The sequence below is a fragment of the Zea mays genome, chromosome 5 (genome assembly GCF_902167145.1).
Source record: "Zea mays cultivar B73 chromosome 5, Zm-B73-REFERENCE-NAM-5.0, whole genome shotgun sequence".
In the NCBI taxonomy this organism is placed as follows: domain Eukaryota; kingdom Viridiplantae; phylum Streptophyta; class Magnoliopsida; order Poales; family Poaceae; genus Zea; species Zea mays.
The window spans coordinates 88,187,117-88,242,722 of NC_050100.1; the positions used below are offsets into that span (position 1 = coordinate 88,187,117).

Consider the following 55,606-nt stretch of genomic DNA (forward strand, 5'->3'; position numbering starts at 1 on the left):
TGGTCCCGATTTGGAGGAAGCACGATTGAACAATCCGGCGTCAAACTTCCTTTGATCTTTGCGTACTGTACTGGTCATCACTTTCTCCTGCAACAGTGCTAGTGAACAAGTTGTATCCAAGTCCACAGGACGTTGTATGATCACCACCATTTTAATCTCATCTCTCAACCCATCCACAAATCGTGTTGTTACCATGGTCGGTGTCAGTTGGTTCTCATGTGCCAATAGCTGATGCAGTAATATATCAAACTGCTCTATATAATCATAAACAGATCCAGTTTGATGTATATGATAGAACTGTCGAATCAACAGATTATGCTGATCACGACCAAACCGAGTAATTAGTGCCAAACACAATTCTCCCCAGTTCATTTCTCTAGTTCTAGCTTCCATGGACTGCAACCAATAGAGTGTCGAGCCCTCAAAATGCATCACTGCCATTTGTATCCACATCTCAATCGGAATAGCATAATACTCAAATTAAGTTTCACAACGGTTCTTCCATAGCTTGGGGTTGGATCCATCAAACACAGGAAAATTCATTGGAGGCAAACTCACACCCGATCCTTGAGACCAGTTTACGGAAGCAAATTGGCTCATAGGACTTGGTACGAACGACCCAGGTGCAAACTGCTGAGGCGTATACATACCTCCCATCGGTAAGGAATTTCGATGGATCTCTGGTTCAGGAATCGGCCTCCGGAATGGATCGGCGGTGCGATGCAGAGTTGGTCCCGTCGCCGTCTCCATAGACGCCATGATCGTGGAAGAATTTGTCGACGCGACCGTACCCCCTGGTACCGCGCCCAGCGTTGTAGATGGTGTAATCATGGTACCCTTTGATGTCATCTTGTTCATCTGGTGCTGCATCTGACTCAGCACGTTCGCCATCTCGCCCACCTTCTTCTCGATTCCTGGCCGCCATTTCTGGAACTCGCTTCGATCGACCACCAGTCCCTGAACCGTGGACTCCATCTTCTCCATCGTTGCTTGTATTGCCTCCATGCGTCGACTCATATCCTTGTTACCGTCATCGATTTTGGCCACCAACTGCGCCAAGGAATCCTCAACCCGCGGCGGTGCCATCCCTCCAGCCTTCGCCTAAAATCTTGTGTGATACTCGTGAGGAGGATCCAGATTGGCTCTGAATACCAATTGTTAGCACGTTCATAGGGAGGAACTCGCTATCTGGGATTTGCGATGTGGGCAGGTGTTATTCCTTGTTGTTCAAGTCTGTTCGGGTTTGTTCAACAACCAAAAGCCAAAAGCCAAATTACAGAAATGGCAGCAGTTCGCCTTTTATACTTGCTACTGAAACCCCAACCAGAGATACGCCCATCCCCTGTGTTACAGCCAGTTGGCACCAATATATTTGGAGTTTGGCTTCTTAACTCTGTTGCTCCTTCTCAGCTTCACATCTCCATCAGCTTCCGCTTCCAACGTTGGCTTTCCTCCCATCAGGTTCTCTATAGTCGGGCTGGAGCCATCCTCGTGTGGTGTAGAGTTGTTGACACCACCGCGTCGTGGAGCCCTACGCACTGTGGTGCTTCTTTCCTGCCCCTCCCATGGCGGCTCCCCTGGATCCCTCCTCTGCTCGGCCGCCTCCCTGGAGTCCAAGTCCGGACGCCGCTCTAGCCTTCTCCTTTCTCTCTTCTCTAGCCCTGTCTGGCCTCCAGCTTCAGCCATGGTGGCCTGTCCATCTCCCTGATATTTCCCCAAGCCACGCCGGTGGACCCCGCCTCGGCCATCGTCGTCAATGTCGCGCTTGCCGGTGGCCAATCAACCGTCTCGTAGTCGTCGGGCTGCCAGCGCTCGCCCAGCGCCCCTGCCTCAATGTCTGCCAGTTTTTAGCCTCCAGAGCATTTCCTCCCTCGCCAAAGCTCGTCAGTCGCCCCTGCCTTCAATAGAGCTCGCGTTCAGGACGCTGGACCTTGTCCTCGCGTTTGCTTTGCTCAGCGTCAACCTTCCGGCCATACGTCATCGTCATGGCGCTCAGCCCTCTCAAGCCGGCGGTCTGTTCTTGGACCACGCCCCTGCAGCAGCACGTCTTCTGAGTCATCGTCGTGGTCTCTGCCTTGTCGTGCTACGTCACGCATCGTCAACCCCTCTGGTCTCCAATCGCAGCACGCCTGTCTACGTCGTCGTCTCTGACTCTGCCTACGTCTTGCATCGTCAAGTCGCCCGCAACCGTGTTATTGGCGTTCGTCTGTCGGTGGTCGCAGTCTCCTCGTCGCTCGCTGTGAGCGTCATTCTATGACCGCGTATGCATCTACGGTGTTGATGGTGATGTCCGCGCAGTGCCGCCAGGTGCTCGGTGAAAGGCCTGAGCCATGGGTTATCGTCCTGTTCGGGGATATCTATTCGACTTGGTAATAATGCTTTGACTCGCTATTTCTACTAGTTAGTTTAATGAATGGATTGAATAGGTATAATATTACGATAAATCTTTTATATATAATGCATATGTGACGGCTGTGCTTGTTAACTGCATATTGTAGCTTTGGCGCTGTAAATAGTTTGAAATGTTAATTCGTAGACTTGTATGGTGGTTGATGCGTGGTTAGTATTTTTAGTGTTTTATTGATAAGTAATATCCATATTGCTTTGGTAAATTTTGCTGATATGGTGATGTTAATGCCTGGTCTTAGTAAATGACATTTTTCGCATGTCTAGTGTTTCTAACAGCTAATTAGGAAATTCTACTAGACCTGCTTAATTAAATTGTGTGATTCTCTAATTAGTTGGCGTGCTATTAAGGTTAGATTATAATATTGGCTTAGAAAGTTAACTAATGGTTTTTATCCGTAGTCTAAGTTCAAGTGTCCTAGAGATGTGAGCCTAAGTTTCATCAATCGCTTGGTATTGGCTCTAGCTTAGGAAAAGTATAGAACTTATGCTTAGTGTGTTGTTGCCCAATGATTAGATTCGGTTAAGCAAGAAGAACACGAGTATTGTACTTGTAGTATGTTTAGCTCATTGTTTCATGATGTTCGAGATAGCTCTAGATAAATTAGAAAACCATGTTGGTTGTGCTTAGTGATATATCGACGTCTAGCGTTTGTTTATGGGTGTTGTAATGTGCCTCTCCACAAAGTGTTTAATTCTCTAATATGAAGCATTATATTATATCACGCTATTCTTCTGAATATTCATACATGTGCATTATGCATATCATTTAGGTACGTTAAGTGATCATGTGATGTGAAGGACCAGAGGTGAGTCGACCACAAGATGGTGTTAAGTGCGGGCTAATCGCATGGTGATGTTGATGGACAAACCGAAAGATGGATAACTTGATAAAGTGCTAGGATAAAGGATGATCGTCAAGTGGACGTCGTCTAACAAACACTAACCTAGTGTTATCCAGGCAAGCCCCGGTGCATTTGCCACCTTCCTTGTATTACAAAATTTTATCACTTATATGCTGCATTAGGTAATAGGAGTTGAATGATTAAACACTTGATGCATTACCATCCTTGAAAGATTGATTATCATACCTTGTTACCTATTTTATAAAAACTAGTTATGCTTATAGATTAAGAAAAATGTTTTTGATCTATGACTCATGATTTTTAAAAAAGAAAAAGGGCTTGGGATGATGGAGGCATCCTCCGCGGGGATGAATTCATCATTCAAGAAGGGTACCTCTGTCAGGTATCAAACTTTGAGAATTTGTTTAAAACGAGACCAGACGTTGAGCTGGACAGGTCGCCCGTCTGTGTCGATTAAGGACCGTACCGATTGTTGGCCTGCTGATCTAGGACCCTTTATCTGGCCACATACCTCGTCATGGGTAAGCTTGAACCCGGCTATTCCATACATGAAAAGACAATCGCGCACTGGGAGTGGAGAGATGGCGAGAGTGGCACGTACCCTCCTGGCAACGGACCGCCTAAAAGGGGTGGTGTGCTCTCGGGTGGCGCGGACCTGTTCATGTGGTGGAGGATCCGTGGGAATGGTAGACATGTGCAAAAGAGTTAAGGGAAGCATATGTCGTGTGGTTGGAGATCCCCAGCTAGGTATTAATCGATTCAGATCGCCGAACTTCTCGGATATGAAGACTGGATCTTCGACCCTCATCGTAGATAACAAGCGAAACAAAGGTTGGATTTTAAAAGAAAGCTAGTGTAGGACAAGTGAATGCTCTAGATTAGGCAAATCTAGATTAAGGAAAAGTAATTAACTTGTAATGTAAAATTTTGGCTTAAGGACCCACTTCTAGTAAGATTTTCTGCAAAATAGAGTCTTTGATTCTTGATAAGCCATACCTTGAATCCCTCTAGCCAGCATATCCTTGAGAGTCTTTTCTTTAGTCGGGTAAGTCTTGCTGAGTAATTCCATACTCAGGGTTTTATTCCCTGTTGTTTTTCAGGTTTTAACTTTGTGCTGCTGTTGATGGTGTTAAGTGCCGGTGGGCTCGGCCTTCTTATAAGTCTAAGTAACTCTTCTATACTTCTTATTGAGGATGTTCACTTGAGCTAGCATATATTTCAAAACTATAAATAATTTATAATAGTTTAAAGTTATTTCTTTGAACCACTTCTGTAACCACTCCGATAAATATAATGTAAAACTTGATGTAACTTGTAAAATTTGGTAAAAAGATTTCCGCTGCAAAATGTTGGTGTGTGATTTGTGTTTACTTAATCTTGTGATCCTGGTTGTTTGTGGTTTATCCGGGGTCCCTGGGACACTCGGACAGATCCTGTTAAGTTATCTGGTGCACATGCATAGCCGTCTGAGGTCTTTGAGACAAGGGCAGGTGTATGTGGGCCCAATAACTTGGGAGGTTCTGCCACAGCTGGTATCGGAGCAGGATTAAGTATATACGGTCACATACATATTTTCAAAACAAAAGTTTTGGTTTCGAAAAACCTATTTTCAACTAAACACATTGTTTGGCTTTGAAAAACAGTTTTGAAAAACTATAATGCTAGCGACATCCTCTGTTAAGCCCTAAAGTAAGGATTATCAGGTGGCTTAGTTTAAAACCATAACCCACAACCGGGTGGGTATTGCATACATGTGTATTGTTATTTTTTTGGCCATTCAGTTTTAAATGGATCGACGCTCAGGTAAGGTGAGATGTGAGAGCATGACCGAACAAACGTCGGTCTAGGGGAGTGCTTAATTATGGCGCTTGATTATATACATGTTCCACATATGTATATATGAAGGCTGCGAAGTGGAGTATTTAATTTTCTGGGAATTCAGTACCCCATGGATGTGTATGGGTATACAGGCATGGGCATACTGAGAAGTGTAATGTACTTGTAACGACGCACCTACGCTCAGGTAAGAAGGTGAGTTACCATAATGAGTTGCCCTATGGTTAAAGTGTGGCAACGGCGCCTATGCGTGGCTCGGCGCTTAATGATGAGCTGGCCTCCATATAGCAATATATGGAGTATAAAGTGTGATAAACTGTCATGTGTGAACCGCATCATTGGGAAATTGGGCTGTGATGGAATTTTCTGCAGGTACACTAACCTCAAAAACGTATGTGTAGTTGACGACTAGCAAAATACCGTGAGAGTCGTTAGTATGCCATCGATATAGAACGATATTGCCACATTATGTTGGCAAAATCAGTGAGGACGAATAGGACGAGCATGCATCCTGATTGTTGCATCATGTCTGTCACCTATACACCTAAGATGATTCTCATCTTTATTCCAGTAACCGGTGATTGTAGATGATGTGGTGTAATGTTGTATTATGGACTTCGATGAAATAGATGTCATCCATTCTTTAGGTAACCTATTTAGGTGTTATATATGTGTTTGCTCTGGTGCTTGATGTAACTTGTAAAATTTGGTAAAAAGATTTCCGCTGCAAAATGTTGGTGTGTGATTTGTGTTTACTTAATCTTGTGATCCTGGTTGTTCGTGGTATATCCGGGGTCCCTGGGACACTCGAACAGATCCTGTTAAGTTATCTGGTGCACATGCATAGCCGTCTGAGGTCTTTGAGACAAGGGCAGGTGTATGTGGGCCCAATAACTTGGGAGGTTCTGCCACAGGTTCTTGCCATGTCCAATAGAGTTCTATTCTTCCTCTCCACTACACCATTTTGTTGTGGGGTGTAGGGAGAAGAGAACTCATGCTTGATGCCCTCCTCCTCAAGGAAGCCTTCAATTTGTGAGTTCTTGAACTCCGTCCCGTTGTCGCTTCTTATTTTCTTGATCCTTAAGCCGAACTCGTTTTGAGCCCGTCTCAAGAATCCCTTTAAGGTCTCTTGGGTATGAGATTTTTCCTGCAAAAAGAATACCCAAGTGAAGCGAGAATAATCATCCACAATAACTAGACAGTACTTACTCTCGCCGATGCTTATGTAAGCTATCGGGCCGAATAGGTCCATGTGTAGGAGCTCCAGTGGCCTGTCAGTCGTCATGATGTTCTTATGTGGATGATGAGTACCAACTTGCTTCCCTGCCTGACATGCGCTACAAACCCTGTCTTTCTCAAAATGAACATTTGTTAGTCCCAAAATATGTTCTCCCTTTAGAAGCTTATGAAGATTCTTCATTCCAACATGTGCTAGTCGGCGATGCCAGAGCCAGCCCATGTTAGTCTTAGCAATTAAGCAAGTGTTGAGTTCAGCTCTATCAAAATCTACTAGGTATAGCTGACCCTCTAACACTCCCTTAAATGCTATTGAATCATCACTCCTTCTAAAGACAGTAACACCTACATCTGTGAAAAGACAGTTGTAGCCCATTTTGCATAATTGAGATACGGAAAGCAATTTGTAATCTAAGGAATCTATAAGAAAAACATTGGAAATAGAATGGTCAGGAGATATAGCAATTTTACCCAATTCTTTGACCAAACCTTGATTTCCATCCCCGAATGTGATAGCTCTTTGGGGATCCTGGATTTTCTTGTAGGAGGAGAACATCTCCTTCTCCCCTGTCATGTGGTTTGTGCACCCGCTATCGATGATCCAACTTGAGCCCCCGGATGCATAAACATACAAAACAAGTTTAGTTCTTGACTTTAGGTACCCAAATGGTTTTGGGTCCTTTGGCATTAGACACAAGAACTTTGGGTACCCAAACACAAGTCTTTGACCCCTTGTGCTTGCCCCCAACATACTTGGCAACTACCTTGCCAGATTTGTTAGTTAAAACATAAGATGCATCAAAAGTTTTAAATGAAATGTTATGATCATTTGATGCACTAGGAGTTTTCTTCTTAGGCAATTTAGCATGGGTTGATTGCCTAGAACTAGATGTCTCACCCTTATACATAAAAGCATGATTAGGGCCAGAGTGAGACTTCCTAGAGTGAATTCTCCTAATTTTGCTCTCGGGATAACCGGCAGGGTACAAAATGTAACCCTCGTTATCCTGAGGCATGGGAGCCTTGCCCTTAACAAAATTAGACAATCTTTTAGGAGGGGCATTAAGTTTGACATTGTCTCCCTTTTGGAAGCCAATGCCATCCTTAATGTCAGGGCGTCTCCCACTATAGAGCATGCTTCTAGCAAATTTAAACTTCTCATTTTCTAAGTCATGCTCGGCAATTTTAGCATCTGATTTAGCTATATGATCATTTTGTTGTTTAATTAAAGCCATGTGATCATGAATAGCATCAATGTTAATGTCTTTACATCTACTACAAATGGAAGTATGCTCAACGGTAGATGTAGAGGGTTTGCAAGATTTTAATTCTACAACCTTAGCATGTAATATATCATTTTTACTTCTAAGGTCGGAAATGGAAGCATTGCAAACATCTAATTCTTTAGCCTTAGCAAGCAATTTTTCATTTTCAATCCTAAGGCTAGCAAGAGAAATGTTCAATTCTTCAATCTTAGCAAGCAAATTAACATTATCATTTCTAAGATTTGGAATTGAAACATCACAAATATTTGAATCAACCTTAGCAATTAAACTAGCATTCTCATTTCTAAGGTTGTCAATAGTTTCATGGCAAGTGCTTAGCTCACTAGATAGTTTTTCACATTTTTCTACTTCTAGAGCATAAGCATTTTTAACCTTAACATGTTTCTTATTTTCTTTAATAAGGAAGTCCTCTTGGGTGTCCAAGAGATCATCCTTTTCATGAATAGCACTAATCAATTCATTTAATTTTTCTTTTTGTTTCATGTTTAGGTTGGCAAAAAGAATGCGTAAGTTATCCTCCTCATTGCTAGCATTATCCTCATCACTAGAGGTTTCATATTTAGTGGAGGATCTTGATTTTACCTTCTTCCTTTTGCCGTCCTTTGCCATGAGGCACTTGTGGCCGACGTTGGGGAAGAGAAGACCCTTGGTGACGGCGATGTTTGCGGCGTCCTCGTCGAAGGAGGAGTCGGTGGAGCTCTCATCGGAGTCCCACTCCCGGCAAACATGGGCATCGCCGCCCTTCTTCTTGTAGTATCTCTTCTTCTCCTTTCGTCTCCCCTTCTTGTCGTCGCCCCTGTCACTATCACTAGATAATGGACATTTTGCAATAAAATGACCGGGCTTACCACACTTGTAGCACACTTTCTTGGAGCGAGATTTGTAGTCTTTCCCCTCCTTTGTTTGAGGATTTGGCGGAAGCTCTTGATGATGAGCGCCATTTCCTCATTGTCGAGCTTGGAGGCGTCGATGGGTGTTCTACTCGATGTAGACTACTCCTTCTTCTCCTCCGTCGCCTTAAATGCGACCGGTTGTGCTTCGGACGTGGAGGGGCCATCAAGCTCGTTGATCTTCTTTGAGCCTTTGATCATCAATTCAAAGCTCACAAAATTCCTAATTACCTCATCGGGAGACATTAGTGTATATCTAGGATTTCCTCGAATTAATTGAACTTGCGTAGGGTTAAGAAAAACGAGGGATCTTAGAATAACCTTGACCATTTCATGGTCATCCCATTTCTTGCTCCCAAGGTTGCGCACTTGGTTCACCAAGGTTTTGAGCCGGTTGTACATGTCTTGTGGCTCCTCCCCTTGGCGAAGTCGGAAGCGACCGAGCTCCCCCTCGATCGTTTCCCGCTTGGTGATTTTGGTCACCTCGTCTCCTTCGTGCGCGGTCTTAAGCGTGTCCCAAATCTCCTTAGCACCTTTCAACCCTTGCACCTTATTATACTCCTCTCGACTTAGAGAGGCGAGGAGTATAGTTGAGGCTTGGGAGTTTAAGTGTTGGATTTGGGCCACTTCGTCCTCATCATAATCTTCATCCCCTACGGATGGTACCTGTACACCAAACTCAACAACATCCCATATACTTTTGTGGAGTGAGATTAGGTGAAATCGCATCAAATCACTCCACCTAGCATAATCTTCACCATCAAATGTTGGTGGTTTGCCTAATGGGACGGAAAGTAAAGGTGTATGTTTAGAAATGCGAGGGTAGCGTAGGGGGATCTTACTAAACTTCTTGCGCTCATGGCGCTTAGAAGTTACAGACGGTGTGTTGGAGCCGGAGGTGGATGACGACAAGGAGTCGGTCTCGTAGTAGACCACCTTCCTCATCTTCTTTTTCTTATCACCGCTCCGACGCGACTTGTGTGAAGGGGATTCCTTTTCCTTCCCCTTCCCTTTGTTGTAGGACTCTCCCGATGGAGCCTTCCCGTGGCTTGTAGCGGGCTTCTCGCCGGTCACCATCTCCTTCTTGGCGTGATCTCCCGACATCACTTCGAGCGGTTAGGCTCTAATGAAGCACCGGGCTCCGATACCAATTGAAAGTCGCCTAGAGGGGGGTGAATAGGGCGAATCTGAAATTTACAAACTTAAGCACAACTTCAAGCCGGGTTAGCGTTAGAAATAGAAACGAGTCCGAGAGAGAGAGGGTGCAAAACAAATCGTGAGTGAATAAAGAGCGAGACACGATGATTTGTTTTACCGAGGTTCGGTTCTTGCAAACCTACTCCCCGTTGAGGTGGTCACAAATACCGGGTCTCTTTCAACCCTTTCCCTCTCTCAAACGGTCCCTCGGACCGAGTGAGCTTCTCTTCTCAATCAAACGGGACAACAAGTCCCCGCAAGGACCACCACACAATTGGTGTCTCTTGCCTCGATTACAATTGAGATGATCACAAGAATGAAGAAAGAAAAGAAGCGATCCAAGCGCAAGAGCTCAAATGAACACGACAAATCACTCTCTCTAATCACTAAAGCTTTTTGTGGAGTTGGGAGAGGATTTGATCTCTTTGGTGTGTCTTGTATTGAATGCTAGCTCTTGTAAGGTGTAGAAGAGTGGAAAACTTGGATGCCAATGAATGTGGGGTGGTTGGGGTATTTATAGCCCCAACCACCACAAAGTGGCCGTTGGGAGGCTGTTGTCGCATGGCGCACCGGACAGTCCGGTGCACCACCGGACACTGTCCGGTGCGCCAGCCACGTCAGCAGACCGTTGGGGTTCGACCGTTGGAGCTCTGTCTTGTGGGCCCGCCTGGCTGTCCGGTGGTGCACCGGACAAGTCCTGTAGACTGTCCGGTGTGCCACCCACGCGTGCTCTGTCCTCTACGCGCGCAGGCGCGCATTTAATGCGTTGCAGTCGACTGTTGCACGCAAAGTAGTCGTTGCTCCGCTGTCACACCGGACAGTCCGGTGAATTATAGCAGAGCGGATTCCCAAAGCTGGCGAGTTCAGAGTTGCTCTCCCTTAGGGCACCGGACACTGTCCGGTGGTACACCGGACAGTCCGATGAATTATAGCGGAGCGCCTCTGAGAATTCCCGAAGGTGTTGAGTTCAGCTTGAAGTCCCCTAGTGCACCGGACACTGTCCGGTGGCACACCGGACAGTCCGGTGCGCCAGACCAGGGCACACTTCGGTTGTCCCTTGCTCTCTTTGTTTGAACTCTTTTCTTGGTCTTTTTATTGGCTTATTGTGAACCTTTGGCACCTGTAGAACTTATAGACTAGAACAAACTAGTTAGTCCAATTATTTGTGTTGGGCAATTCAACCACCAAAATCATTTAGGAAATAGGTGTAAGCCTAATTCCCTTTCAGGATGCCAAGCCCATCAAGACACCCATGGGAACAAATGGGCATCTCGACCTCGACACGGGAGGTAAATCCATAGATTAAAAGGTATACCGGTCGATGATAGGATCTTTACTCTATTTATCTGCATCTCGACCGGATATTATGCTTTCTGTATGCATGTGTGCAAGGTTCCAAGCCGAACCTAAGGAAGTTCACCTTAGGGCTGTAAAAAGAATCATGAGATATTTAGTTTACACTCCTAAGTTTGGACTTTGGTACCCTAGGGATCCACTTTTGATTTAATAGGATATTTAGATGCTGATTGGGCAGGGTGTAAGATTGATAGAAAGAGCAGATCAGGGACATGTCAGTTTCTGGGGAGATCCCTGGTGTCTTGGACTTCAAAGAAACAAAACTCAGTAGCTCTTTCTACCGCTGAAGCCGAGTATATTGTCGCAGACCATTGTTGTGCACAATTACTTTGGATGAGGCAAACCCTCAGGGACTATGGCTACAAATTGAGCAAAGTCCCTCTCCTATGTGATAATGAGAGTGCAATCCGCATATGGCGGATAATCCCGTTGAACAAAGACGCACTAAGCACATAGATATTTAGTATCACTTTTTGAGGGATCACCAACAAAGAGGGATATCGAGATTGCTTATGTTAGCACCAAATAACAATTAGCCGATATCTTTACCAAGCCTTTAGATGAGAAAACCTTTACCAAACTTAGGAATGAGCTAAATATACTTGATTCTCGGAATTTTGATTGAAACATTGCACACATAGCTCATTTATATACCTTTGATCATATCTCTTTCATGACTACGACTAATGTGTTTTCAAGTGTATTTCTATGACTAAGTCGTAGATTGAAAGGGAAATGGAGTCTTCGGCGAAGACAAGGCTTCCACTCCACTCTATCGGTATCATTTACCCTTCGCCGTCACTGCGCATCACTCTCCAAATTGGTATAATCTTTCACTCATATTTCATTTACTAATGGGGGAGAAAGTAATTAGAGCTCTCAAAAGTTTCCGTTTTTTGCGATTAATGCCAAAGGGGGAGAAAATATTAAGCCCAAAGCAAAAGGACCGCACCACCAACATCAAAAATTTGATTTGTTTACAAAAAAATGTTTTTCCAATTGATATCTTGTGATAAGAAATTTCTTCAGTTGGTATGATATTTTCAATTGGTATATTTAAAGATAGATTTTCAAAATTGGCATCTAAATTACATACTTCCAATTGGTATCTATCAAAACCCTCTTGAAAGCTAAGAGGAGAATTTCATTCAGGGGGGTTTTGTTAAGTCAAAGGAAAAACATTTGAAATAGGAGGAGAAATTTCAAAACATGAAAATGCTTCTTGCAATCTTATTCATATACCTTTGACTATTTGAAAAAAGACTTTGAAATAGATTTTCCAAAAATATTTGCAAAAACAAAACAAGTGGTGCAAATGTGGTCCAAAATGTTAAATAAAAGAAAGCAATCCATGCATATCTAGTGAAAATAATAAATTGGTTTAATTCCAAGTAACCTATGCACTTACCTTATGCAAACTAGTTCAATTCTGCACTTATATATTTGTTTTGGTTTGTGTTGGCATCAATCACCAAAAAGGGGGAGATTGAAAGGGAAATAGAGTTAACCTTTTCCTAATATTAATTTTGGTGGTTGAATGCCCAACACAAATATTGGACTAACTAGTTTGCTCTAGATTATATGTTCTTCAGGTGCATAAAGGTTCAACACAAACCAATAAAAGATTGAAGTTAGGGTTCAATATCAAAGGAGCAAAGAAACCGAGTGTGCCCTGGTCTGGCGCACCGGACTGTCCGGTGTGCCACCAGACAGTGTCCGGTGCACCAGGACCGTACAGAGTCCAAACAGCCACTCTCGGGTTTCAACCAGCGTGCTCCACTATAATTCACCAGACTGTCCGGTGTGCCACCGGACTATCCGGTGCACCAGCGAAGCAACGGCTACTTCGTGCAACGGTCGCCTGCAAAAGCAGACGATTCAGAGGAACAACGCGCAACAGTGCGCGACAGAGCAGAGCCGCCCGTTAGAGGCGCACCGGACACTGAACAGTGCCTGTCCGGTGCGGCACCGGACTGTCCGGTGCCACTAGAGGACAATGCCTCCAACAGTCAGAAGCTCCCGAACCCTAACGGTTGGGTGACGTGGCTGGCACACCGGACAGTGTCCGGTGGCGCACCGGACTATCCGGTGCGCCCATCGACAGCAGCCATTCCTAACGGCTATGTGGTGGTTGAGGGCTATAAATACCCACAACCACCACCACTCCAAGCATCCAAGTTTCCAGCACTTCACATTCAATACAAGAGCTAGTGCATTCACTCCAAGACACATTTTCAATAGAATCAAAGCCTCTCCAAGTCCCAAATACATTCCACTCACCTAGTGACTTAAGAGAGAGTTTGTTCGTGTTCTTTGCGCTCTTGTTTCTTGGATCGCTTTCTTTCTTCCTCATTCTTGTTCTTAAGTGACTTGTAATCAAAGCAAGAGACACCAAGTGTGTGGTGGTCCTTGTGGGGTCTAAGTGACCCGTTTGATTAAGGAGAAAGCTTACTCGGTCTAGGTGACCGTTTGAGAGAGGGAAAGGGTTAAAAGAGACCCGGTCTTTGTGACCACCTCAACGGGGACTAGGTTCTTTAGAACCAAACCTTGGTAAAACAAATCACCGTGTTCATCCGCTTTATTTCTTGGTTGATTTGTTTTCCCCTCTCTTTCGGACTCAGATTCATTTCTAACGCTAACCCCGACTTGTAGTGTGTGCTTAAGTTTATAAATTTCAGATTTTGCATATTCACCCCCCTCTAGGCGACTTTCAATTGGTATCGGAGCCCGGTACTTCATTTAGAGTCTAACCACTCGAAGTGATGTCGGGAGGATCCGCCAAGAGGGAGATGGAAACCGACGAGAAGGCCACAAGCCACGGGAAGGCTCCATCAAGGGAGTCCAGCTAAAGGCAAGGAGGAATCCCCTCCCCGTGTCAAGTCACATCAGAGTGGCGATAAGAAGAAGAAGAAGATGAAGAAAGTGGTCTACTACGAATCAGATTCCGCTTATTCACCCCCCTCTAGGCGACTTTCAAGAGTACATATGTAGACATGTTGTAAGTAGGCAGAGAAGACAAACATGAGCTAACCATTTCCAATTCCCAGCTTGAGATAAGAATTGCAAAGTAGAAGAAAGCCTTATTGTTTATCAGTGGTGAGAAATCCTCGATCTTTGGTTTTGTGACACCCAAAGGTAGCCCCAAATAGGTAAAAAGAAAAGTCAGTGTTTGATAATTAAAAGTTCGAGCAAGATGTTCTAGTTTCTTCTGAGAAATGTTAATTGGGTAGACATTTGACTTTGCATAATTAACCCTAGGACATATTGATTCAACAAAAGAATTCAGAGGTGCTTTGAGAGCAAAGAGTTACTTGGGGCAGGCTTCCATGATAAGAAAAGTATCATTAGCATATTACACTTTTGGGAATCATCACCATCTCGTTGTCTCAAAGGAAGTTCTAACAAACCAATATTCTTTGCTATGATTCGTCAGAAAAAAGGAATGATAAGAAAAAGGAACGGTAGCTAATTTTTTCTTTATAACATGATTTTTTAGATTATGCTTTGTAGAAGATCTGTAGCCAAAACAAATAGAACTAACAATAAGGGGCCACCTTGTCTCTCTTCTCTTACAATGAAAGGCTTTCCAAGACACTTCGTTTAGTCGAACCTAAGTGCCCAGGCTCGTTATCGACTTACTGTAAGACTATCTCCAAGAACTTATCTACCCTCATCTCTATATTCAAACTACACTTTACAAACCATGCACTCTACAGTGTAAAATAATGTTTTGAGTGACCGTATGAATGAACTAGCAAACACGGTCTAAGCTATCCATTTTTCTCTAAGACCCTTATGTTGTAGTATTTGTAGAATGACATCATACTCCACCTTATCAAAAGATTTTTTAAAGTCTAGCTTCTGAATGATCATTTATCTTTTAAATTTATGACAAAGATGCAAATATCCCAAGAAAATCAAGCAGGCGAGCTTTCAAGTGCAAAACCATCCAAAACTTTGTGGTGTGCGGGGCCAATAAAAGGGCCCACCAATCGCAGCGGTGGCAGTCGAGCAGATATCCACCTGCAAGCAAGAGACTCTGCAGCCATCTGGGCGAAAACTCAAGCACGCGGCGATGCTGCGCCTTCGCGCTTGCGGCGGCACGGCACCGGCATCGGTGCCCGCGCTCGTCAGGTCCCGCCTCTCCAGGAGATCCTCCTCCGCAGCCTACGCCGCCGCTACCGTCGCTTCCGCTTCCTCCTCTTCGTCCACCCTGGAAGACCTCGCCGCCGAGCACAGAGGTCGCTCCTTTCTGTTTCACATATCTCTGCCTATCTCTGCCGCATACTGTCGAACAGTTCTCGCGCCCCAGCTTCATCCCATGTTGTTGCTTAGAGCTAGCGCCGATTTGTCTCCTTCACCTCATTGTGTGGTGCGCGGCGCGAGCGGAGTTAAATCCCGCCAAGAAGATGGCTTGGTGTGCCTACCAACGCAACTGGCAACGGCCATGTTGCTTCCTGTTTACTGAAATGCAAGGGGAGAGTGCATTGCTTTCAGTTTTTACGCAGCAGCGAAATTAAGTGCTAGGTTTATGCGGGCGAGGCGTCTGATTGTAGCTTACTAGCTTCAGCTTATAGAGCATCTGCCAATAAAAGGTTCGCTCCTGTAAGAACTGAGAACTGCCTTTGCTAAGATTGCTTCTCTTATGGGGTGTTGGTTTGAGGAACCACTCCATCCAAAATGAAATGGTGCATCATGGGTCCATTTCTCAAATTTGGTGGGATGACTTCATTCCACATATTAGTACTAATTAACTAACTATGAGGAATAAGGTGGTGATGTATCAACTCATTTCATTCCACAAACCAAACAAAAAAGTTAGGAGTGAGAAGATGATGGACTAGCTCATTACTCAAACCAAACACCCCACTAATCACCAGGGACCGGGATTTCTTCCAATCCATCATATCCTTTTCCCCGGATATTTATTCAAAACTCTAGTGCTCCTGGGTGGCATATATATTTCGTGTCACTTTGTTATTTGATGCAACATTAAGAAACAATGGTACCAGCAGCATAAAAGTTATTAATAAATTTCTAAATCATTTTACAAAGGTCAGCCTCCTCCATCGGCTGGCTAGAGCTCATCTCATTCAGAAATTGGCGCACTGTAATACCAAACATCTTTTTGATTGGTTAATAGCTATCTGACTTAGTGACTTCACTTCAATTGAAGTAAAGACTAGCTTTAAACATGCTTCCTTGTTTAGGTTTGGCAAAGGTCATTTTAAAGAAGGGGAAGACCCAAATATTCCGAGATGGGAGCCCAATGGTGTATAGCGGTGCTGTTAATAGGATAATCGGTCGACCTCCTCCGAAATCTGGCGATATTGTTCTAGTAGCTGATGGAACAGAGAAACCTATTGGATGGGGTCTCTATAACTCTGTGTCTATGTTTTGTGTTCGGTTGATGCAGCTAGAAGAAGAGGCAAGAAGGTGACATAGGTACCAGTTTTTACAATCACCTACATTTTAGCAGCTCAAGCTGACATATTACTTACCTTCTTTCTTTTCAGAGATCCCACATGCGCACTTAATATGGAAAGACTGCTTGAAGCAAGGATTTCATCCGCTGTTGGTTTGCGGCACAGTTTGGGTCTCCCTTCAGCTGACACAAATGCTTATCGCCTCATCAACAGTGAAGGAGACAGGTGTGTGTTAAATTTAGTTACCATGAGAAGTTGGGACCTTGTTCAAGTCACTAAAGAAGTACAGTTTGTAGAGTTGTTAGTCTTAGTGTTGTTATTCTTAGAAGGACAGACCTAGTGGAGTGGTGAGAGTTGTCTTATTGAGTCACTAGGTCACTGGTTCGAAGGAGCCTCTTTGCAGAGAGAAGGCTTGTCTCGGTTTATCCCTTTCTCAGACCCCTTGGTTTATCCCTTTCTCAGACCCCTTCATATGGGAGCCTGTGGCACTGGGTCTGCCCTTTCTTTTTAAGCTAAGATCTTTAGATGAATAATATGTTGGTGTGCCTCGAGTTCTCTTGGTTGAGGACCATACTGTTCAGCATAAAAGTATTAGCTTTACTATATTTTCTTAGGAACACGATGGCTTTATATTGTTGTTGACTCAGTTTTATTGGAAACACATCTGAAATTTCTTCTCACTGATTCTGAGTTGCAGATTGTCTGGTCTAATAGTGGACATCTTTGCTGATGTTGCTGTCATTGCTTCATCTGCTGCTTGGGTTGAGAAATATAGGCAAGAAATACAATTTCTTGTTAGCAAAGTTAATGGCGTCAGCCATATAAAGTGGAGGCCATCGACAGATATTTTGAAAGAAGAAGGATTGGATATATCAGAGCATAAGGAGCCTGCTTCAACATGCTCAACTGTCAAGGTGGACCTGTTGACTTAGACAAGTTTATGATTCAGTATAAATTGGTCTTGATAGTTCATGTTATAGGTTTAGTTCTCTCATAGTTGTACCTTACCGTACTCATTGAGTTGGCAAGATGGTAATTAGATTGACGCGAAACATAGGAACCAATGTGTCTCTTACGGCTTTGCTGCCAATATGGCTGCTGCTTGCTGAGGAGGAGGGCCAGCTTTGGGCAATGGCTGGAGCGCGAGGATCTCCTTCTTGTTGGCCCTTGTTCCTAGTGGCTAGGTCGTTGGTATATGTAAGAAAAGGTGTGTATGTCATTTTGTGATCCAATGGTTGTGTGGGGTGTACCTAGGGTTCTTTACTATCTTCCTTTTTTTTAATATAGTGATACACAACTCTATGAGTCAGACGTGTTTGGGGGGGGGGATGCAAGTGTGTGCGATGTTGTATCATCCATGGTATTGTTTTGTGTTAGAGTGGACATACTAACCAATTCAACCCAAAAGCTTAATCTGACGAGAGAAGGTAATCAATTCACTTATACACTTCAACATCCCCACTCACGTGCAGTTAGAGAGAAAGATGTAAACATGGAAATAAATGAGTGGAGACACGAATAAAGCCTCTGTCAGGATTCAAATTCGAGACCTCTGACTTTGATACAATGTTAGAGTGGACACACTAACCAGTTCAGTCCAAAAGCTTAAGCTGATAGGAGAAGGTAGCTAATCCACTTATACACTTCAACATTTTATTTTCAGGTCATGGAGAATGGCATTGTCTACTTAGTCTCATTAGAGGGTCAGAAGACAGGGTTTTATGCAGATCAACGGGAAAACCGCTATATCATATCATTACTTTCAAAGGATCAAAGAGTCCTTGACCTTTGCTGCTACAGTGGCGGCTTTGCTCTTAACGCAGCTAAGGGTGGCGCTGATAATGTCATTGGTGAGATACTTTAAGCTGATAAACATCTTTCAAGTGCTTTTCAAGTTATTTACAATTGAGTTTGGTGGGATAGCATCGTCAGTTTGAAAGTTTGACACCGAGATATATATTTTTTGGTAGCCTCCTTCCTATAATACTCTGCTGGATTTCCAGTACAAAATATTTCAATCAATGTAATCATTTTCAGGCATTGATTCATCAGGATCAGCACTAGACCTTGCCAATGAGAATATTGTTCTCAATGAGCTAAACCAAGGAAAAGTCTCATTTGTAAAAGGAGATGCAACTACATTCATGAAAGGAGCTATCTCAGAAAATGAGCTATGGGACTTGGTAATCCTTGACCCTCCAAAGTTGGCGCCACGAAAGAAGGTATACATAATTGCTTCCTCTGGGCCTGGAGGATTAACTTGTTAACATCTAGTTTGACTTGAAATGAATCTATGTTTCATCTGTGCATGTGAACGTGGAAGCATGGTATATACAGTGTTTATGGGTTAACAGTTCATGACTAACACGTGAATCTACTCAATTTCCCTCTTTCTTAGTCCTTTTTTTGTTGCATTTATGTGACAGACCTTGTGTTGGCGGCTTCCAAATATCTGGGGTCTATGAAAGTAATAACTGGGGCAAGCCTTACCCCTGCATTTTGTAGAGAGGATGCATCAAACCCAGGACCTTTGGCTCAGTGAAAAAGCTTCTCACCACTACGCCAGGCCTGCCCTTCGCATTTATGTCGTGCCAATCCAACAGAATTCCCTATTTTATTTCCCCAAAAAGTCCCGTTTCTTTCAGTTTTTGGAATGAGATATTTACGAAATCCCCATGAATAGAATAAAACCTTGTTTTCATGCTATTTCCATAAGATTCCTCTTAAACATGCCATGAGCTGCAGCCAATCCTTTGTCCCAATTTCAGGCAGCTGGTACATATTTACTCACACTAATATTATCTAATCAGGTGTTGTATTGTATGGGATAAAATGGTTATGTTGTACCCCTTGCAGATGAAATTATGGGCAGTGCCTTCTTAGAGCTTATCAAGTCATGGTCTTGATTCTCCTAATATCCCTTTTCATTGTTTTTGTTGATGGACACCTCTTGTATTTGCAGGTGCTACAAAGTGCATCCGGTATGTATAGAAGCTTGAACGCACTTGCAATGCAAGTGGTGAAGCCAGGGGGGTTACTCATGACATGCTCTTGTTCTGGAGCTATGACCCAAAGTGGCATGTTCCTCAAAACCATTCAGGTATCACCAGTTCTGGAACTTACTCATAGCATAACTACTCAACATACATATGTCAAACTATTTCGCATCTGCGAAAATAAAATAAAAAAGGGTTCTGTTACCGCACAAAAGAAAGGTTATAGTCCTCCCAGTATTAAGGGTGTGTTTGGTTTGACTTTTGGCTTTGGCTTTTACCCCCTAAAAGCCAAAAGCCAACCAAAGGGGTGGATCCAGGAAGCAGCTTTTTCTAAAAGCCGACTTTCTCGTAGTGCAAATCTGAAAGCACCCCTAGACCTGCTTTTAGTGGCTTTTCGGATGGAACTGTGAAAACATATATCGAAGAATTTTTAACGACTTTTAGTGGCTTCCACCAAACGATTTTTAGCTTTTTAACAGCTTACAGCCTACAGCAGCTTTTTCCACAGCTCACAGCCCACAGCAACTTTTTTCACAGCCACAGCCCAACCAAACAGACCCCAAGTCTAAGTATCTGGTGTGACTAAAACAAACCAGAGAAATGGCTCTTTTATGTTCTTTGCATCCATATTGACAATTGTGTTTGTTTTGTCCACAATCCACATAGATGCTCATTACTGCTTACTACTGTCTTTAGGGTGCCGCATCAATGGCTGGCCGTAAGGTTACGGTCTTACGTCAAGCTGGGGCAGCATGTGATCACCCTATCGACCCCGCATACCCTGAGGGCCAGTATCTCAGCAATTACTTGCTGCGTGTGGCATGAAAGTTATGAGTTCAAAGCAGAGGCAAGTTTGTAGTTGTTGCAGCGCGCCTGACAAACCTTCGACGACTGATCACTTCTGAAGAGCTCAAGTTCATCTCATACCTTAGTCATGTAGGTTAGATTTAATTCTTTTAAAGAAGAAGAGCAAAGCATCGAAACTGACATTAACTTCTGATTATACAATTTTGGAGAACATAAAGCTATCTGTTTCAGTTTAATGTACAATCTGTGCAAGGATGGATCCAAAGTTGTCGCACGTATACACATGCCTACTCTGTATGTATTCTACACCAATGCTCATGAATAAAAATTCGATGTGGTACAAGATACATCTGAACCATAAATGAATTTGTTGTCCGTGTAAACATTTAACTTCAAAACCATATCAGCGACCTAAAGTGGGTCTGTTCCATGACAAGTAGTTGTTATCTCCCATTTTCCTGTGAGTGACCAGAAGAAAATCACATCAGTACTTCAACGCAGCAAGAAGTGAGGCAACCAGATATGTCCTGTGGCATGTTGATATTGATGTAACTGCAATCTATGAGAACTAGAAAACCACTAACCTTGGTTTTATCAAGTATAGCAAGGTGAATGCAAATGCCAAAACGAAGCAGATTCCACCAACAGTGAGATATGCAAGGCCCAGAAAATCGTTCTTTCCACCAATCCAGGTTGCAGTAGAAAGCACCAGCTTCTTCTTGCCACTGAAGCTATAGGTGTTGTAGTTGTTCTCCAACTGAACTGTAATTGTATCGTTTTCCTTGAGATCAACATGTATCCTACCATACAGCTTTCTGAATGTTGGAAGCGCTGCAGTCCGCATCCAAACAATAAGGTCCTCTTGTTCACTCAACTGCTCAGAAGAAAACCGAGTTAGGGACATCAGAGGCGAAAGGTACCCTAAATGATTGAAAAGGGATTATCTTAATCAATCTACTTGATAACTACCGTATGCTAAAAGCATAGTTTCCCTATGATGTGCCCACCGTTTATGCAAATAAATGGATGATACAGAGCAAGATCCATGACCATACCGGGATTTTTGGATTAAGTATTTTTCCACCTTGAAGAGGTCCTTTCTGGAAGTTCGTGGGGAAGACATCACTCCCAAACTTGTGGTCTCTGTCACTCTTCCAAGAGATGTCTTTCTTGTCCACTCTCAAGGTTTTATTGTTGTGGATGAGGGTATATGTATCATTGAACAGGCTCCATGCAATAAGACCGCAAGGCACAATTGGCTTTCCATCTACTGTTTTGGCCTCGGGATCACAATTGGTAGTGTCACTCGCCTTACTTTTATCTCTTAGTTGTGCGTCGTTACGGCTCTTGACATACCTGAATGTGATTAATGTTTCAGTTAAGTAGGAAAAAAATACATCTTAAAGAGCAAGAAGACTTCTCACTGACAAAGTTTAAAACAATGAGAGAGAGAGAGCATTGGCTAAAGGTTACATACCTCCTATGATTCTGGTAAAAGTTATCCAGCTGATAATATACAAAAATCGGTTGTTTCATATCCTTTGTAATCTGAAGACCATGTGATCAAATATTTCAGCCAATTATTCATTTGATCTTATGCCAAGATGCATACTTGTAAAGTAACTGACATGTATACTGTCGCTAGTCAATGTTGTTTCTACTATAGTTTTTCCATTCCCAAAATTTCAGGTTAGAAGAATACATCTAGATAATTTCATTACCGTCAGATTTCTTGTGCAGGTTTTTGGTATACTATCATTCTGGATGTAAGCAAGCTTCTCAGTGACATTAGCAGGGATGCATGCGTCATCATACCGATCAACGATCTCGACAACCTGCAGTGGAGAAAACAATCAACATAAGCAAAACGACGTAGCTTATATTTCAAACCAAGCAGATAGAGTATTCGTCATACTTGATGTGAAGCTCGCAGCGAAACAATACCGATCGGGACAAAAATCACACCAACAAGAACAAATACTGAAATAACCTGTGTAACATAAGAAGTTAAGCGCACAACCATTTGTGGGGTTTGGTGTAGGGAAGCTGATAACAACAAGGGAAATCTGTACTATTGAGCTCACCCATTTTGGAGTAAGAATCGGCTTGCAAGCTGGAAGCTCCTGCTGCGTAAACTTGGAATCTGTTTGCACAGAAGGACAACGTTAGGAATCACTAAATTCCAGCGAAGCTAATGGGTTTTTGAAGGAAAACCAGCGAAGCTGATATGAATATATTATCTTTTCAAAAAATGAATTTATGAAAAGCAGGATTGTCACTTAAACAAATTGCAATGTTTTGTTGATCTCGTGAAACTCTCAGCTCCCAGTCGAAATAATTAAAATTTAGTCACTTGAAACGTTGTCTCCTTATAATTATCATTGTGTCTATGAATTGTGGGTCGATCTGTCTATGAAATGTAGGTCTGATGGTAATTTGTGAACGTGTTCAGTTGTAATGGCAAATATCATTCTCTTGCTCCCAGTCTTCCACCCATATTATCATCTAGTATTAACAAAGGCAAAACATGGACTCAAAAGTTTCTCTGCCATATCACGAGATTTCGGCACTTATTTGAAATCACACCTCACAAGGCTATAAAACTTTTATTCAAGCACAAAACTAACAAACAGCCAGCCTACAAATACCCAAAAGAAAAGGTTCTAAACCCCAAGGAAAACAGAAAGGAAAGTAGAGAGAATACCCTTGATGAAAGCCTAAAATAGAGATAATATCAGGAAGACGATCTCACACTTGGGCTTCCTGGAGTTCCTCCTGGGCTGCGCGGCGCCATCCCCGGATCCGACGGAACTCGACACAGCGGCGTGGCTATCCATTCCACCAGCCGCCAAGAAACGATCGCCTCTACCTACCTCTACCTGCCGCCCAAACGGACCTCGCCAAATCGCCGGCGGCCGGCAGCAAGAACCCAAGGAAGCACAACGAAAGGAACGGCGTCGCTGGCTCCGCTGCCTCGCGATTTGGTGGCGGGCGGAACGAAGGCGAGGTGGGGAAAGAAGTAGAAGTGTAGAACCCAGAAGGAGACGGGAAAAAGCTGCGTCCTTGCCGGTGTGCCCCTTCTGCGAAGGTTTGTGGAAGGAGGGGGGTGGTTTGACTATAGAAGAGGAGGAGAGAGGGGGAGGTGGGCGTGGTGGTGGACTGGTGGTGGTCGTGCTACCCGCGTTGAGGTTGAGCCGGCGGAGATGACCAACTGACCAAGGCAAGGGAGGACCGGAGGAGTCGAATTGTCCTGCTTTTTTTTTTCTCTCCTGTATGTGCGTACATTTTTTTTTCCTAACAAACCGCCTCTATGAATCTGCTAGTTACTCGTGCTGGTGCTAAACCCTATGATAACACTAATCATTCACATCAAAACAACTAAAAGACAATATGATTCTGTTTAGTTCGGCTGTGGATTCCTGAAAATTTGATTCTGTGATCTATGATAACGTTTTTGAAAAAAAAAATTACAGGTAGTTTCAATTTCAACACTACTTTAGCTAATAATATTTGAAAGTACATCATAACACTCATTTTGACAGTAGTAGTTAAGACTGCAGACCACCTTTGACATCTGAGTAATCACCTGAACCACATAGTAAAACTACAAACCACCTTTGACATCAAAACATGTGATCTAATCTTCATATCACAATGACCTAAAGTCCTAAACCTTACAATAGTAACACCACCACATCTCTAGTTATTAATCGTGCATTCTCTGGTTGACATTCGTACGAAGGATAATCCCTACCACCAAGTCAAATAATACAAGCAAGAATATGATATGAAATAATATTAATATAGGTTAGGCTTGCAAGTTAGGGTTTCACAGATTGATCATTGATGAAACTAAATGGCGACAAAATATTCTAAGCAAAAACATACAATAGCGTTTACATTGTCACAGTACCCACGAATGCATAAGGTCGATACTCATTACTCTCTTAGTTCCAAATTTTAAGTCATTCTAGTTTTCTCTAAGTAAAAGTCATCTCGCTTTGACAAAGTTAAGAGATAAATATGTTAATATTTACAAAATCAAATAAATGTACTAGTGATGCATATTTCAAGCTTTGACTTATTGAAACTACTTTGAGACTCTATATGTGGACCCATTCTTATATAAACTTGGTCATTCCTACACCCTCTAACATTTCTTCTTTAGATTTAAGTAAACCATAAGTAATATAGATACATAATTCTCCAAAGGAAACCTAACATAGTGATAATTGAAGGAAATATTTTGAACCTTGTATCTCATCGTTTAATGGAGATGACTCATTTTTTTCTAAAATTGTATGAAAACTTTTAACCATTAATGGCATTAGTATCCATGGACACCATAAGACTCGATGTAAAAATCATTGTCAAGCAAATTCTTGCGGCACCTTTGGTGAATCTAGCTTGCCACACTACTTAACTCGTGAACCATCGAGTGGGGAACTCACGGCAACGAGATGTAAGTTGCTAGCAAACAACCAGGGAATATATCTCGTGTTACTCTTGCTTCATTGGTTTGTATACTACTCACCCTTGCATTTGCATTCTTATTTTGTTAGTATGGTAGTTACTTGTAGTGGCTGGTAACTAGAACTTGTTAGTTTTAATTTTAGCTTTCACTAGTTTAGTTGCTCTCTTTATTAGCTGTTGCTAGTTGTATCTCTCTTGCTTAATTTGTAGCTTGTTTGCTTGTGTGATATAGATTAAAAACCAACCTACTGGACTTGTGAGGAGTATTGCATTGGGTGTATTAGAGATAGAGCAAATAGCTGCTAGTAGGAATTCAATTTTTACTAATCAAAATTTGTGATAGTGTTTGTAAGTTTGTGGAAATATTTTTATAGGCTATTCAATTCCTCTAGCTATCTGGTCACTTCAAAGACATGGTGCATAGCTAGAAGTTCGTGCAAACTTAATTTTGTATACGAAATAGGAAAAATAACATCTTAGTGTAGAGTAGAAATGGGTTGATTTTGACTCAACTAGAGTTGACCTTTGTTAGGTCACTCACAACTTTCAACGCAGATATATGGCTCACTTGGTGATACCTAAATTTTGGTAAACAAATATGGTGTCTTCTCTACTTATTATTGTGTCCATGTTGTTTATGTTTACTCTTGGGTGATTCATCTTGATATATTTGTTCTTATGGTTTTTGTTTGTAAATTTTGCAAGGAATCAACTCATTGTATACCTAACAACATTTAATAATAAGTCGAATCAATTATATAGGTGTAATCTTTATCAAATTTTATGTTATACAACTTAAATTAGAATCCCTGACCTAGGAGGTTTGAAATTCAAAGTGTATTATCTATTGCAATTTTATATTCACCGCTGATGATAGACGACATCTCGGTGCTTTTAAATACAGTAGAATGACAATTAACAAAAATGCCAGATTATATCATTATTATTGTAGAAACATATTTCTTACTCTATAGTCCTTGTAACATCGTTCATTCAAGTTGTCTTTAGATGAATCCTTTGTATAAAATCATAGAAAATAATTTACTTTCAATGACACTTTTTTCCATATATACGGGGTGGTCTGATGTAAATCATTGGCAATAATCAATTGTTATACTTAGTTTGCATAGAGAAAATACCATTCATAGTTAAAGTCCATTTGAAAGGATGCAAAAAATTCTCAACCGACCAACGTTGTGATTGCATATGAGAAAACAAAACAACAATAAAAAGGGTATTTTGCGAAAGGGTCTCTAGCTGAGTTAGTTAGGTGGTCTGAGTAGCGCTCCTTAGATCCTAAGTTCGAATCTCAGTGAAAGCGAAGGCTGAGGTTGAAAAAGATCACTCGCTGGTTCCACTCTTTGTGTGCACATGAGATGGACTGACCTATAGGAGGTGGATCCTCGTGTAGGGGCTGGGAGGACTCAAAGCACGAGTAAAGATATGGTTTATAGGGGCAGACCCTCATGTTGTATGGGGTGACCTTTCTCGGTTAGCCCATAGGGGATGGACCCTCATGTTGTACGGGGGTAGGGATGAGAATTTAACCCGCAAACCCGATGGGTACCCGACCCAACATATATAGGTACGGGCACCCGATCCGAAGTTTCATGGTGTGGTTTTCTATTTCAACCCGCGGGTGACCCGCACCCGACCCGAAATTTGGTTTATTCATTATTTTGCGCAATAATGATTAACACACAATAGTAATTACTTTGAATAAGTAATTTGGTTAACGATTCTTGAAGTGTTTTGTTGTTGCTCAACGTGAGAAGGCTTAAAAGTCATAGATATAACTTAATTAGTACTAGCATTTAATTGTTTATAATGGAATTATTGTTTAAAAATGTACATTGAGTAAAAACCCCGCAGGTGATCGAAACCCAACCCGAAAACCGATGGATTTGGATGCGGGTTTAGAATGGCACCCGCGGGTGTGATCGCGAGAGGGTTTAGGTAAACTTTACGGGTTTGATCGCGGGCGGGTTTTTGTTCCACCCAACCCTAACCCGACTCATTACCATCCATATACGAGGCCAACTTTTGTGACCTTTCTCGGTAGGGACTTCTATTGAGCTTCTTCTTAATATAAAATACCATGGGACGATCTTTTCTTTACCGACCGAGTTTTTTATAAAAAAAATATTTTTTTAGAAAATGAAAAGGGTAAATAACAGGCAAACTTTGCAGCCAACTGGCCAATGGTCCATGGGCTCGACATTGCTCAAATCCACATCCCAAACTAGGGCTAGGAGACTTCGGTCCGATTTCTTTTTCCGCGAAGCACAAAACATAAGGTTGTCCATATGGGACAAAGGACCATACAACCACTCTCTGAAATGACACTTACGCCACCCGTATGGTTGCAGGAGAATAAATTAGTAATTTATTGTAAAAAATAACAAGTTTATACATTTAGCGTATCGATGGGCTTACATAATCCATGTTCGGACACACGAAGTGCTTCGCAGTGTCTTCGTTGATGACAGCACGATCTCTACAATCACATCGAGGCGGTGAGTCCATTCTTCTTTCTGTTGCTACCTCCTTCTCCGCATCCGTCATTAGTGGAGGATTCAGGGGAGGAGGTACCCAACGCTTAAAACGCTCATGACTAGTCCTTCCACACAACCAATTAGCGAAAAGAAGATATCGAGGGTCAAATTTATCAGGACCGTCGATCCACTGAAAAAAGAAACAGCTCAGGTGCTCCTAAAACAATGGAACGAAGCATCATTACACATCTAGTAAACAAAAAATTCGGACAATATAAAGTCACAAGTCATAAGCTACATACGTTAAAACCGCCACAAAGGTAGAAGCAGCGAGCAGCCGTGTCTGGATGTTTGGATTGACATACCCAAGCCAGTCTGCCACAGTCACAGTTAGACACAGGAAGTTCAGGAGGAACAGGAGCATCCTTACTAGATACGTCCGGATATAACTCCCGAGGACGACCTCTCTTCTGCCACAAGTCCACAACGCCTCCCGGTACATGTCTTTTATCTAAGAAACAATTATAATTAACATTTGTACCTAATAGACTTTATAATCGGTTTACACAAACTATCAAATCAAATGTACTCATCATATTAACAATACTATATATTCTAGGAGTGTTGGGGACTTGTTCTCAAATGCTATGAATTAAGAACAAGGCAAAATAAAATGTTAAATATCAAAGCCCTTCGTCCTTCGAAGCATTATTTCCCTTTGGATATAATGGATTTCGAACGAAGGTTATGAAGGTCACACCTTCATAATCATAATGAAAGGTAAGAGAGGTTCATACATAAAATAATATTATTACTTTGAACATTAATTCATTTCTATTTATTTTACTTATATAAACGACAACAAATTACAAATGTACCTTCGGCTTGAAGGAAAGTAAGGGTACAAACGTGATGCCAATGCCAAGTCAGCGTGAACAGTATGGGAGTATTGTTCATCTATTTATAGGCACGGGACGCAGCCCATGTAAAATTATATTAATGCCCTTTGCTTTTATCAATAACTCTATAGTAATTCTCCGAGGTCTAATTTGACTTTTCATCTTTAAGTCAGTTTCCCTTTTCTGCTGTCATGCCGAAGCTTTTCTGCACATAGCTTCGTGATCGTTTCATCCTTCGTCACGATCGTCTTCCATTTCAGTCAAGCTTCGTCTTGACCATGCTTTTGTATACCCGCAACCTGATTCCGAAGATACCTGCTCGCATACTTGGAAAACATTGTCAAATTATGTTTTTGAGGACCTTCGGAAGCCGAAGGTCCCCAACAGTAGCCCCTCGCAATATCAATTTGCTGTAATGATAAATTCATATTGCGATATGGACGAAGACCTTAAGCCGAAGGTCCGAAAAAACACCTTCTCTTTGCTAGAATAGCAACAGTCTTTGACAAGCGGGACCCTCCAGTTTTCAACGCGCTGGGTGTATAAATAAGAGCTCATCCCGAGTTTATTTGGCATGCTCTCTTGCCAACTGCTTTTACTCACCCAACTATTAGCCTGCGCGCAACAACACTTGCTTGGCCTTTTGGATTTTTAAGCTTCGGTTTCGAGAGCACTTTCTCTGTGTTTGCAAGGATGTCTGAGGATAAAAAAGCTGTTAGTGATTCGAAGCTAAGTCTTTCTGAGGAGATGCATCTGGGCTTTCTTCAATCAATGTCGAAGACTAATACAGAGAAGATTACTAAAGAAACTTTGGAGGGTTTGTCTGAAGATACTGGTGACAGTGACAGTTATGATGTAGAAAGTGGGGGCGAAGACTCCGAAGATCGACCGTGGCGACCGAGTCACACAGTCTTCGGCAAATCGAGCATTAAGCAGAGTCATATTGATACCATGAAAGGAAGGTATTTTCGAGACATGTCTATTGTGAGGGCGGATATTGGGGAGAAAACTGTGCCTACTCCCGAAGAAAATGAAGTCGTGGTATTCCGAAGCTTCTTGAAAGCTCGACTACGATTTCCCTTAAGCAGTTTTGTTGTGGAAGTACTGAAGGTATTTGAAGTCTACCTTCACCAACTCACTCCCGAATCAATCATAAGGATGGGCATCTTCGTCTGGGCCGTGAGGAGCCAAGGTTTAGAACCAAATGCTAAAAGTTTTTGCAACATACATGAGTTGTTGTACGAGACGAAACCTTGGGGTAAAGAGCAGTATCACAACAATTTTGGCTGCTACAGCTTCGGCGCCCGATCTGGGTCAAGTTGCCCCGTGCCAACCTTTCGGAAAAGATGGCCCGACAACTGGATGACAGAATGGTTTTATGTGAAGAATGATTTAAAAAATCCGGGAAGATATTAAAGGTATCATTATGCGCCCTGTTTGGCAACGCTTCGGTCTTCGGAGGCCGAAGGTGGTGATGGATGAAACAGCCGAAGAATGCCAAAGAGCCTTCGGCGCAGTGTGCTCTTTTATTGGGACAAGGGATTTAATGCAAGAACATATTGCCTTCAGAGTATGGCCACTTGCAGATGATAGTCGCCTAGAGGGGGGTGAATAGGGCGAAACTGAATTTTACAAATATAAACACAACTACAAGCCGGGTTAGCGTTAGAAATAAAAATGAGTCCGCGAGAGAGGGTGCAAAACAAATCGTAAGTAAAATGAAGAGTGTGACACGCGGATTTGTTTTACCGAGGTTCGGTTCTCGCAAACCTACTCCCTGTTGAGGAGGCCACAAAGGCCGGGTCTCTTTCAACCCTTCCCTCTCTCAAACGGTCCCTCGGACCGAGTGAGCTTCTCTTCTCAAATAACTTGGGAATCAAAACTTCCCGCAAGGACCACCACACAACTGGTGTCTCTTGCCTCAATTACAAGTGAGTATGATCTCAAGAAAGAATGCGAAAGAAAAGAAGTGATCCAAGCGCAAGAGCTCAAATGAACACTACAAATCACTCTCTCTAGTCACTAATGCTTTGTGTGGAGTTGGAAGAGGATTTGATCTCTTTTGGTGTGCTTTGTAATTAATGCTAGCTCTTGTATAGTGGTTGGAAGCTGGAAAACTTGGATGCTATGAATGGTGGGGTGGTTGGGGTATTTATAGCCCCAACCACCAAACTAGCCGTTTGGTGGAGGCTGATTGTCGTATGGTGCACCGGACAGTCCGGTGCACACCGGACATGTCCGGTGCGCCAGCCACGTCACCAAAGCCGTTGGATTCTGACCGTTGGAGTTCTGACTTCTGGGCCCGCCTTGATGTCCGGTGCACACCGGACATGCACTGTTCAATGTCCGGTGCGCCAGTATGGGTGTGCCTGCCTTTTGCGCGCTTCTGGCGCGCATTGAATGCGCCTGCAGGTGACCATTGGCGCGAAGTAGCCGTTGCTCTGCTGGTTCACCGGACAGTCCGGTGTACACCGGACATGTCCGGTGAATTATAGCGGAGCAGTCGTTGTGTTTTCCCGAGGCTGGCTGGTTCCGGAGGCCGCTCTTCCTTGGAGCACCGGACACTGTCCGGTGTACACCGGACAGTCCGGTGAATTATAGCGGAGTGCCTCTGGAAATTCCCGAAGGTGACACGTTTGAGTTGGAATCCTCTGGTGCACCGGACACTGTCCGGTGTACACCGGACAGTCCGGTGCCCCCAGACCAGAGGTGCCTTCGGTTGTCCTTTTGCTCCTTTGTTGAATCCAATATTTGATCTTTTTTATTGGCTAAGTGTGAACCTTTTACACCTGTATAACTTATACACTAGAGCAAACTAGTTAGTTCAATTATTTGTGTTGGGCATTTCAACCACCAAAACTATTTAGGAACTAGGTGTAAGCCTAATTCCCTTTCAATCTCCCCCTTTTTGGTGATTGATGCCAACACAAACCAAAGCAAATATAGAAGTGCATAATTGAACTAGTTTGCATAATGTAAGTGTAAAGGTTGCTTGGAATTGAGCCAATATAAATACTTACAAGATATGCATGGATTGCTCCTTCATTTTTAACATTTTGGACCACGCTTGCACCACATGTTTTGTTTTTGCAAACTCTTTTGTAAATCCTTTTCAAAGTTCTTTTGCAAATAGTCAAAGGTAAATGAATAAGATTTTGCAAAGCATTTTCAAGATTTGAAATTTTCTCCCCCTGTTTCAAATGCTTTTCCTTTGACTAAACAAAACTCCCCCTAAATGAGATCCTCCTCTTAGTGTTCAAGAGGGTTTTGATATATCATTTTTGAAATACTACTTTCACCCCCTTTTGAACACAATAAGATACCAATTGAAAAATACTCTTTGAAAAGCTAAGTTTTTGAAATTGGTGGTGGTGCAGTCCTTTTGCTTTGGGCTCATACTCTCTCCCCCTTTGGCATGAATCGCCAAAAACGGAATCATTAGAGCCCTCGAAGTACTTTCTTCCCCTTTGGTCATAAATAAATGAGTTAAGATTATACCAACGACGAAGTCCTTTTGCTCTCTCCCCCAAAGATGGAGAGTGGCACGGAGCGACGGCGAAGGATGAGTTACGGAGTGGAAGCCTTTTGTCTTCGCCGAAGACTCCAATTTTCTTTCAATACACCTATGACTTGGTTTGAAATCAGCTTGAAAAACACATTAGTCATAGCATATGAAAGAGACATGATCAAAGGTATATAAATGAGCTATGTGTGCAATTTAACAAAAGAAGTTCCTAGAATCAAGAATATTTAGGTCATGCCTAAGTTTGTTAAAAGTTTGTTCATCAAGAGGCTTGGTAAAGATATCGGCTAATTGATCTTTAGTATTAATGTAAGAAATCTCGATATCTCCCTTTTGTTGGTGATCCCTAAGAAAGTGATACCGAATCGGCTATGTGTTTAGTGCGGCTATGCTCGACGGGGTTATCCGCCATCTTGATTGCACTCTCATTATCACATAGCAAAGGGACTTTGGTCAATTTGTAACCGTAGTCCTGCAGGGTTTGCCTCATCCAAAGCAATTGCGCGCAACAATGGCCTGCGGCAATGTACTCGGCTTCGGCGGTGGAAAGAGCGACCGAATTTTGTTTCTTTGAAGCCCAAGACACCAAGGATCTTCCCAAGAACTGGCAAGTCCCCGATGTGCTCTTTCTATTGATTTTACACCCCGCCCAATCGGCATCCGAATAACCAATCAAATCAATTGTGGATCCCCTAGGATACCAAAGCCCAAACTTAGGAGTATAAGCCAAATATCTCAAGATTCGTTTTACGGCCGTAAGGTGAGCTTCCTTAGGGTCGGCTTGGAATCTTGCACACATGCATACGGAAAGCATAATATCCGGTCGAGATGCACATAAATAGAGTAAAGAACCTATCATCGACCGGTATACCTTTTGATCCACGGACTTACCTCCCGTGTCGAGGTCGAGATGCCCATTGGTTCCCATGGGTGTCTTGATGGGCTTGGCATCCTTCATTCCAAACTTGTTTAGAATGTCTTGAGTATACTTCGTTTGGCTTAGGAAGGTGCCTTCTTGGAGTTGCTTCACTTGAAATCCTAAGAAATACTTCAACTCCCCCATCATAGACATCTCGAATTTTTGTGTCATGATCCTACTAAACTCTTCACATGTAGATTCGTTAGTAGACCCAAAAATAATATCATCAACATAAATTTGGCATACAAACAAATCATTCTCAAGTGTTTTGGTAAAGAGCGTAGGATCGGCCTTTCCTACTTTGAAGCCATTAGCAATAAGGAAATATCTAAGGCATTCATACCATGCTCTTGGGGCTTGCTTGAGCCCATAAAGCGCCTTAGAGAGCTTATAGACATGGTTAGGGTACTCACTATCTTCAAAGCCGGGAGGTTGCTCCACATAGACCTCTTCCTTGATCGGTCCATTGAGGAAGGCACTTTTCACGTCCATTTGATAAAGCTTAAAGCCATGGTAAGTAGCATAGGCCAATAATATGCGAATTGACTCAAGCCTAGCTACGGGTGCATAGGTTTCACCGAAATCCAAACCTTCGACTTGGGAGTATCCCTTGGCCACAAGTCGAGCTTTGTTCCTTGTCACCACACCATGCTCATCTTGCTTGTTGCGGAAGACCCATTTGGTTCCTACAACATTTTGGTTAGGACGTGGAACTAAATGCCATACCTCATTCCTGGTGAAGTTGTTAAGCTCCTCTTGCATCGCCACCACCCAATCCGAATCTTGGAGTGCTTCCTCTACCCTGTGTGGCTCAATAGAGGAAACAAAAGAGTAATGCTCACAAAAATGTGTAACACGAGATCTAGTAGTTACCCCCTATGAATGTCGCCGAGGATGGTGTCGACGGGGTGATCTCGTTGGATTGCTTGGTGGACTCTTGGGTGTGGTGGTCTTTGCTCTTCATCCTCCTTGTCTTGATTATTTGCATCTCCCCCTTGATCATTGTCGTCATCTTGAGGTGGCTCATTTGCTTGATCTTCTACTTTATCAACTTGAGCCTCATCCTCATTTTGAGTTGGTGGAGATGCTTGCGTGGAGGAGGATGGTTGATCTTGTGCATTTGGAGGCTCTTTGGATTCCTTAGGACACACATCCCCAATGGACATGTTCCTTAGCGCGATGCACAGAGCCTCTTCAATACCTATCTCATCAAGATCAACTTGCTCTACTTGAGAGCCGTTAGTCTCATCAAACACAACGTCACAAGAAACTTCAACTTGTCCGGAGGACTTGTTAAAGACTCTATATGCCCTTGTGTTTGAATCATATCCTAGTAAAAAGCCTTCTACAGTCTTAGGAGCAAATTTAGATTTTCTACCTCTTTTAACAAGAATAAAACATTTGCTACCAAAGACTCTAAAATATGAAATATTGGGCTTTTTACTGGTTAGGAGTTCATATGATGTCTTCTTGAGGATTCGATGAAGATATAACCGGTTGATGGCATAGCAGGCGGTGTTGACCGCCTCGGCCCAAAATCGATCCGAAGTCTTGTACTCATCAAGCATGGTCCTTGCCATGTCCAATAGAGTCCGATTCTTCCTCTCCACTACACCATTTTGTTGTGGCGTGTAGGGAGAAGAGAACTCATGCTTGATGCCCTCCTCCTCAAGGAAGCCTTCGATTTGAGAGTTCTTGAACTCCGTCCCGTTGTCGCTTCTAATTTTCTTGATCCTTAAGCTGAACTCGTTTTGAGCTCGTCTCAAGAATCCCTTTAAGGTTTCTTGGGTTTGAGATTTTTCCTGCAAAAAGAACACCCAAGTGAAGCGAGAATAATCATCCACTATTACAAGACAATACTTACTCCCGCCGATGCTTATGTAAGCAATCGGGCCAAATAGATCCATGTGGAGTAGCTCAAGCGGCCTGTCGGTCGTCATGATGTTCTTGTGTGGATGATGGGCACCAACTTGCTTTCCTGCTTGACATGCGCTACAAACCCTGTCTTTCTCAAAATGAACATTTGTTAGTCCTAAAATGTGTTCTCCCTTTAGAAGCTTGTGAAGATTCTTCATCCCAACATGTGCTAGTCGGCGATGCCAGAGCCAGCCCATGTTAGTCTTAGCAATTAAGCAAGTGTCGAGTTCAGCTCTATCAAAATCCACCAAGTATAGCTGACCCTCTAACACTCCCTTAAATGCTATTGAATCATCACTTCTTCTAAAGACAGTGACACCTACATCAGTGAAAAGACAGTTGTAGCCCATTTTGCATAATTGAGATACAGAAAGCAAATTGTAATCTAAAGAATCTACAAGAAAAACATTGGAAATAGAATGGTCAGGAGATATAGCAATTTTACCCAAACCCTTGACCAAACCTTGGTTTCCATCCCCAAATGTGATAGCTCGTTGGGGATCTTGGTTTTTCTCGTAGGAGGAGAACATCCTTTTCTCCCCTGTCATATGGTTTGTGCACCCGCTGTCGAGTATCCAACTTGAGCCCCCGGATGCATAAACCTACAAAACAATTTTAGTTCTTGACTTTAGGTACCCAAACGGTTTTGGGTCCTTTGGCATTAGAAACAAGAACTTTGGGAACCCAAACACAAGTTTTGGAGCTCTTGTGTTTGCCCTCAACATACTTGGCAACGACCTTGCCGGATTTGTTAGTCAAAACATATGATGCATCAAAGGTTTTAAATGAAAAGCTATGTTCATTTGATGCACTAGGAGTTTTCTTCTTAGGCAACTTAGCACGGGTTGGTTGCCTAGAGCTAGATGTCTCACCCTTATACATGAAAGCATGGTTAGGGCCAGAGTGAGACTTCCTAGAATGAATTCTCCTAATTTTGTCCTCAGGATAACCGGCAGGGTATAAAATGTAACCCTCGTTATCCTGAGGCATGGGAGCCTTGCCCTTTACAAAATTAGACAGTCTTTTAGGAGGGGCATTAAGTTTGACATTGTCTCCCCTTTGGAAGCCAATGCCATCCTTGATGCCAGGGCGTCTCCCACTATAGAGCATACTTCTAGCAAATTTAAACTTTTCATTTTCTAAGTTATGCTCGGCAATTTTAGCATCTAATTTTGCTATATGATCATTTTGTTGTTTAATTAAAGACATGTGATCATGAATAGCATTAATATCAACATCTCTACATCTAGTACAAATAGAAGTGTGCTCAACGGTAGATGTAGAGGGTTTGCAAGATTTTAGTTCTACAACCTTAGCATGCAATATTTCATTTTTACTTCTAAGGTCGGAAATAGTAGTATTGCAAACATCAAAATCTTTAGCCTTAGCAAGCAATTTTTCATTTTCATTTCTAAGGCTAGCAAGAGAAATGTTCAATTCTTCAATCTTAGCAAGCAAATCATTATTATCATTTCTAAGATTGGGAATTGACACATTGCAAGCAATAGAATCAACCTTAGCTAATAAATTAGAATTCTCATTTCTAAGGTTGTCTATAGTCTCATGGCAAGTGCTTAGCTCACTAGACAATTTTTCACATTTTTCTACTTCTAGAGCATAAGCATTTTTAATCTTAACATGTTTTTTATTTTCCTTGATTAGGAAGTCCTCTTGGGAGTCCAAGAGATCATCCTTCTCATGGATGGCACTAATTAGCTCATTTAGTTTTTCTTTTTGTTCCATGTTAAGGTTGGCAAAAAGAGAGCGCAAGTTATCTTCATCATCACTAACATTTTCATCACTAGAGGATTCATATCTAGTGGAGGATTTAGATTTAACCTTCTTCTTTTTGCCGTCCTTTGCCATGAGGCACTTGTGGCCGACGTTGGGGAAGAGGAGTCCCTTGGTAACGGCGATGTTGGCGGCGTCCTCGTCGTCGGAGGAGTCGGTGGAGCTCTCGTCGGAGTCCCACTCCCGACAAACATGGGCATCGCCGCCCTTCTTCTTGTAGTACCTCTTCTTCTCCTTTCTTCTCCCCTTCTTGTCGTCGCCCCTGTCACTATCACTTGATAATGGACATTTAGCTATAAAGTGACCGGGCTTACCACACTTGTAGCAAACCTTCTTGGAGCGGGACTTGTAGTCTTTCCCCCTCCTTTGCTTGAGGATTTGGCGGAAGCTCTTGATGACGAGCGCCATTTCCTCATTGTCGAGCTTGGAGGCGTCGATTGGTTGTCTACTTGGTGTAGACTCCTCCTTCTTTTCTTCCGTCGCCTTGAATGCGACGGGTTGAGCTTCAGATGTGGAGGGATCATCAAGCTCGTTGATCTTCCTCGAGCCTTCGATCATGCACTCAAAACTTACAAAATTCCCGATTACTTCCTCGGGGGTCATTAGTGTATATCTTGGGTTGCCACGGATTAATTGAACTTGAGTAGGGTTAAGGAAAATAAGAGATCTTAGAATAACCTTAACCACCTCGTGGTCATCCCACTTTTTGCTCCCGAGATTGCGCACTTGATTCACCAAGGTCTTGAGCCGGTTGTACATGTTTTGTGGCTCCTCCCCTTTGCGAAGCCGGAACCGACCGAGCTCCCCCTCGATCGTCTCCCGCTTGGTGATCTTTGTGAGCTCATCTCCTTCGTGTGCGGTTTTGAGCACATCCCAAACCTCCTTGGCGCTCTTCAACCCTTGCACTTTGTTATACTCCTCTCTACTTAGAGAGGCAAGGAGTATTGTTGTTGCTTGAGAGTTGAAGTGCTCGATTTGGGCTACCTCATCCTCATCATAGTCTTCATCCCCTACGGATGGTACCTGTGCACCAAACTCAACAACATCCCATATACTTTTGTGGAGTGAGGTTAGATGAAATCGCATTAAATCACTCCACCTAGCATAATCTTCACCATCAAAAGTTGGTGGTTTGCCTAATGGGACGGAAAGTAAAGGTGTATGTTTAGAAATGCGAGGATAGCATAGGGGAATCTTACTATACTTCTTGCGCTCTTGGCGCTTAGAAGTGACGGACGTCGCGTCAGAGCCGGAGGTGGATGTTGATGAAGAGTCGGTCTCGTAGTAGACCACTTTCCTCATCTTCTTTTTCTTGTCCTCACTTCGACGAGGCTTGTGAGAAGAGGATTTTTCCTTCTTCTCTTTGTGTGAAGAAGATTTCTTCTCCTTCCCTTTGGAGGAGTCCTTCTTCTTCTCCTTCCCTTTTAAGGAGTCTTTCTTCTCCTTTCTCTTGGTGCGGGATTCTTCCGATGAAGCGCTCCCGTGGCTTGTAGTGGGCTTTTCGCCGGTCTCCATCTCCTTCTTGGCGTGATCTCCCGACATCACTTCGAGCGGTTAGGCTCTAATGAAGCACCGGGCTCTGATACCAATTGATAGTCGCCTAGAGGGGGGGTGAATAGGGCGAAACTGAATTTTACAAATATAAACACAACTACAAGCCGGGTTAGCGTTAGAAATAAAAATGAGTCTGCGAGAGAGGGTGCAAAACAAATCGTAAGTAAAATGAAGAGTGTGACACGCGGATTTGTTTTACCGAGGTTCGGTTCTCGCAAACCTACTCCCCGTTGAGGAGGCCACAAAGGTCGGGTCTCTTTCAACCCTTCCCTCTCTCAAACGGTCCCTCGGACCGAGTGAGCTTCTCTTCTCAAATCACTTGGGAATCAAAACTTTCCGCAAGGACCACCACACAATTGGTGTCTCTTGCCTCAATTACAAGTGAGTATGATCTCAAGAAAGAATGCGAAAGAAAAGAAGCGATCCAAGCGCAAGAGCTCAAATGAACACTACAAATCACTCTCTCTAGTCACTAATGCTTTGTGTGGAGTTGGGAGAGGATTTGATCTCTTTTGGTGTGCTTTGTAATGAATGCTAGCTCTTGTATAGTGGTTGGAAGCTGGAAAACTTGGATGCTATGAATGGTGGGGTGGTTGGGGTATTTATAGCCCCAACCACCAAACTAGCCGTTTGGTGGAGGCTGATTGTCGTATGGTGCACCGGACAGTCCGGTGCACACCGGACATGTCCGGTGCGCCAGCCACGTCACCAAAGCCGTTGGATTCTGACTGTTGGAGTTCTGACTTCTGGGCCCGCCTTGATGTCCGGTGCACACCGGACATGCACTGTTCAATGTCCGGTGCGCCAGTATGGGCGTGCCTGCCTTCTGCGCGCTTCTGGCGCGCATTGAATGCGCCTGCAGGTGACCGTTGGCGCGAAGTAGCCGTTGCTCTGCTGGTTCACCGGACAGTCCGGTGTACACCGGACATGTCCGGTGAATTATAGCGGAGCAGTCGCTGCGTTTTCCCGAGGCTGGCTGGTTCCGGAGGCCGCTCTTCCTTGGAGCACCGGACACTGTCCGGTGTACACCGGACAGTCCGGTGAATTATAGCGGAGTGCCTCTAGAAATTCCCGAAGGTGACACGTTTGAGTTGGAATCCTCTGGTGCACCGGACACTGTCCGGTGTACACCGGACAGTCCGGTGCCCCCAGACCAGAGGTGCCTTCGGTTGTCCTTTTGCTCCTTTGTTGAATCCAATATTTGATCTTTTTATTGGCTAAGTGTGAACCTTTTACACCTGTATAACTTATACACTAGAGCAAACTAGTTAGTTCAATTATTTGTGTTGGGCATTTCAACCACCAAAACTATTTAGGAACTAGGTGTAAGCCTAATTCCCTTTCAGCAGATAACTGGGAAATGCCGAAGAAAATCGTTAAAGAACCTGACGAAGGTGGACTAGTCAGGCTAAAATACACATTCAAGTACGGAGATGAATTCGTTGAGCCAGATGATGACTGGCTAAAAAGCATTGAGACTGTAAGTGATGAACTGCTTGGGGTATACTCAAAGGCCGAAGATACTGCATTATCAGCGGTCTTTGGAGGCCGAAAGAAGAAGAGGCTCAACCGAGTATTTGACGCAATTGGGTTTGTCTACCTCGACTACCATTATCCAGTGCGGGGTCAAAAAAGAAAGAATACTTCCTCTGCGAAGGAAACTACTTCAGTCGCTCCTAGTGAGCCGACGCCGAAGAGGAAAAGGGTAAAGGTTCTCACACACCGGCCACGTTATATTGAACTGACCACAGTGCCTGAGTTCGCCGGTGAGACCTCTTCGGCCACCGAAGCTAAAGAATCAACTCTGCTGCCAGAAATCGAAGAGTTGGCCGAAGTGCCAGCAACAGAAAAGATAGAAGAACCGAGGATTGAAGAAGCAAAAACATTAGAAGTTTTAAGTCCTTCAGCAAAAATTGAGACAAGAAAAGGCCATAAGGGTCCAACAGTGACCCCGAAAAGAAAAAGGATGGTTAATGTGTTAGATGTTTTGGAGACAATTAAGTCTTCAAGCATAACTCCAAAGAAAACTGTTGAAACTTCTGAAGTGTCTACTGAAGCCTTTGTTGCTGAAGCTTCGAAGCAACAATTTGAAACTGAAGCTGGGCCTTTAGAGCCCACCAAGGTAAAACCTTTGGAAGCCGAAGAAACAAAAATTACAAAGGCAGCTTTGGAAGCCGAAAAAATAAAAATGTCAGAGCCAATTTTGGTTGAAGAAATTGACACTGCTGCCCCCGAAGCACCTTCCAAAATATGCGATTATATTGTGCGACATGCTTCGGGGAAGAAATTATCTAAAGAAGAGATTTTTGAAGCTAATCACTATGCCAGAGAACTGAAATATCCGAAGGGGGCACTAGTGTTCAATGGGACAGACGAAGATGACTTCCTATGCTGCCTCCCAGACAACAAAGAATTATCTGTCTGCCGGGAGATGGCTAGAAGTATGGGGTTTCCGAAGCTTGAAGCTGGACTCTGCGCTATGACGAAGGACGATCTTGCGGATAGCCTTGCATATAATAGTCTGAAGGTGTGAAAATTGTATATTTGGAAATTTACAATTTTTGAATCATTCTTTTATTCTTATACTAATTCTTTTTTCATATAGGGTTTAATACTGAGCAACGCTTTGAGAGCGCAAAAGAATGCCGAAGACGAGAGCTATAATATTGCTTTCAACAACCTACGAGCAGAGGTTATCAAGCTGAGGAACGAAGCTTTGGAAAAAGATAAAATTCTGCTTACACTAGTGGATAAAATAAAGGAAGACGAAGCTACCTCTAAGGCTCAAGCTGAAGCCCAAAAACGCGAAATTCAGGATCTTCAGAAACAACTGGCCAGAGCTAAAGAAGAACGCATACTAGAAGAAACAAAACGAGAACTTAGTGATCAATGGGTAAATCATTTGGAAATAAATGTTGAAGAGCTTCGTGCTTCCAAGAAAAGGTACTATGATAAATCCATAGAGTGTGTTAAGAAGATAAAATCCAGCTTCGCCAGCGTTGGCGCATTCTCTAGCGAAGAAAATTTCTCAAGGGGGAATCCAGAAGGCCTGATTGAATGGATCAGTCACGAAGCTGAGGCCTTCGAGGAAATCTTGAATAGCCACGGAGACATATGTGCTTTTTCAGGCGCCAGGGGGGATTGCTACTGTTTTGGAAAGAAAAGGCTGCAATCATGTGAAATCTTTAGCGCAATCCGAAACTGCCTTGTCTTCCGAAGATATAAAGGACCCCTCGGCCGAAGCAAGCCTGGTTGGTGGAAAATTTTTCACCGACATTTGGGACAATGGCGGCCGAGAAATGGCTCAAGAAATCATTCAACGAAGCGAAAAAGGCATCCATGATGCTAGGAAGATAGCAGAGGCTGCTGAGAAAAGCGCAGAGCCCGAAGGGCAAATAGGTATTAACTAGTGGTTTTTATTCTGTTGTAATTTTTGATTTCAGACTTTGCTCGCGGTTTATAATAGTAATATAGCCGTACCTTCTCCTCTCTCAGAACCTGCTGAGGCATTTCCGGGCCCCCACCCGAAGGGGGACGACAAAATTAGAAAAATGGCCGAAGCCATCATGGACAAGGTTGTCAATCAGCTACTAAACGAAGCTGCAGAAGTAGTTCTTAGGGAAGATTAAATGCTATTGTAAAAATATTTGGAATGTAACATGTGTAATACATTGTAACTTTGAATGTAATATATAATCTATTTATAGTTCAATTCTTTACGATGCATGAAATTTTGCATACATACCGTTTTTGAGCCTTTGGCGAAAAAAACACCTTCCCTTCTTTTCATGCTTCGTGAAGAAAATATTTTATATATCACAAGAATTTCCATACTTCTCTGATGAGGAATATCCAAGCTTCGTGAAAATATTCTCCGAAGCTAAAAAAAGTTTTATGTTGTCTCTCTAATGAAGCTACACTTCTTCTCAATTTAACTTGTGCCTTAGCACGATTTTCTCTTTTTCAAAACATTCTCCGAAGATCAATACTGTATCCCCTTCTTGTTCCACATGCAATATGCTGTATGATGCTTATGTTATGCAAAATGATGTGATGATGTTATGTTATGCAAAATGGTATTTGTGTCGAAGATACACACATCCCTGCAATAGAGCACACAATCTTTTTATATCAGCGCTGACTTTTCGCTGTAAGCCTCCCTTAGGAGCTTCTTCGTCTTTTACTTTCAGCGGAATCAACGTTTATTTTTCGCTGTAAGCCTCCCTGAGGAGCTTCTTCGCCTTTTACTTTCGGCGGAATCAGCGCTTATTTTTCGATGTAGGCTCAGAAAACTTACACTGCGCTCTCTTAGGAACGACTTTTTACTGCTTCGAATAAATTGCAGTGTGTCCCTTAGAACAAGTTTTTGATAATTCAAAGGTCCTTCGTGCCATCATAAATTCTTATGCTTCGGCAACTCAAGCCTATAGAGAAGATATATTTTCATTATGACAAAAGGCGAAACTGTTACAAGAAATTGAAAAACGATAAAAGACACCTAGACTTTCCATAATTGTTCCTTATTAACAAAAAATAATACTGAATGTGAAAATGCGAAAAAACTGCTGTCGAGGTAGGATATCTGTCAGTAAATGTGCTTCGACTCTAGCACAGTGCTATTGACTGTGCGAGCTTCGGACTCCTCTCTGAAGTCCCTCTGAAGGTGAGTGTGCTGACTCCCTTCTGGCTGCTGTCCTCGCTGTGTTGGTGGTGGCGGTGGAGGCTGTTGCCAAGATGCTTGGGGTTGACTTGCCGAAGCAACAGAAGCTGCAGAGTGATTGCCTACATATTCTGGAATGTAAGGCGAATGGTACGAAGCAGTGTGCATGACCTGCTTTGGCTGACTCTGTTGTGCTGCAACTTCTGCTATCTCCTTTTGCTTCTGGATGGTGACGTGGCACATCCTGGTGTTATGTCCCTTGTCTTCACCACAGAATAGACAGTAAATTCTTCTTGGCTGATCCCCAAATCTTCCCCCGAAGCCCCTGGCACCTCTGCCCCTTGGCGCTGGCGGCCGAACAGAGCTTTGCTGTTGCCCCGAAGCTTGCGAAGAGTATTGTGGCCTTTGCTGTTGACTCCCTCTATCATCACTTTGAGTGGAGTTATGGATTGACCTGACGTGCCTCAGATGAAATCTTCCTCCAAAGCCCCTGGTCATTTCAGAGAACCTGAATGCCTCCTCCCTTCTTTGGCGGAAATCATTGTCAGCTCGGATATACTCGTCCATCTTCTGGAGCAGCTTCTCCAAAGTTTGTGGTGGCTTCCTGGCAAAGTATTGCGCTGAAGGTCCCGACCGAAGTCCCTTAATCATGGCCTCAATGACAATTTCATTGGGCACTGTTGGCGCCTGTGCCCTCAGACGCAGAAACCTTCGGACATACGCCTGAAGATATTCCTCGTGGTCCTGGGTACACTGGAATAAAGCTTGAGCAGTAACTGGCTTCGTCTGAAACCCTTGGAAGCTGGTTATCAACATATCCTTCAGCTTCTGCCAAGAAGTGATTGTCCCTGGTCGAAGAGAGGAGTACCAGGTTTGAGTGACACTCTTGACGGCCATGACAAAAGACTTTGCCATGACTGCAGTATTGCCACCATACGAAAATATGGTTGCTTCATAGCTCATCAAGAATTGCTTCGGGTCTGTATGACCATCGTACATGGGGAGCTGGGGTGGTGATAGTCGCCTAGAGGGGGGGTGAATAGGGCGAAACTGAAATTTACAAATATAAACACAACTACAAGCCGGGTTAGCGTTAGAAATATAAACGAGTCCGAGAGAGAGGGCGCAAAACAAATCCCAAGCGAATAAGCAAGTGAGACACGGAGATTTGTTTTACCGAGGTTCGGTTCTTGCAAACCTACTCCCCGTTGAGGAGGCCACAAAGGCCGGGTCTCTTTCAACCCTTCCCTCTCTCAAACGATCCCTTGGACCGAGTGAGCTTCTCTTCTCAAATCAAAGCCGGGAACAAAACTTCCCCGCAAGGGCCACCACACAATTGGTGCCTCTTGCCTTGATTACAATGGAGTTGTGATCTCAAGAACAAGTGAGAAAGAAAAGAAGCAATCCAAGCGCAAGAGCTCAAATGAACACGGCAAATCACTCTCACTAGTCACTAGGGCTTTGTGTGGAATTGGAGAGGATTTGATCTCTTTTGTGTGTCTAGAATTGAATGCTAGAGCTCTTGTAGTAGTTGAGAAGTGGAAAACTTGGATGCAATGAATGGTGGGGTGGTTGGGGTATTTATAGCCCCAACCACCAAACTTGACCGTTGGCTGGAGGCGTCTGCTCGATGGCGCACCGGACAGTCCGGTGCACACCGGACAGTCCGGTGCCCCTGCCACGTCATCACTGCCGTTGGATTCTGACCGTTGGAGCTTCTGACTTGTGGGCCCGCCTGGGTGTCCGGTGCACACCGGACAGGTACTGTTTGCTGTCCGGTGTGCCAGCATGGGCGATTCTGACTTCTGCGCGCGCAGAGGGCGCATTAAATGCGCGGCAGAGAGCCGTTGGCGCGGAGATGACCGTTGCTCCGGAGGCGCACCGGACAGTCCGGTGCACACCGGACAGTCCGGTGAATTATAGTGGACTAGCCGTTGGCGTTTTCCGAAGCTGGCGAGTTCCTGAGGCCGACCTCCTTTGGCGCACCGGACACTGTCCGGTGTACACCGGACAGTCCGGTGAATTATAGCCGAGTCGCCCTGGAAATTCCCGAAGGTGGCGAGTTTGAGTCTGAGTCCCCTGGTGCACCGGACAGGTACTGTTCACTGTCCGGTGGCACACCGGACAGTCCGGTGCGCCAGACCAGGGGTGCCTTCGGTTGCCCCTTTGCTCCTTTATTGAATCCAAAACTTGGTCTTTTTATTGGCTGAGGGTGAACCTTTTACACCTGTATAATCTACAAACTTGGGCAAACTAGTTAGTCCAATTATTTGTGTTGGGCAATTCAACCACCAAAATTATTTAGGAACTAGGTGTAAGCCTAATTCCCTTTCAATCTCCCCCTTTTTGGTGATTGATGCCAACACAAACCAAAGCAAATAGAGAAGTGCATGATTGAACTAGTTTGCATAATGTAAGTGTAAAGGTTGCTTGGAATTGAGCCAGATATAACTACTTACAAGATATGCATGGAATGTTTCTTTCTTTATTTAGCATTTTGGACCACGTTTGCACCACATGTTTTGTTTTTGCAAATTCTTTTTGTAAATCCATTTCAAAGATCTTTTGCAAATAGTCAAAGGTAAATGAATAAGAGTTTGTAAAGCATTTTCAAGATTTGAAATTTTCTCCCCCTGTTTCAAAAGCTTTTCTTTTGACTTAACAAAACTCCCCCTAAAAGAGATCCACCTCTTAGTGTTCAAGAGGGTTTTGATATACCATTTTTGAAATACTACTTTCTCCCCCTTTTGAACACAATAGGATACCAATTGATAAATACTTTTGGAAAGCACTAAGTTTTTGAAATTGGTGGTGGTGCGGTCCTTTTGCTTTGGGCTCATTTCTCCCCCTTTTTGGCATGAATCGCCAAAAACGGAATCATTAGAGCCCTCGAAGTAATTTCTTCCCCTTTGGTCATAAGTAAATGAGTTAAGATTATACCAAAGACGAAATCCGGTCCTTTTGCTTTGGGCTTTTACTTTCTCCCCCAAAGACAAGGTCCTTTTCTTGGAGCGATGGCGAAGGATGAGTTACGGAGTGGAAGCCTTTGTCTTCGCCGAAGACTCCAATTCCCTTTCAATACACCTATGACTTGGTTTGAAATAGACTTGAAAAACACATTAGTCATAGCATATGAAAGAGATATGATCAAAGGTATATAAATGAGCTATGTGAGCAAGCTAGCAAAAGAAATTTCTAGAATCAAGAATATTGAGCTCATGCCTAAGTTTGGTAAAAGTTTGTTCATCAAGAGGCTTGGTAAAGATATCGGCTAATTGATCTTTAGTGTTAATGTAAGAAATCTCGATATCCCCCTTTTGTTGGTGATCCCTAAGAAAATGATACCGAATGGCTATGTGCTTAGTGCGGCTATGCTCGACGGGATTGTCGGCCATTTTGATTGCACTCTCATTATCACATAGCAAAGGGACTTTGGTTAATTTGTAACCGTAGTCCCGCAGGGTTTGCCTCATCCAAAGCAATTGCGCGCAACAATGACCTGCGGCAATGTACTCGGCTTCGGCGGTGGAAAGAGCGACCGAATTTTGCTTCTTTGAAGCCCAAGACACCAAGGATCTTCCCAAGAACTGGCAAGTCCCCGATGTGCTCTTCCTATTGATTTTACACCCCGCCCAATCGGCATCCGAATAACCAATCAAATCAAACGTGGATCCCCGAGGGTACCAAAGCCCAAACTTAGGTGTATAAGCCAAATATCTCAAGATTCGTTTTACGGCCGTAAGGTGTGATTCCTTAGGGTCGGATTGGAATCTTGCACACATGCAAACGGAAAGCATAATGTCCGGTCGAGATGCACATAAATAAAGCAGCGACCCAATCATCGACCGGTATACCTTTTGATCTATGGACTTACCTCCCGTGTCGAGGTCGAGATGCCCATTAGTTCCCATGGGTGTCTTGATGGGTTTGGCATCCTTCATCCCAAACTTGGTTAGAATGTCTTGAGTGTACTTCGTTTGGCTAATGAAGGTGCCCTCTTGGAGTTGCTTGACTTGGAATCCTAGAAAATACTTCAACTCCCCCATCATCGACATCTCAAATTTCTGTGTCATGATCCTACTAAACTCTTCACATGTAGACTCGTTAGTAGACCCAAATATAATATCATCAACATAAATTTGGCATACAAACAAGTCATTTTCAAGAGTTTTAGTAAAGAGTGTAGGATCGGCCTTGCCGACTTTGAAGCCATTAGCAATAAGGAAATCTCTTAGGCATTCATACCATGCTCTTGGGGCTTGCTTGAGCCCATAAAGCGCCTTAGAGAGCCTATAAACATGGTTAGGATGCTCACTGTCTTCAAAGCCGGGAGGTTGCTCAACATAGACCTCTTCCTTGATCGGTCCATTGAGGAAGGCACTTTTCACGTCCATTTGATAAAGCTTAAAGCCATGGTAAGTAGCATAGGCTAATAATATGTGAATTGACTCAAGCCTAGCTACGGGTGCATAGGTTTCACCGAAATCCAAACCTTCGACTTGGGAGTATCCTTTGGCCACAAGTCGAGCTTTGTTCCTTGTCACCACACCATGATCGTCTTGCTTGTTGCGGAAGACCCATTTGGTTCCTACAACATTTTGGTTAGGACGTGGAACTAAATGCCATACCTTGTTCCTTGTGAAATTGTTGAGCTCCTCTTGCATTGCCATCACCCAGTCCGAATCTTGAAGTGCTTCCTCTACCCTGTGTGGCTCAATAGAGGAAACAAAAGAGTAATGTTCACAAAAATGTGCAACACGAGATCGAGTGGTTACCCCCTTATGAATGTCGCCGAGGATGGTGTCGACGGGGTGATCTCGTTGTATTGCTTGGTGGACTCTTGGGTGTGGCGGTCTTGGTTCTTCCTCATCCTCCTTTTCTTGATTATTTTCATCTCCCCCTTGATCATTGCCATTATCTTGAGGTGGCTCATCTTCTTGATTTTGCCCTTCATCAACTTGAGCCTCATCCTCATTTTGAGTTGGTGGAGATGCTTGCATGGAGGAGGATGGTTGATCTTGTGCATTTGGAGGCTCTTCGGATTCCTTAGGACACACATCCCCAATGGACATGTTCCTTAGCGCGATGCATGGAGCCTCTTCATTACCTATCTCATCAAGATCAACTTGCTGTACTTGAGAGCCGTTAGTTTCATCAAACACAACGTCACATGAGACTTCAACTAGTCCAGTGGACTTGTTAAAGACCCTATATGCCCTTGTGTTTGAGTCATAACCAAGTAAAAAGCCTTCTACAGTTTTAGGAGCAAATTTAGATTTTCTACCTCTTTTAACAAGAATAAAGCATTTGCTACCAAAAACTCTAAAATATGAAATGTTGGGCTTTTTACCGGTTAGGAGTTCATATGATGTCTTCTTGAGGATTCGGTGAAGATATAACCGGTTGATGGCGTAGCAGGCGGTGTTGACCGCTTCGGCCCAAAACCGGTCCGGTGTTTTGTACTCATCAAGCATAGTTCTTGCCATGTCTAATAGAGTTCGATTCTTCCTCTCCACTACACCATTTTGTTGTGGCGTGTAGGGAGAGGAGAACTCATGCTTGATGCCCTCCTCCTCAAGGAAGCCTTCAATTTGAGAGTTCTTGAACTCCGTCCCGTTGTCGCTTCTTATTTTCTTGATCCTTAAGCCGAACTCATTTTGAGCCCGTCTCAAGAATCCCTTTAAGGTCTCTTGGGTTTGAGATTTTTCCTGTAAAAAGAATACCCAAGTGAAGCGAGAATAATCATCCACTATTACAAGACAATACTTACTCCCGCCGATGCTTATGTAAGCAATCGGGCCGAAGAGATCCATGTGGAGTAGCTCAAGCGGCCTGTCGGTCGTCATGATGTTCTTGTGTGGATGATGGACTCCAACTTGCTTCCCCGCCTGGCATGCGCTACAAATTCTGTCTTTCTCAAAATGAACATTTGTTAATCCTAAAATGTGCTCTCCCTTTAGAAGCTTATGAAGATTCTTCATCCCAACATGGGCCAGTCGGCGGTGCCAGAGCCAACCCATGTTAGTCTTAGCATTTAAGCATGTGTCGAGTTCAGCTCTATTAAAGTCTACTAAGTATAGCTGACCCTCTAACACACCCTTAAATGCTATTGAATCATCACTCCTTCTAAAGACAGTGACACCTATATCAGTAAAGAGACAGTTGTAGCCCATTTGACATAATTGAGAAACGGAAAGCAAATTGTAATCTAAAGAATCTACAAGAAAAACATTGGAAATAGAATGGTCAGGAGATATAGCAATTTTACCCAATCCTTTGACCAAACCTTGATTTCCATCCCCGAATGTGATAGCTCGTTGGGGATCTTGGTTTTTCTCATATGAGGAGAACATCCTTTTCTCCCCGGTCATGTGGTTTGTGCACCCGCTGTCGAGTATCCAACTTGAGCCCCCGGATGCATAAACCTACAAAACAATTTTAGTTCTTGACTTTAGGTACCCAAATGGTTTTGGGTCCTTTGGCATTAGACACAAGAACTTTGGGTACCCAAACACAAGTCCTTGACCCCTTGTGCTTGCCCCCAACATATTTGGCAACTACTTTGCCGGATTTGTTAGTCAACACATAAGAAGCATCAAAAGTTTTAAATGAAATAGCATGATCATTTGATGCATTAGGAGTTTTCTTTCTAGGCAACTTGGCACGGGTTGGTTGCCTAGAGCTAGATGTCTCACCCCTATACATAAAAGCATGGTTAGGGCCAGAGTGAGACTTCCTAGAGTGAATTCTCCTAATTTTGCTCTCGGGATAACCGGCAGGGTACAAAATGTAACCCTCGTTATCCTGAGGCATGGGAGCCTTGCCCTTAACAAAGTTAGACAAATTTTTAGGAGGGGCATTAAGTTTGACATTGTCTCCCCTTTGGAAGCCAATGCCATCCTTAATGCTAGGGCGTCTCCCATTATAAAGCATGCTACGAGCAAATTTAAATTTCTCATTCTCTAGGTTGTGCTCGGCAATTTTAGCATCTAGTTTTGCTATATGATCATTTTGTTGTTTAATTAAAGCCATATGATCATGAATAGCATCAACATCAACATCTCTACATCTAGTACAAATAGATATATGCTCAACAATAGATGTAGAGGGTTTGCAAGATTTTAATTCTACAACCTTAGCATGCAAGATATCATTCTTAGTTCTAAGGTCGGAAATGGTAGTATTGCAAACATCAAAGTCCTTAGCCTTAGCAAGCAATTTTTCATTCTCAATTCTAAGGCTAGTAAGAGAAATGTTCAATTCTTCAATCCTAGCAAGCAAATCATCATTATTATCTCTAGAATTGGGAATTGAAACATTACAAACATGTGAATCAACCTTAGCATTTAAAATAGCATTTTCATTTCTAAGGTTGTCAATCATCTCACGACAAGTGCTTAGCTCACTAGATAATTTTTCACATTTCTCAATTTCAAGAGCATAAGCCTTTTTAACCTTAACATGTTTTTTGTTTTCTTTAATTAGACAATCCTCTTGGGAATCCAAAAGGTCATCCTTTTCATGAATAGCACTAACCAATTCATTTAATTTTTCCTTTTGAGCTATGTTAAGGTTGGCAAAAAGGGAACGCAAATTATCTTCCTCATCACTAGCATTGTCATCACTAGAGGATTCATATTTGGTGGAGGATTTAGATTTAACCTTCTTTTTGCCGTCCTTTGCCATGAGGCACTTGTGGCCGACGTTGGGGAAGAGGAGTCCCTTGGTGACGGCGATGTTGGCGGCGTCCTCGTCGTCGGAGGAGTCGCTTGAGCTTTCGTCGGAGTCCCACTCGCGACAAACATGGGCATCGCCGCCCTTCTTCTTGTAGTACCTCTTCTTCTCCTTTCTTCTCCTCTTCTTGTCGTCGCCTCGGTCACTGTCACTAGATATAGGACATTTAGCAATAAAATGACCGGGCTTACCACACTTGTAGCAAACCTTCTTGGAGCGGGACTTGTAATCCTTTCCCCTCCTTTGCTTGAGGATTTGGCGGAAGCTCTTGATGACGAGCGCCATTTCCTCATTGTCGAGCTTGGAGGCGTCTATGGGTTGTCGACTTGGTGTAGACTCCTCCTTCTTCTCCTCCGTTGCCTTGAATGCAACGGGTTGAGCTTCGGATGTGGTGGCATCATCAAGCTCGTTGATCTTCCTCGAGCCTTCGATCATGCACTCAAAACTTACAAAATTCCCGATAACTTCCTCGGGGGTCATTTTAGTATATCTAGGATTACCACGAATTAATTGAACTTGAGTAGGGTTAAGGAAAATAAGTGATCTTAGAATAACCTTAACCACCTCGTGGTCATCCCACTTTACGCTCCCGAGGTTGCGCGCTTGGTTCACCAAGGTCTTGAGCCGATTGTACATGTGTTGTGGCTCCTCCCCTTTGCGAAGCCGGAACCGACCGAGCTCCCCCTCAATCATTTCCCGCTTGGTGATCTTGGTGAGCTCATCACCTTCATGCGCGGTCTTGAGTAAATCCCAAATCTCCTTTGCGTTCTTCAACCCTTGAACTTGGTTATACTCCTCTCTACTTAAAGAGGCTAGGAGTATTGTTGTTGCTTGAGAGTTGAAGTGCTCGATTTGGGCCACCTCATCCTCATCATAGTTTTCATCCCCTACTGACGGTACCTGTGCACCAAACTCAACAACATCCCATATACTTTTGTGGAGCGAGGTTAGATGAAATCGCATTAAATCGCTCCACCTAGCGTAATCTTCACCATCAAAAGTTGGTGGTTTGCCTAATGGGACGGAAAGTAAAGGTGTATGTTTGGAAATGCGAGGGTAGCGTAGGGGGATCTTACTATACTTCTTGCGCTCTTGGCGCTTAGAAGTGACGGAGGGCGCATCGGAGTCGGAGGTTGATGTTGATGAAGTGTCGGTCTCGTAGTAGACCACCTTCCTCATCCTCTTGTGCTTGTCGCCTTTCCGATGCGGCTTGTGGGAAGAAGATTTTTCCTTCTTCTCTTTGTGGTGAGAAGAAGATTTCTTCTCCTTCCCTTTGTTGGAGGAGCTCTTCTTCTTCTCCCTCCTTTTGGTGCGGGACTCTTCCGATGAAGTGCTCCCGTGGCTTGTAGTGGGCTTTTCGCCGGTCTCCATCTCCTTCTTGGCGTGATCTCCCGACATCACTTCGAGCGGTTAGGCTCTAATGAAGCACCGGGCTCTGATACCAATTGATAGTCGCCTAGAGGGGGGGTGAATAGGGCGAAACTGAAATTTACAAATATAAACACAACTACAAGCCGGGTTAGCGTTAGAAATATAAACGAGTCCGAGAGAGAGGGCGCAAAACAAATCCCAAGCGAATAAGCAAGTGAGACACGGAGATTTGTTTTACCGAGGTTCGGTTCTTGCAAACCTACTCCCCGTTGAGGAGGCCACAAAGGCCGGGTCTCTTTCAACCCTTCCCTCTCTCAAACGATCCCTTGGACCGAGTGAGCTTCTCTTCTCAAATCAAAGCCGGGAACAAAACTTCCCCGCAAGGGCCACCACACAATTGGTGCCTCTTGCCTTGATTACAATGGAGTTGTGATCTCAAGAACAAGTGAGAAAGAAAAGAAGCAATCCAAGCGCAAGAGCTCAAATGAACACGGCAAATCACTCTCACTAGTCACTAGGGCTTTGTGTGGAATTGGAGAGGATTTGATCTCTTTTGTGTGTCTAGAATTGAATGCTAGAGCTCTTGTAGTAGTTGAGAAGTGGAAAACTTGGATGCAATGAATGGTGGGGTGGTTGGGGTATTTATAGCCCCAACCACCAAACTTGACCGTTGGCTGGAGGCGTCTGCTCGATGGCGCACCGGACAGTCCGGTGCACACCGGACAGTCCGGTGCCCCTGCCACGTCATCACTGCCGTTGGATTCTGACCGTTGGAGCTTCTGACTTGTGGGCCCGCCTGGGTGTCCGGTGCACACCGGACAGGTACTGTTTGCTGTCCGGTGTGCCAGCATGGGCGATTCTGACTTCTGCGCGCGCAGAGGGCGCATTAAATGCGCGGCAGAGAGCCGTTGGCGCGGAGATGACCGTTGCTCCGGAGGCGCACCGGACAGTCCGGTGCACACCGGACAGTCCGGTGAATTATAGTGGACTAGCCGTTGGCGTTTTCCGAAGCTGGCGAGTTCCTGAGGCCGACCTCCTTTGGCGCACCGGACACTGTCCGGTGTACACCGGACAGTCCGGTGAATTATAGCCGAGTCGCCCTGGAAATTCCCGAAGGTGGCGAGTTTGAGTCTGAGTCCCCTGGTGCACCGGACAGGTACTGTTCACTGTCCGGTGGCACACCGGACAGTCCGGTGCGCCAGACCAGGGGTGCCTTCGGTTGCCCCTTTGCTCCTTTATTGAATCCAAAACTTGGTCTTTTTATTGGCTGAGGGTGAACCTTTTACACCTGTATAATCTACACACTTGGGCAAACTAGTTAGTCCAATTATTTGTGTTGGGCAATTCAACCACCAAAATTATTTAGGAACTAGGTGTAAGCCTAATTCCCTTTCAGGTGGCTTGTAAGACTGGGGCCATGGTGTAGCCTGCAATTCTGTTGATAGAGGAGAAGCATCATCAAAAGCAAAATTTCCATGATGGAAATCTTCATACCAGTCGTCCTCATTGTAGAAGCCTTCCTGATGAAGCTCTCTGCGCGGAGGCCTTCGGTTCTGGTCATCTTGAACAAGATGACGAACCTCTTCCGAAGCTTCATCTATTTGTCTCTGAAGGTCAGCTAAACGAGCCATCTTCTCCTTCTTTCGTTGCACCTGTTGCTGAAGGATCTCCAGGTTTTGGATCTCCTGATCCAAGTCGTCCTCTGGAGACGTTGGACTAGTGGCCTTCCTCTTCTGGCTTCGAGCCTCCCTAAGAGAAAGGACGTCCTGATTGGGGTCCAGCGGCTGCAGAGTGGCAGCCCCTGTCGCTGAAGCTTTTTTCGGCGGCATGACGAAGGTGATGCTTGCCGAAGGTGTTCAAAGCTCAAGAAATGGAAGTGAGTTCACCGGAGGTGGGCGCCAATGTTGGGGACTTGTTCTCAAATGCTATGAATTAAGAACAAGACAACATAAAATGTTAAATATCAAAGCCCTTCGTCCTTCGAAGCATTATTTCCCTTTAGATATAATGGATTTCGGACGAAGGTTATGAAGGTCACACCTTCATAATCATAATGAAAGGTAAGAGAGGTTCATACATAAAATAATATGATTACTTTGAACATTAATTCATTTCTATTTATTTTACTTATATAAACGACAACAAATTACAAATGTACCTTCGGCTTGAAGGAAAGTAAGGGTACAAGCGTGATGCCAATGCCAAGTCAGCGTGAACAGTACGGGAGTACTGTTCATTTATTTATAGGCACGGGACGCGGTCCATGTAAAATTACATTAATGCCCTTTGCTTTTATCAATAACTCTATAGTAATTCTCCGAGGTCTAATTTGACTTTTCATCTTTAAGTCGGTTTCCCTTTTCTGCTGTCATGCCGAAGCTTTTCTGCACATAGCTTCGTGATGGTTTCATCCTTCGTCACGATCGTCTTCCATTTCAGTCAAACTTCGTCTTGACCATGCTTTTGTATACCCGCAACCTGATTCCGAAGATACCTGCTCGCATACTTGAAAAACATTGTCAAATTATGTTTTTGAGGACCTTCGGAAGCCTAAGGCCCCCAACAAGGAGCAACATTAAAAACTAATAATCGAAAAATTATAACCCAATATACAAAACGAATCAGTGAGACATCATACCTTGGTCTACGAAGTGTTGCAACTCGAAACTTTGAATACAACAATTTTTGACGAAGTTTTGAACTGAGGGGAGATGATGTCTTCTCGGCCAGCAGCGCGACCGTTTTATAGGCCTCCGTAGCTCGGCGCCAAGATATGTGGCGCCGAGCTGCGAGGCCGCGTCGACGCCACATCAGCCCTAGCCATAGGGAGTCGTTAGCGCCACGTCAGAGCTCGGCGCCATAGGCTATGGCGCCGAGCTGTGTTACCTCAGCGCCATAAACTATGGCGCTGAGTGTCGGGTCCAAAACTGTATATAAGTTTTTCGAGGGTCTAATTGTAAAATTTTGTCACAAAAAGACTAAAAACAAAAAAAATCGGTCCATACGCTACTATGATAGAGTTCCAGGTGCAGTAAAAATCTACCGCAGTGGGTACCTCAAAAGCAACTCTAAACTTAAGGAAAACATGAAGAACACTACGAGTTACTCCAAATCTCTCTCCTCCATGTAGTCTGTAGATGGAAACGTGTGAACTGGTAGTGTTTCTGTGAGAGTACGGTGACAGTGAAAATTAATAATATAATACATGGTAATCGATATAGAGTTAAGATATAAAATAAATATGATTGCAAAGAATTATGATACAAAGTAGTAAATTTTATTGACCAGGATATAATATTTTTAAGTAAAAATTTAGAGTTGTACGTGTGCGAATAGTCTAACGACGGTGAATCTGTTCTCTTTCCTATGTGACGTGTGCGCTATCACTATCACACTCATCACTGAAGACTCCAAAATCTGCGCAGCTGGCAGCTCAATAGCCTGCCGCCTGCGCCGAATTTTTTGCATTTTGGTTCTTCATCGGAAAAAAATTCACGTTTAGACCCTAAAAAATTTTAATGTCATTTTTGGACCCTTTACTCGGCGCCGTAGCCTGTGGCGCCGAGGTAACACAGCTCGGCGCCATAGGCTATGGCGCCGAGGTACGTGCTGCGTTGGCACAAACGGACGTCGTGGCGCCGACGTGGTACTGAGCTCGGCGCCATAGATGATGGCGCCGAGTTCTGTTCTGTACAGAAAACCTGTCTAGCTCAGTTGGTAAAATATAAGGCTCTTGACCTTTTGGTCGTGAGTTCGAGCCCTACGGGGACGTTTTTTAATATCTTTTGTGTTTGTCATTTATTTTTTTTTTGTTGTCGGGCGGACCACACCGTCGGGCTCACGTAGCTGAACCCGCACACCGACGGCGGCTTGCAACACCCGGACTGTACGTGCGTGCACCACGTCCACGAATGAGTTAGTTTTTTTGCACAGTAATTATAATGCAGAGCGTCGGTCGTCAGATGTAC

At 43.6% G+C, this 55,606-nt stretch overlaps 2 protein-coding genes and 1 long non-coding RNA gene across 6 annotated transcripts; 2 read left to right on the forward strand and 1 right to left on the reverse strand.

Moving 5' to 3' along the window:
- The first annotated feature begins 1,477 nt into the window (after positions 1-1,477).
- LOC118472031 (uncharacterized) lies at positions 1,478-3,496 on the forward strand. The gene is made up of 2 exons (XR_004849495.1): positions 1,478-2,369; positions 3,180-3,496. It is a non-coding gene; the product is annotated as an uncharacterized lncRNA (long non-coding RNA).
- Positions 3,497-14,955: 11,459 nt separating this feature from the next.
- On the forward strand, positions 14,956-20,668 carry LOC100382848 (uncharacterized). Of its 4 annotated transcripts, none has more exons than XM_020553499.2 (8): positions 15,079-15,314; positions 16,284-16,509; positions 16,590-16,724; positions 17,197-17,413; positions 18,163-18,349; positions 18,537-18,721; positions 19,462-19,599; positions 20,192-20,668. In XM_020553499.2, exons 1-8 carry the CDS (start codon positions 15,149-15,151, stop codon positions 20,318-20,320), a joined length of 1,383 nt encoding a protein of 460 aa, XP_020409088.1. In that variant the 5' UTR covers positions 15,079-15,148; the 3' UTR covers positions 20,321-20,668. The 4 variants fall into 4 exon arrangements, with proteins under 4 accessions (XP_020409090.1, XP_020409088.1, XP_020409089.1 ...); XM_020553500.2 differs by having other exon boundaries at positions 15,080-15,314; positions 18,552-18,721; positions 20,192-20,647; NM_001175544.1 differs by having other exon boundaries at positions 15,091-15,314; positions 16,284-16,518; positions 20,192-20,643.
- LOC103628328 (ALA-interacting subunit 3) lies at positions 20,462-23,590 on the reverse strand. Its single transcript, XM_008648547.4, has 8 exons — positions 23,055-23,590; positions 22,387-22,445; positions 22,218-22,292; positions 22,024-22,137; positions 21,780-21,850; positions 21,358-21,658; positions 20,887-21,176; positions 20,462-20,760 (listed from the first exon to the last, which is right to left on the reverse strand). Exons 1-8 carry the CDS (start codon positions 23,137-23,139, stop codon positions 20,706-20,708), a joined length of 1,050 nt encoding a protein of 349 aa, XP_008646769.2. The 5' UTR covers positions 23,140-23,590; the 3' UTR covers positions 20,462-20,705.
- Positions 23,591-55,606: the final 32,016 nt, after the last annotated feature.

What these genes read in the sequence shown, in the direction of transcription:
- LOC100382848 (XM_020553499.2), top strand. Translation starts at nt 15,149, where the DNA reads ATGCTGCGCCTTCGCGCTTGCGGCGGCACGGCACCGGCATCGGTGCCC. An exon ending in CTAGAAGAAGAGGCAAGAAG is followed by an intron (nt 16,510 to 16,589) that starts GTGACATAGGTA and finishes CTTTCTTTTCAG; the next exon opens with AGATCCCACATGCGCACTTA. An exon ending in CAACATGCTCAACTGTCAAG is followed by an intron (nt 17,414 to 18,162) that starts GTGGACCTGTTG and finishes TTTTATTTTCAG; the next exon opens with GTCATGGAGAATGGCATTGT.
- LOC103628328 (XM_008648547.4), bottom strand. Translation starts at nt 23,139, where the DNA reads ATGGATAGCCACGCCGCTGTGTCGAGTTCCGTCGGATCCGGGGATGGC. An exon ending in CGCTGCGAGCTTCACATCAA is followed by an intron (nt 22,138 to 22,217) that starts GTATGACGAATA and finishes TCTCCACTGCAG; the next exon opens with GTTGTCGAGATCGTTGATCG. An exon ending in TACTTAATCCAAAAATCCCG is followed by an intron (nt 21,177 to 21,357) that starts GTATGGTCATGG and finishes TCTTCTGAGCAG; the next exon opens with TTGAGTGAACAAGAGGACCT.